This window comes from Rattus rattus, chromosome 17 (genome assembly GCF_011064425.1).
Source record: "Rattus rattus isolate New Zealand chromosome 17, Rrattus_CSIRO_v1, whole genome shotgun sequence".
NCBI lineage: Eukaryota > Metazoa > Chordata > Mammalia > Rodentia > Muridae > Rattus > Rattus rattus.
Genome location: NC_046170.1, coordinates 41,897,896 through 41,967,274, shown reverse-complemented (window position 1 = coordinate 41,967,274; position 69,379 = coordinate 41,897,896). Strand labels below are relative to the sequence as shown.

The 69,379-nt window shown below is 56.6% G+C and overlaps 3 protein-coding genes across 3 annotated transcripts in view; all 3 read right to left on the bottom strand.

Annotated features, from left to right (window-relative positions):
* The window catches only part of Zfpm1 (zinc finger protein, FOG family member 1), a 13,927-nt gene extending 1,617 nt beyond the window's left edge, over positions 1 to 12,310 (bottom strand). The window contains 8 exon segments of the mRNA XM_032887543.1: positions 1 to 646; positions 819 to 965; positions 1,051 to 1,146; positions 1,421 to 1,651; positions 2,184 to 2,390; positions 3,776 to 3,875; positions 11,626 to 11,843; positions 12,226 to 12,310. The exon segment at positions 1 to 646 is cut by the window's left edge and continues 360 nt beyond it. Of these exon segments, the coding sequence (XP_032743434.1) occupies positions 1 to 646; positions 819 to 965; positions 1,051 to 1,146; positions 1,421 to 1,651; positions 2,184 to 2,390; positions 3,776 to 3,875; positions 11,626 to 11,843; positions 12,226 to 12,310 (1,730 nt within the window).
* Positions 12,311 to 27,982: 15,672 nt separating this feature from the next.
* On the bottom strand, positions 27,983 to 53,645 carry LOC116886424 (zinc finger protein ZFPM1-like). The gene is made up of 3 exons (XM_032887910.1): positions 53,264 to 53,645; positions 30,495 to 30,617; positions 27,983 to 28,212 (listed from the first exon to the last, which is right to left on the bottom strand). The coding sequence occupies exons 1-3, from the start codon at positions 53,301 to 53,303 to the stop codon at positions 28,046 to 28,048; spliced, it is 330 nt and encodes a 109-aa protein (XP_032743801.1). The 5' UTR covers positions 53,304 to 53,645; the 3' UTR covers positions 27,983 to 28,045.
* A 10,784-nt stretch (positions 53,646 to 64,429) lies between these two features.
* Znf469 (zinc finger protein 469) overlaps positions 64,430 to 69,379 on the bottom strand; it is an 11,892-nt gene continuing 6,942 nt past the window's right edge. The window contains exon 1 of the mRNA XM_032888062.1: positions 64,430 to 69,379. This exon is cut by the window's right edge and continues 6,942 nt beyond it. Within this exon, the coding sequence (XP_032743953.1) occupies positions 65,006 to 69,379 (4,374 nt within the window). The 3' untranslated portion in view covers positions 64,430 to 65,005.

Sequence of the window (69,379 nt, the reverse complement as noted above, 5' to 3'; positions counted from 1 at the left end):
GGCGGGTCCTCGGGCGCGCGGCGGCCCGAGCAGTAGAGACGCTTGTGCACATAGAAGTTGTTGATATTGTTAAAGGTGATCTCGCATTCAAAGCACGTGGCGCCCTTAGTCCCCGGGAAGAGGCCTGTGGGCGTTCCCGCCGCTCCGGAGCTCCCTGCGCCCTGCTGTAGCCGGTTGTGTACCAACTCAGACATCTTGGCCAGGATCTCCGAAGCCTGTGGTGCTGCAGGGACAGTGGTTGTGCCCGCGTCTGGACCAAACACATATTGTGGCAGGAAGAGCGTCCCGGCCATTGTTAGTTCTCCCGGCCCAGGGCTAGAGCCAGGCGTGGGGCTGGACAGTTCTGCCTTCACCCTGACTGGATTGGGGCTATGTGGTGAAGGCGTCCGAGACGGAGCCTGGGGACCTGGCTCTCCTGGACCTGAGGCACGGGCGGCTTCAGGTTCCTCTGCAGCTTCCACTTTGATGGTCCTGGGGGCTGCAGGGGACTCGCTGCTGCCCCCATTTTGGGGGGGCACTCTGGTCTCTCCGTTGGTGACTTCGGCCAAGGCTTTATTGTCCAGTCCTGAGGATGGGGTGGGTGCCTTGTCAGCGGGAACCAGGGGACTGTGCATCAGCGAATGCTGTTGGAAGCCTGTCAGGCTGTCTACAAGAACACAGGGCTGCATGTCAGGCCCAGGGCAGGCCCTAGGTAGGATGTGGTAGGCAGAAGGGATTTAGGACCAGGGTTGACAAGGACACCATGTATTGCCTATGGACAAGCTCCCTCCCCTCCCACTTCATCAGAGGGCCAGTGAGGCCCCAGTATGGCTGCTTACCTGAAGGAAGTTTGGCTGCTGGGTGTCCAGCCCCTGGTGAGTAGATCTCACCCTTGGAGCCTGGCTGGCACACCATGTGGTTGGTCACCAGGTGGCTGTAGAGGATGTCCCTTGTGGTGGATATGAAGCCACAGTTGTGACAGACACCTGTAGGCCACGCTGTTGTGGTCAGGTTCCTGGGGCTGAAGTATAGCCCCAGAGACCCCAGCCCAGCCCTCTCCAGCCCACCTACCGCTGAGTGTGTCCGTGTGCACCTTGAGATGGCGTTCACAGTTGGCCTTGGTGGTGAAGGCGGACAGGCAGATGAGGCACACGAAGGGGCGCTCTCCTGGAACATAGAGATGGGTCCCAGTGACAAGGAAGGAACACTGGGTCCTGGCCCTTCTTGTTTCACATCAGCCACATGCTTCCCAGGGTCCAGGCACACACCCAGCCCTTTATTAAGTGTGCATGTAGCCACAGGTAAGCCTTGTGCTAGGCCGTGGAGCGGGACAGGGGAGCTGCGTGGCGCGAGTGGCAGAATAAGCGTTCCTGAGCACCAGCGTGGTGCACAGCTTGGATCTGCCAGGGCAGCGAGGCCAGGAGCAGGCACAGGCACTCACCGCTGTGACTGCGCATGTGGATCTCCAGCGAGCTGGCGCTGGGGCAGCTCTTCCGGCACTGGGGGAAGGGGCAGATGCGCTCGTTGGGGTAGGTCTCCTTGGGCTTCTCTTCAGTCGCTGAGACAGGGGAGCCGGCCCGCTGGCGGCTGGCACAGTAGTAGAGCAGGTGGGCTTGCAGGTTCCGCTCACTGCGGTACCAGATCCCGCAGTCTTTGCAGGGGAAGACATCCTCTGGTAGGGCAGGGTACACATGGGCATGAGGTACGGACGGGCCTGTGAAGCCTGACCTTGATAGCCCCAGGCTGAGGTACTGACTTCTCATTGTGTCCCTGAAGGCCCTGTCTTGTAGGACTCACCCGGGCTCTGGGGATTCCCCTGTGCCTGCACAGGGGCCGTGGGGACTCAGCTCCTGCTGCTGCCTTTGGGCATGTATTACCCTCCCCCCAACCCGCTGCCACCTTCTCTTTCTGCTGCATGTTCCTCATCTGGCCTGCGCCCTCCCTGTGGTAGCAGGCCATGTGCGATCTTCTAGCACTCAGGTCACCTGCCTTAGCTGGGTGCTGCCCTTCAGTTCAGTGTCTGACTGGAGCAGAATTCATCTCCTACAGAGTGTGTGTGTGCGTGCGTGTGTGTGTGTGTGTGTGTGTGTGTGTGTGTGTGTGTGTGTGTGTAAACTGGACCTCTTGAATGCTAACACCCAGGACCTGCCCTGCCCTCTGACTCAGTGTCACCCAAAGTCTGCCCCAGGGAGTCGCATACTCACTGTTGATGACTGCAGTAGCAAGGATGGACGCCATGCCAGCCTGCTGGGGCAGCAGCTGGATGTCGGTGTGCACTGGAGCTGAGCTTCCAGCTTCTTCCGGCTCCTGCGCAGGGTGTTTGGGTGTACCGTGGGGCTCGGCCACAAGGAGCACGTGTAGTAGTCCACCAGAAGGCACCGCTTTGGTAACCCTGCACCAGAGGGCGTCATCTGTAGGGTACAGGCATTTATGATGCTGGCTCCAGTGATTCTGGGCCTATAATGGGGTCCTTCCCTTTGTCTCCCACACTGGGGCCCCACCATATTGCCAAGGATGGGTGAAGCCAGGCAAAGGGCAGGAGGTGGCTGCATTCAGGTTCACAGTCATGGCTGGCTGGATTTGTGGAGTGCTAGCCTGTGTCTGAGGCAAGCTCTCATATCCAGTAAAAGGGTAGATATGGAACTGGCAGGGATAACTGAGGGGGATCTTGTGTAACCACTTGGTTGGGGTGGAGGGCTGTCCCAACACAGGGGCCTCCAGAACAAGCAGGCTTTCAACCTGTTGGGAATGGGCCAGGTGATGTTCTCATAGTGGCCTGTAGAGGGCAGCATCAATCAACAAAACCCAGGTGACCTGGGCCAGCAGTTCTGCTTTGTGGCCTGGAACCCTGAGGGTGCTGGCCTCAGTCCCAAGCCAGTGGCCACTCCCAGCAGAAGGTGGGAAAAGAAAGGGGAGTATGTGTGTCCTAAGGTGGCAGTAGGAGCTGGGCTGTAGTGTAGAGCCTGTGTAAGTCCCATTCTGGGGCAAGTGATACAGGAAAAACCACCCATCAATGTCCACAAGATTTCTGTGGTCACTATGACCCTGTCTGCAGACCACACCCAGGTCATGCCACCTTTATCAGCATCAGCCCTATAAGGACCTCTGTCTTTTGTGGTCGGCCTGCTTGGGCAGAACTGTGCACAGGGCGGATTGCTTGCCCACATCCAATCTGGTGTCGGGGCGTGTTCCTTCCTACTGCAGGCTGCCTTCTGGCTGCTGTCTCTGGTCCCCAGAGCATCCATTGGTAGGACTGGGAACATGACCCCTGTGCCCTGCAGAGAGCATGCGGTGTTGGCCAAGGTGCCATGAACTTGACCTCAACCCTCAACACCTTCCTGCCTCCGCTGAGGGGCTACTCAGGAGCTGACTTCAAGGACAAAAGTTCCAGAACATTTATTTTAGCAAACAGAATGAGCTGAGGGAAGACCCTTTTGCACCCTGACTCTCAGAAGGTTGGACGGTGGGGGCGGCGTGTCACTTAGGATGAAATCATTTGGCCACAGCCTCTTCCCCATTTCCTATATGGCGCAACAAACTGGAAGGCAAGGGACTCGCCCAAGTCCCACAACGAGCTCTCGTGTCAGTGGATGTGATGCGCCTGGGACTGCAGCTCCTAAGATTGTCCACCGTCCTCTCAGATGGGGTTCAGGGCGCTCGCTCAAGCAGTCTGACTGTCACTGTCACCCAGATAAGCTGGTGTCCTTTTAAGAGCTGCATCAGACAGAGCCAAGTGACCCTGACTTCTGAAAGACCTTAGACGGGAGGGAGGGAGGCAGGCACATGAGACACAGACCCTTCCTGTAGATCTCGGAGTTAGCTTCTTCTTCAGTTAGGGCCTGGGGCAGCATCCTTAGCCAGCAGCTCTCATCCACCATCAGGGTCAGTGCCGGGCCCTAGGGAAGAGAGGGGCAGGGAAGGATCAGCCTATGCATAGTGCGTCAGGGGCTTGGCTGTGTTGTGCAGTGGTGGCTTAGCAGCAGGACCTGTGCAGTTCAAACACTGATGTCCGGAGGCATGGCGGGGAGCTGTGCTTTCAAGGCTAGGTACTAGTCTCCTCTGGGCGCAAAGCTCCAGAGAGATCCAGCATGGAACTGGCAGGGATAACTGAGGGGGGATCTTGTGAATCCTGGGCACACAGCTTGTGAATCTAACGCCTGCAGATGTGTGTTCCCTTCCTGCCACAGCACAGGGTTGCTGGCACCAAGGGCATGGCCCCTGTCACACAACTGCCAGATGCCTACAGACAGACAGACAGACAGACACAGAGACTATCTTCATATAGTACTTTTACCCCATCCATTCACTGAAAGCACTGACCTTTCCCTGGGTTTGGCTGCCCCAACCCAGACCATCTGTGTTGCTGGGGACTGAGGGGTGGCGGGTAGCTGAGGCTCTCTGCCCTCCTCGCCATCCTATTGGCCAGGAAGCTGAGGCAGAGGGAAGGGTAGGGGCCAGGGTAGAAGCTGTGCACACTTCCTCTGCAGCTCAGTCTGAACCTGGAAGGAAAGCGCTCTGGGCTCAGCCCCCCAGGGCCACCAAAGCTGCTTGTTTCCTGCCCCCATACCCTGGCTGTTGGCCCAGCAGCAGAGGAAGCGTACGTGGCCGTGTCTCTGTGCAGCCCAGCCTGGAAGGCTGGGCTGCGATTTGGTCTCACATGGAGGATGAGATGCAGCCGGTGGCAGGCAGGGACAGCAGAGGCCCAGTCCTGTTTGTCCTCGGAGGGTGGGTGACTACTACTGCCACCCACAGCATCTCCCCGCCTGTGGGGCTGTTCCCAGCCATTTGGGCACTACGTGTGAAAGGAGAGCACGCCCGTGTATCATTCTGTCTGTCATTTGCTGCTTTATTCAAATAAATGCCTTTCAACCAGAAACCTGCACCTCAAGAACTTTTAACCGGAGGCCCAGAGCCACTGCTCACTCCAGGCTCTTAAGAACCCCTGCATGTTCATGGCCATCAGCTCACTGGGTAGGAAAGACAAACAACTGCTGGGATAGGAGGAGAAACAGGCTGCTAATTGTATGGTCATTGCCAGAACAGTGCTTGGCATTCCTGAGTTCCTCCTGTGTGGTGCCCACATAGGCTCTGGGGCCAAACATCAGGGTCTAGCTCAGGTTTGACCTTTCCCCTGTGACCCCTGTGGACCAACTCTTCACAGACCCCACTCACACAGCATACAGAGCCAGCAAGATAAGGCCTGCTAGCTGGGAACTCCCAGTGGCCATGAGACCATGACAGCCCAGCCAGCTGGACACTCCCAGTGGCCATGTACCATGAGGTCATGACAGCCCAGCCAGGTGGCTTCCACGTCACCTGCTTGCTGCCACGTGGCTTGTCATGTGGAGATAAGATGGCTCTGAGTCCCAGCAGGTGACACCTGCATCTCTGGCCTCAGTTTCCTATATACTAGCAAGGTGAGGCCCACATGACAAAGTTGCTGTCACGATAGGGGGAGGGAACCCCCTTCCTTGTCCTGCCACCATTTATGGGGTGTGTGTGGAGGGCTGTGGGCCAGGCAGGCCACTCCCTCTCTGGTCCTTTCTGCCCTGGCACAGGTGAATGGGAGCATACAGGAAGCCCTCAGAGCTGCACAGTGGCCATGGCTGCTTATGTATGCTTTACTTGAACGATGACAGGAACAGGAAGGCATCTCTGGACCCAGGTACGAGCCTTGCATCCTGAACCTTGCTGGCAACTGCCACACGTCCACTGAGGGAGTGCATTCTACCCAAGAGCCTGCTTCAGGTCTGCTGGCTCAGGAGGGTGACTCCTGATTCTTGGTGGGTAACTTGCGGACTCCCAGGGATGCAGGGAATAGGGGAGCTTCAAGGTCACGGGTGGATAGCAGGGAGTAAACCCCAGGATAATGCAGCAGATGGGGTGTGGGCAGCCACATTGGGGACCTCTGACTCTCACAGCCTAGCTGTTCCTGGCCTGAGCGGATGGCTGTCGGTGAGGTGGCTGGGTCCAGCCCTCCCTGCCTCAGCCTTCCAGGTCTCTAATGAATATTAATGAGCAGAGGGTGAGAAAATTAATCTGCCTGATCCTCTGATGGGTGCTGTGGTAACGATATGAAATCTAATTATTCGTCCCAATATTTCTAAACCCTCAAACTGAGACTGACAGCCTCGCGGTCGGTTTAACGCTTATCGCTCCCCGGAGCAGCATGTTCACCGCATGATAAAACCACGCGCGCGCCACTTTGCTGACGCTGCACAAGCCGCTCCTTCTGTGGAGGTCCCAGTGCAGGGAACAGCATACTGCACCCCCAGCAGCACGGTGGCATGGGTGCAACCTTGGGGAGCAGAGCTAGGAGGGAGCTAGTGGCTGCTGCTCATAATCACATCAAGTCCCCAGGGAAACAGCTCGTGAGACCCTGGACCTCCTTGCAGGGTCCCCTGGGCTCCCTGGGCTGTCACTGCCCTGCATCGGGACAGTTGGAGTTTGGGACATGGTTTTGCATTCACTCTTCTCCCTGTCTGGGTCTCTTAGGATCCGCAGGAGGGACTCAGCCCCTGGCCGGCCGGCCCGGGCTCCTCTTCGCCTGTTCAGGTGTGTCTGGGTCAGAGAAGAGCCCTGGCACTTGTCCCACTTGCTGCCCCTCGAGCCGTCATTTGTCTCTCCCTCCTGGCTCCAACTCCCCCTGCCCCCAGCCTAGGATGACATCAGCCACTTTAAATTCTCCTGTGGATCTGAGCCTGCTCCTGTTCCCCCAACAAAGAGGTCAGTGTCCGACTCTGTGGGCTGATAGCCATCAGAACCCGTATCTGAGCGCCATCGGCTATGACAGCTCTATCTGAGGCTCTTCCCAAACCTTGCCGTTCATAAAACCATTTATAGGGAAGGTGGGTCCTCTCGGGTGGGCGGCTTGGCCCAGAAATGGGATCCCAGACTGCGCTCCGGACTTCAGGCCCCCATGTGTTGGAGAACCAGTGCTGAGCCTGTGGCCAGAAGGTGACTGACTAGGACCTCTCTCCTACTGATCCACCCTCCTTCCACAGCGATGGCACCTATGGCTCCTCGCTTTTTCCCGGGTGCCCACCACCCACCTCAAGGGTGTAGGGTTGAGGCCCACCGAGACTACACACTGTGCACACGGGGTTAGAACCAAAGTCTGAGAAGTTCTGCCTCATCCCAGTCATTGCTTATCCATGTACTCGTCCCTCAGTCCCTGAAGGCCACCTGGGCCTATCAAGGGGCAGGGACAGTAGGAGACAAGGGACCAGCAAACGTCAGGCCTGGGCTCCCTGTCAACTGCATTTTGTGTTGGGAGAAGAGCCACGGATGATGCTTGGCTGTCACTGGCAGAGCAATGAGGGAAGACGTCACCTGTGGGCGTGTCACTGGTCATGCCATCCTTGCCAGCCACCCCTCTGTGTGGGGTGGGCCCTCCGTGTGGGGTGGGCCCTCTGTGTGGGGTGGGCACTGCTGCTCACCTCCTGGTCCCCAGCCTTTTATCTCAGGCTGACTTTGGGGCCCGAGGATGGAGCTAGCTGCAGGCAGGTCTGAGGCCCTAGTTGCTACAGCTCAGGAGCAGATAGAGGAGCCTGACAGAGGCGGGAGGCTGGGATGTTTCCTAAACTCCTACCATGGCAGCCAGGGAAACTGAAACACGGGGAAGAAGGGTGCTCAGGCCACCACAAGGCCAGCAGCAGAGCTAGACGGGGTCTGATGGATGAGCCAAATGTTACTGCGACTATACCAGTCTCTGTGGACTGGGCAGAATGGTGGCTTCACAGATGTCACCAGAATTGTGAGCGTGACCTCATTTAGAGAAAAGGACTTTGCATATCTGAGTTCAGAGTCTCCTATGAAAATATAAAATTATATTGGAACAGGGTTGTCCCAATAACAAGTGACGTAGAAAAGAGAAGAGGCAAGGGAGATGGAGACACATGAGGGCCAAGGGTCCTGGGGCCACCAGAAGCCTTAGGCAGAGTCTGCCTCAAAGACCACAAGACCCGCCCTGCCCCTTAGGACAGTGGTCTCTGTCTTTAGCCATGACAGAGTGCACAGGTTGTGGCACTTGGGGCACATCTGTGCCTGCTGTCAGGATATGCCAGGCAGCCATTTTCCAGATGAGGTTCCTCAGGCTGGGCTGCCATCTCTTTAAGGTGGGGCTTGGAATGCTTCAGCAAAGCAGGGCTCAAACAGTGTACGCTCACATCTGGGTAGGACAGCAGTGGGCACAGCTGGACCGCATGTCCTGGAGGGGAGATGCCTTTCCTGGTACCCTCCCCTTCCTGTTACAGACTTGAGTGAAAACCCAGCACCCTCTGAAGTCTCGTGAGGTGAGTCTGGGCTTTGCCATGCTAGCCTAGGCGCCCTCACTCCATCCCCAGGTGAGAGGACCATTAGGGTTGGCCATTCCACACTTAAGTCTGGGCCCACATCGTCCCACTCAGTCTTTCTAGCATCTTTTCTTAATGCATTGCCACCCTGCTCAACAGTCACGGGCGCTCTCCTGGCCTCACTGATGCTACGGTGAGCTCCTGCCAAAGGAAGCAAGCTGAGCAGGCAGACCAGCATGGCCAGGCTGGGGTGCAGGGCCATGCGCTCACCATCCATCTACCCTCCCACCCACCCACTTACCACCCATCTAGTCACTTGTCTATCTGTCCACTCACCCCCTTACTCTCTCTGATCACCTGTCCACCCACGCACGTACCCATTTATGAATACATGAGTACCCATTCACTTATTCATCAACCTATCCACTATTCATTCACCCACACACCTAAAATCCATCTACTCATCTTTCCATCCATCCATATAACATTTACGCATCCATACCCACCCATCCACCCAGCCACCCATCCGTCCATCTATTCGTCCTTCCATCTGTCCGTACACCCACCCACCCATCCGTCCATCCATCCACCTAACCAAACACCCACCCATCTGTCCATCCTTCTGTCCTCTTTGGCACCGTCATCTCCTCCCTCATCGCTGTCTGTCGTGAGCTGTGACCTAGGAGGCTTTTCAACTGTCCTCTTACAGGCACGAAAACCATAGCAAGCGATAAAGACAAGACTACCAACTCTCCACTCGGAGCTGTGACTCAGTTTCCTTCCTGATACTAACCCTGGATATCTGGTGTGGGTAGGAGCGTTGGGGGGGGGTTCTCTTCCAATTCGTCCCCATGGCGAGCAGCCCCCCAGCCTAAGAGAAGCCTGGGGAAATGGGCCCCATATCTACATGCGCCCCCTCCTCCTTCTCTAAGGGGAGAGGAGGAACTGCCTGGCGGCTGATAGGGCCATGGGGCAGGAGGCGACTTCTTCCTTAGGCTGCAGGGAGAACTGGGACCCATCAGCCGAACTCGATAAGAGCGCGCTGAATGTTAGCAAAAATATTTAGACAATAAGCGAAGTATTGCAAAGGCGCCATATCTTTCAGAAATCAATCATCTGTACCGTGTGTCTGGACGCTTGGCGCCAAGGCAGAGATAGTGCCTCACTGGAGAGATAAGGGTTAATCAAGGATTTAATTCTGTGAGATAGAGGGGAGCGAGGGAGGAGCTTCCTCCCTCCCTGAGTGCCTCAGAGGCAGGGACTGTGCTGCTCTGGCCGCATCTTCACCTCAGTGGAGACTCTACCTCCCGGCCTTCTCGGGCTGAGCCACGCCAGGACATACTAGGAGCAGAGGGTGGCAAGGCCTGGGGCTCTTGTGGAAAGGGGTGGCATGCAGATGGCAGGTAAAACGTCTGAGCACAGCTGGGCTGGGTTCTAGTTCTTCCTTAGCTCTCTGGAGCCCGGAGACTTGGGCCAGAGCCTCAGAGTCCTAGCTTTGTCATCTATGAAGTGGGGACTTCATGGGCTAACGACATGGTTCAGTGAGTAAAGAGGCTTGTCGCTAAGGCTGGCAGTTTGAGTTCAATCCCTGGGCTCACAAGGTAGAAAGAACAAACCAACTCCTCTAAGTTGTCCTCTGAGCTCTACATGTGTGTGGGCATATATGGATGGACAGATGAGGAGAGAGACAGACAGAGACAGAATTTTAAAAAGTGGGGACAGTGGCCTGCCTCCTAGGGTTGGGGGAGGTTGCCATGTGGAGTATGCCTGAGACATATTTTGTCATAGCTTTGTATCCTCAAGGAATACAGAGGAGACAGGCACAGCACCAGGACCTGCCTCACAAACCTGCCTTTGCTCCTGTTGCTACATGCGGGTTTTCCTGACTGAAGTCTGGAGGCGGGGGTTCCAGGTTCCTGCTTGCATACGGACTCCTCTTTCTGACTGACCAGTGCCAACAGTCTCCAAGTCACTTGCTGTGCACAGCACACATGACACACCCACCCTGCACAGCCACTTTGAAAGAAAGCCCTGGCTTCCTTCCTCCCGGACCTTAATCCGCTGCTCTGTGACATCCCTCCCTGGACCTTGGGCCGCCTGCGTCCTCAGGCTCTTCCAAGTATGTACAGGGTCAAGTACCACTCCAGACCACTCTCTCAATCCACCACGCTGCCAGCAGGCAAGGGATCAACTCCTACCTCACAGTGCAGCCTGACTTGACCCTCTCTTCAGGTCTAGGCCTAAAGGAAGCCCCTGGATTCCATGTGACCTGCCTGTGGTCCCAAGGACTGAGGAAACTGAGCAGGAAGGCTCTACCTGGAATACAGCAAGCAGGAAAACCACGGTGGACATGCTCAGTTCAGAGCTAGCTCCTACTCTTACTGGACAGTCTGGGACAAGTGCCCTATCCTGGTGGCTGGAAGACTGTGTGACCAGTAGGTGGTATATTTGAACCCAGTGAGCACAGATTCTGAGCGGTGGTGGTCTGTTGCTCCCCGCTGCCTGTGGACACTGTGCCCGTCTGTGCTCCTGGGTATTTATGACGACGAGCCTGCATGTTTGAATGTGCGCAGTGTCCTGGCCTCCGGGTGCTGGGGAAGTCTAGCCTAGAGTCTCAGCCTTCCCCACAAAGGGCACTCAGAAGGCAGCCTGGGGCTCTCAGAGCAAGGACCCCAGAAGCATGTGACACTGGCTTAGCCAGTGAATATCTTGGGTCGATCCACACTCTAATTCCACATCAGGAAACAGGGCCTGCACCACAGTACTCTGGGCGGGAGACACTTCATCTTAGGTCCGGCAGGACTAGCCAAGAGGCCTTTGCCACTCTGTGTCTGTGGACACTGCCCAGCCCTGCTCATTTGCTGCCTACACAGCTGCCCTAGGTTGTACCCACCCAGGTCTCGGTGTCCTGGTGTCCTTTCCCATCTGAAATGATTTCGAAAGGAACCCAGCCATCCCAGCAGGAGGAGGCCAGGCCGACTTGCTACAACAGAAGCTGCCTCAGAAGCGAGTCCAAGACAAAAGGCAGCATGGCTGTGTCAGGAAGGAGGCTGCCTTAGGAACTCTGTGCCAGGCAGGGCTGCGGTGGTGAGGAAGCTTCTGCAGTGCTGGGAAGCCACACCCACCCAGCACCTGCTCCCGTCAGATTGGACCTCCTTCCTTTTTCTCTGCTGGGCTCCACTACAGCTCCTGTAGGAAGTGCCCCTGGGATGGATCCCCAAAGCACAGTGTTACCCCTTCCGAGGTTCCCCAGGAAGTCCCTCCCTTTTACCCTTGCCTCTTTGGGTTCCACCAAAGTTCCCTGCCAGAAAGACAAGAGGTTTGGTAGGCCAGTGGGGGCTCAGCTTCTTACCGGTTCTTCTCTCTCAGGGGATAAAGCTCTGGTCTGAATGCTCCCGTAGAATGGGCCCCAGGACAGACCCTCAGTGAGGCTCAGCCGGGCCCGCACACACCTTTGCCCGTCCTGCAGTGCCAGCTCCAGCTCCTCTGAAAGGAAACAAATGAGTGAGGTAGCTGCTAGGGGACCCCCAAGCCCCTGCTTCCGGCCTGGTTCTAGGGCCAGACCTTTGCCTTTTTTGAGAACATGCGGGGTTGTAGAAACACCATGAAGACATGGACGGGCAGGCCACACCACGGCCTTGGTCACAGTCTGCAGCACCTGTGTGTGAGCCACTACTGTGTGCTAGGCTGACTGGCAGCCCTTCGCAAGACATCACCCATGACTGTGAATGTTCCTTGCATGTGGGACAAGGTCTGCAGACACCACTAGATTAAAGATCATGAGATCAGATCACCCTGGATTAGCAGGTATTCTAAATAAAAGACGGTGTCCCTAAGACGAGTGGATGGTTAAGGCAGAACCAGAAGGTGTGCCGCCGCCTGAGGCTTTTAGAACTTTTGGTGGCTGTGGCAGAACACTGAGGCAGGGAGGAGGAGCTCCTTGGTGACTGACGGGTGTCAGCTGTGGGACACACGGACACCTGGCCAGCCACCAGCCCTACCAGAGCCTCCATTTTCTTTAAAGGATGTGGGGGCATGGTCATGTCCTCAAAGGGTGGCGCTTCCTCAGGCCACACAGCCTCTGCCCTGTCTGCCTGCTCCCTAGGCTGCCAGCCCGTGAAGGCCTCACATGGCCTGGCCTGGTCCCCTGGCCAGAGTGCTGTGGCGGCCCCACTTCCTGGAGCCCATCAGGCAGGCTGTGGTCTTAATGGGCGCGATCATCAGATAACTGGCCAGCTAATGGTGGAGATAAGGTGTAAATACGGCAGGAGGCCCCGTGGAGAGCTGTAACTGGGCCTTTGTCTTCCCGGGGCTGATAAGATGGCAGTGGACCAGGACTGGAGGCCAAGGAGGCCTGCGCCCCTTTATCAGCCTGGGAGTGGGAGAGGGGCTGAAAGGCCAAAAGGCAGGCTCTACACTTCCTAAAAGCTAACAGTCCTCTGCAGCTCACCCAGGACACTGTCCTGGTGCAGGGCTGTCCCACTGGCTCCTTCCCCTCCCCTTCTAGAATTAGAGAGTTCTCTGGAGAGTCTATGCTTACAGCTCAGTCACCAGGAGTCCTACCCAGGTGTCAGGGGACAAGGGGACGGGTGTCCCTGGACCTTAAACAGACAGTTAAGTTACCTAGCCCCACTTCCACTCTGTGTGTAGAACATTCCCAGGGGATGGGGCCTGGCCCCTTGCAGGAGCTCCCTGTTACAAGGATACCTTCATCTGAGGCTGTGTCCTCCTAAATTGGGGTACAAGGAAGGGAGGCAGTCCATGCAGGTTACCCTGAGGGTGTGGAATGACACGGGCCATCCCACAGACACACCTGTCCATGATGCTACCCTGGCAGCCAGAGCCTCTTAGCCTGGGCTCCAGCTTGCTTCCAGCCCCCATGGGGAAGGAGGCGGTCGGTGCCACCCCTCGCTTACCCACCGGCAAACGGCCCCGCACCCTAATCAGAGTTCACGGCCGCAGCCCAGTCTTCCAGATAAGACATGCCTGGCATTTCCCACGGCAGCCATCCCATCCTCTGGGTATCACGCTCTGCCAGAGAGGGCTGGTTGCTGATAAGGGCTGTGGTCCCTCTCCCAGGGGGGAAGCACCACGTCTGCACTCAGGGACTGGAAAGCCTGGGAGAGGTGGCGATGTACAACAATTACTATGGTAACACACTTGCCTGTTCAGGGTCCAGGTCAGCCAGTCTGAGGCTGCCTCTTGAGGCAGATTGGTTAGGGGAGGGCAGCTGACCTCATCCTCAGCACCTTGCGCCCAGCAGCTCTGGCGATGTTTGACAGCTACTTACATAACCTAGTTCCTGCCCCAACCCCTTGCAGCCGAAAGACAGCCAGCACCCAGCAGACTCGCTCCTAGCAAGTAAACCAGCATGAGAGAAGTGTGGTCTGAAGAAGCTGGTTTTTACCAAGGACCTGACTGCATGGGAGAGCCTAGGGCTTAGTGATCGATGCCACTGGGGTGCGACGGTGGTGACAGAAAACCTAGGCTGGTGTGGCATGATCTAGTCTCTGGGTTTGTGGCACATGCTTACTGTCACAGAGTTTGGAGGGTATCTGGGGGCAGGGACTGGGGCCACAGCCTCTATCCAGGAACAAAGTAAATGTCCAGATGGCTCTCATGGGCACAGGCAGCTCCATGGCGGGCAGTCATGGTGGCTTCCAACCCGATCCAGGCCCTGGCCACCTGTTCCCTCAGCTGGAGAATAGAGAATGTGCCTTTATCTCTTAAAACTCGCCATCCTAACGTGAACCCTGGCCCCATTTCTGTGTCATAGCCCAGCACCAGACACGACTTGCAGGACTCCTCCAAGCATACTTGGGAAGCTGAGGCTCTGCGTGACTCACTTAACAACCTTAGTACCCGTCTGAGCGAGGGTGGGAGGGAGCAGCCGCCTTCTTCCAGGCCTGAAATATTTTGGCTTTGGCCTGCACTTCCCTATGCTCTGTGGTGAACCTGTGACAGGAACTGGGCTGTCACTCCAGGTCCAGCACTGGGTCAAGGGCTACTTCATTCAGGTAAACAACTGTCCACATTGCCTCCCAGAACACGTGCTGGGACTTAATTGCATTCCCTAGAAGCGTCTTCAAGGAACCTGATGCATATTTATCTGTTTACAATGTCAGTCACGCATGGCCCTCGAGGTATTCACCCCCCCCCTTCCCAGAACAGAAGCCCAGGGTCTACTTCCTTGGCTGGAGCCTGGCTGGGGTGGGGGTGGGTCTGGCCATTGTTGGGGTGCTCTGGGCAGCAGCACTGGTGTCCAAACTACCAAGTCCTGCCACTACCCTAGTGTCTGTGTTCCTGTCCTGCCGGAGCCTGTTCACTGTGCTGTGGAAGAGGCGTGCGTCTGCTGGCTAAAGATCTGTGTTTACCACAGTGCCGAGACTGGCCTCACAGGTGGTGCCCCTGCCTCGGGAGCCCCTCAGACCTAACTTGAGGCCCCCTAACTTCTAGCTCTACCTTGAAGTGTTTCCCATCAGCAGCCTAAGTGCTGGTGTTGGCCTCCTCTCTATGAAGGCGGAGGAAGCCCAGAGATCCTAGGCAAATCCCTAAGGTCCCATGCCCGAGGGAGGCCACTCCTTTCAAAACGTTTTACCTAGAGTGCATGTGTCTGCACATATATATATGCCATCTGTGCATCTAGGTGTCCACAGAGAACAGAAGACGGTGTCAGATCCCTTGGCACTGGAGCTTCCTGACATGAGGGCTGAGAACCGAACTTGGATTCTCCAGAAAAGTAATTAAGTGCTCTTAACCACTGAGCCACCCCTCCTACTCCCCAGATATGGCCTGCTGCCCTCGCTCTTTCTCTTTAGGTTTCCTGAGACGGGGTTTCTCTGTGTCGCCTCGGCTGTGCTGGAACTTGCTCTGTAGACCAGGCTGGACTTGTACTCACTGACATCTGTCTGCTTCTACCTCCCAAGGGCTGGGACTAAAGGCATGCGCTACCACCACCTGGCTAAGTAGGGCCTCTCCTCAGCCATGCCCTCAGAGTGCCCTTCTGATAGGACACGAGTCACTCCGGCTTTCCCACGTGAGTAGTGGCTGGCTCGCACCAAAGCAGGAGTCTGCGGTGTGTAGGAAGGTCGGCAAGAGGTTCCCGCAGCTCAAATGGGGCCAAAGGCCAGTGCCTCTGAAGCACCAAGTCAACCACCCAAAGCCCCCACCATGCCCTGTGGGGTCTGTGGTTGGCATGTGGGTGCCCACCGGCTCACCACCAGCACCCACTTATCTAATCAGCCCATCGTTCCCGCCAACCCGCCCTGTGGCTCCCACAGGGCAGCTGGGGCGAGGCCCCTATCGCAAGGATCACCCTGTTTGCTTTTGATAAAAGTCACAGTAAAGGAAAGAAAAAGACATGAATGGGGAGGGAGGGAGGGAAGCCCCAGTCTGGTAGCGTCTAGAAAATTCTGCAGGTGTGACTACGGAACAGGGAACAGCGTAGACAAACTGTATGGCCCAGAGGACATCAGCTCCCACTAAAACCAAAGGCCAGGAAGGGCAAATGGCTCCCCCGAGTCACACAGCAGAGAGCAGCCAGGATGTGTAAGACAAATCGGGCTGTAAAGGGGCCTTGTGTGTTATGGCTGCCCTTGCTCTGTCTCTGTCTGCTAAACAATTTGCAGGGAAGGTGGGGTGGGGGACATTGAAAGCGAGCTTTCCAGAGGTTGCATGGCCAGCTCTCACTGACCCCAGACTCAGGACTCCAACGCAGGTGGTGCTGGCTCACTCAGAGCAACCCCCCTGTGGTAGGCAGTGGGGTATGCCAGCCCTCAACCCCAGCATTTCCCCTTTACAGACAGGAGTGAGAGCAGCAATAGGGGGGACTGAGCCCGACAGCCCAGCATGGGCCCCGTGCTTACTTTCAGGGAACTGAGCAGGGACTCTCAAGCCTGTGGCCACTGACACAGCCAAGATGGGAGTGCTTCCTGCCAGGCATCCTGCAGACGGAGAGATGGCACCAGGCAGATAAGCTGCAGAGTGACAGACTTGAGCACCACCTTCAGAAGCAGAGGCACCAGGGCTGGGGCCCTGCCCTGCCCCTTGGGAGGTATATTCTGACTTTGCAGAGTGCCTATAGCTGCCAGCCACTAGGAAAATGGGATCAGTAAGCTGGGTGACCAGAGGCCACCAGAAAGCTGGGCTCAAGTCCTCTCAGGATGTGATCCACTCATCCAGGGGCAGCCCTGCTTGGAGCCACTTATGTCCTCTCTTGGGAAGGCAGCAAAGATGCTGGAACACGCAGGTGCAGAGCAGTGTCCACGACAGGTTAGGTCCTCTCCTCTCTGTGCTCACTCAGTCCGCTCCCTCACACCTCACTGTCCTGGTGCTCAAATCTCAGAGGAAAGCGGTCTGAGGAAAGAGTCTAGCTTCCTAGACAGCTAACCCTGAAGGATATCCTGGCTATCACATGCCCCAGACCCAGGAGGGTATTGTGCCTGCCAGAAGGGGCAGCTGGTCCCAGAGGGGGGAGAGCACCCCTGCTTCTGTTCTCTAACCCACTTCTTTTCCTACCTATCCAGCCCCCTCCTCCTCAGGTCCAGTCACCACTCTGGTGGCCCTTGGGAGGAAGAAGTCAACTTCAAGCTTCCTGTCCCCCAAAAGGGAGCAGGTATGTGTGTGTGGTCAGTTTGGCCTAGGGTTGGGTCCTTGGGAAGCCCAAACACTGGTGCCGGGTGGAGGAATGCTGGTCTTGGGTTCTGAAGCCCTGCCCCTTCCAGCTAGTCCACAGCCCCTCCCTGCTCTCTGGGACTCTGCTTGCCGAGTATTGATTTTTTGACATGGAGCAACAGCCAGCCTTTATCGGCTGAACCCTGGCCCTGACTAATGGCGGATCTGGGTCCATCTGGGAAGAACAGGCTATGGCGGGTGGGGCTCTCTTCCTTCCAGGGATCTGTGGGGGCCTCTCTCCACCTGGCGTAATTGAGCTAGTTCTGGGGAAGGGTTGGCCCTCACAGAAGGTGCATCTATAGTGTAATAGATCAGGGGAATGGCAGGTAGAAGTCATCCCTTGCTTCTCCTGGGCAGGCCACTGTATGGCTCAGAGCCAGGATTCTAGGTCTGACCACCCCTACTGAACCTGGAGACAGGGCTTCTTGGAGAGGGACACTACCTTTGTCCCTTCAGGGCATAGCCAAAGCAGCCAGACTAACAGGAAGAACCATAGCCACAGTGGCCCGTGCACCCATTAACCCCTCAGAGGACACAGATCCCGTGATGGGTTGTGTACCATGCCTAGGCGAGAGCTCTTTCCTACCCACCTCACATCTACAGGGAGGCTGAGAGTCCTGGTTTCCAGACTTCACTGAAGCACAGGTGTTTGCTGGGCTCCATGCCACATGCTCCACCACCTTCCCCCAGGATAGGAACAGAGGAAGTCCCGTCAGCTTTGAGCCTCCACACCTCTCTGCCTCAATGGCACAGACACCTGGTCTTGCCCAGAGTTCGGCTCCCACTGTCTCTGGCTCAGTGTGCCCACCCACCTTGTCTTCATTTCCTTGCCCTCTGGTGCCACAGCTTCTGGTCTGAGTGGTCAGGGTGGGTATGAGGGCATGTGAGGGTCTGGGAGGCGGTTGTTTATCCGAGGGTGAAAAGGGTTGTTGTCACTTCTGCCTGGAGTGACAGCTGTCTGCCTTGCCTACAGGCACTCACATCCTAGGGCCAATAGTGACGATGAGGCAGGTGCTATGGAGCCTGCGTGTCAGGACACAGCTACCACTTAGAGCACACTGACCAGAGGTCCCTACGAAGGCGAAGGTGCACAGGGCTCCCAGACACTCTGAGTGTTAAGTCTCTGCCCCAGGGTGTGTCAGGCACTGTGGGGGTTGGGAGACAAAGAGGTCTAGGACTTGTTAGCTTTCCCTCAGAGCCATCTGTAACAGCCTCTGCCTTCAAGGCTTCTGTCAACTTCATCTCGAACCTGGAGGCTGGAGTCACATCAGGATGCTGGCAGTTCAAACTCAAGCCTCTGACCTGGCTCTGCCTATCCTCAGGTTCCCTAACAGGGAAAGGGAGGGGAGAATGACGGTGAGGGACTAGTGTGCCTTCAGGAAAAGGGAGCACGCAGCAGGCTGGTCCTGCCCTACACGCACATGTCTCCTGCTGCAGCTCCCTGCTGACCCTGGAATTGGGTAGCCTTCGTGGCTGGGCATTGGAGCTTGTCCTGGGGACCTGTTCCACCTTCCCACAATCTACAAGTGATCTAGACTATATCGTGACCTGGGGGTGGGGTGGGAAGTTGGGCAGAACTAGTCAAAGGCAGGGGTGGGAGACGATGCCACTTGGTCGCTTGTGTCAGTGGAGCATGTCGGTCAAGCCTGTCAGACTCCTGTGGAGTCTGCGTCTGTCAGAAGGATTTCTGCTCTCTTCTATAACTTTCTACCCCCAAGATCAGGTTTCTCTGTGCAGCTCTGGCTGTCCTGGAACTCACTCTGTAGACCAGGCTGGCCTCTACCTCAGAGATCCACCTGCCTTAGCCTCCCGAGTGCTGGGACTAAAGGAGTGTGCCACCCCTGCTCAGCTCTAATAGAGGTTTTGTAAAGGTCAAAAGTGTCCTCTGGCTTCATTACAATGGCTGTCCACACTTGTGACTTTCTGGGTAAATTCCCAGGGCTCCCTTAAGTCCCTGCTTAGGCAGCAAATAAGAGGCTTTGGCTAGTGGTCCCCAAGTCACCCCATAGCACCACACATATGTGGAGGACACGGAGGCTCAATGGCTTGAAGGATGGATCCAAGGCCTGTGGTGATTCCAGAGGACCCGGATAGCCCAGCTGGGGGCAGGGCCGGTGGGCAGAGCCCCCATGAGACACAATAAGGTATGATAGCATCTCGCCTCATCTCAGGCCGCGCTGGGCCCTTGCGTGCAGGATATGACCAGCCCTCGAGCCGACGGCGGCCCCTTTGTCCCATCTCTGGGGACCGATCTTATCGGTTGCGTCCACTGCCTCCATAATGGAAAAAAACGCACCGAGGAAATCAAAAGTTACGCACAGAGATAGAGAGGTAATAAATAAATAAATAAATAAGAAGCCATTGTGGCTATGGGGAAGGGGTGCCTCTCAGAGAACAGCAGTGTCACAGGGCTGGCAGGGAGCGTCTCACAAGTGCTGCTCACACGAGGGCAGTGCTACCCACAACTAAGCAGAGCTGCCTCAGTTTCCCTTCTGGGGCAGGGTAAGACCAGGAGACAGGAGGGAGCATGTCCTAGTACCTGTGCTCTCAGTACTGTGGCTGGACCCTGGACCTGTGTGGATCGCAGTCATGGGCATGGGAGGCGCAAGTCGGCCCACTTTGGCTGCTTTGCCTTACAGCAGCCACCCTGTCCTGTCCATATCCCTTGGAGAAAGGGCAGCTCTCTGGATGAGGCTGTCACAGCTGCCAGTCAAAATGAGAGGAATGGGAACGGAAACCAGGGCCACCACAACTTATTTCTACTCTGGTCATGGTAGAAATGGCTGGGGCAGACACGACTCCAGCCAGGACAGGGCATGACACCAGAGGGAAGAGCGAGTGAAGTGGCGGTCAGAGCTGGCTCTCCCTCCTGTGGTGATGTTGCTAGCCAAGAGCAATTTACCAGTGATGGCCACAGTTGGTTAGGGGCTCTGCTAATTAGGGTACCTGTGGCTGATTAGCCAGTGGCAGCGTTAAAGACAGTCACAATGCTGGGGCTCCGAGCAGCAGCACTAACCATGCAGGTGGCATTAGTAACCATGACACCAGTAACAACAGCTGTCCCTTACCACACACATGATGCAAGGCAGGCAGACCCGTGGTCTCCATTCTGAGATCACGACTCTTGTGGTTGAAATGGCATGTAGACCTTATAACTGGGGAGGGAACAGGAGGGAAATTGCTAGAAGACAATGCCTGTAGCTCCCCTGGCAAGGCTGGGACCTGCCTGGCTGATGATGTCTGGGCTGGCTGTGGGGCTGCTAGCTGGGCAGGAAGCCGGTGGGAGGGCGGAGAAGGAAGCCACTTGATTAGTGCCGCCACCAAGATAGCCTGCCCTAGCCACAGACAGCAGGTCCGGAAGGGGGTGAGGTCAGTAGGCCACACATGGTGGGCAGCCAGGCCTGGGGCCCCCTCTAGGGCTCCATCTGCACTTCCCACTGGATGTCCTGTTGTCTGTCCACTTACCCTCTGCCTACAGTGGCTACTGAGAGCTCCTTGGGCTGAGACTTTGTGGCAGGTAATGGTCCTCCTCAGAGCTGTCCATCTTGTCTGCCTCAGTTTCTACCTCTGTAATGGGGTACCACAGTGCCTCCTGCTGCCTGGAGAGTGTACTTTTTTTTTTTTTTTTTTTTTTTTTTGGTTCTTTTTTTTCCGGAGCTGGGGACCGAACCCAGGGCCTTGCGCTCCCTAGGCAAGCGCTCTACCACTGAGCTAAATCCCCAACCCGAGAGTGTACTCTTTTAAGATGTCCTCAGGGCACACGACAGCCAATGGGATTGCTCTCAGAGCAGACCTGCCAGGCATGCCTGGCCCCTACTTCTGATGCCATGACACCTGCTGTGCCTTAGGGCCATTTATCAGGAGTCAGGAGGAACTCTGTGAGAATCTGGGCACTGGACTGCACACCTATGTCCCCACACCTCAGCCACCTTTCTGTCCCTTGGTCATTGGCTGCCGTTGCAGCTGCTGCTCAGATGGGGTCCTCAACCCCAAGATCTGTAGCAGGCTGTCATGCACAAGATGCTCAGTGTACGAGAAGAAAGGCGGATGGGAAACAGCATGGGGACAGGGACAGTTTGGGAGTTGGGAGAGTCCCCCTCTTCCAGCTTCTGGGGCCCAAGACTCAAGAACAGTTGTCATGGCTAGTCTAGGACTCACGTGGACAGGGCCAGCAGGCAGCCAGGGTGCCCATCCCCACCTGTCAGTCATCCTCCCATGGCCCATGCTGACCCTAGGCTCTGACCTCTGACCTTTGTTTCTAGAACAATCACCTGCTTAGCCCACAGTCCCCCTTGATGCGGTCCCCTACCCCTGAGTGTACTCAGCTTAGGCCCTTCCTGCTGTCTTCTGCTCCAACTATTCCTGGGTGGCTGGTGGTGTGGCGGCTCAGGAAGCCCCACTCCAACACCGTCTAGAATCATCTCTAGCCTTGAAGGGCGGTGGTGTTTCCCATACGTTCCAGGAGGGCAAGGCCATCCTTCTGTCTTTCCAGCCCCTGAGGATGCCTGCCTGCTGGAGAACTCGGTGACTATTCAGGAAGAATATGCCCGACAGTAATGATCCTTAGGTCTTTGCACCCACCTAGCTTCAGATTGTTCATAGCAGCCCTGGGGCCTCGGAAAAACACGAGTCTTCAAAGGGGCTCCAAGCTGGTGGGCTGGGCTCTGAAGCTGACCCCAGGGTGACCCCTATCATCTACCATGCCCCCTCCCCCGCTGACTAATCTTAGACAAATAGGCCTATCAGCCGCCACGCCAGGCTCCGTGATAACGCAACATAGCTGGGATGATTTTTCCCACCCACACATGCCAGCCAGTCGGTCGTGGGGAGGGGAGCATAGCCAGCTATCGGCCCATCTCCCAGGCTGTCCATCAGGACGAGCCGTCCTGCCTCAGCCGCCAGATAACAGGCCTTGAGGTTCACACAGAAACCCCAGGCCTGCAAGATTAGTCGGCCGGACACAGTCTAGATAACAAGTTACCGCTCCATGGGAGGGAGGGGTCCTGTCTCCTGCTCCCTGGGACCCTGGGCAGGATATCTGGCTGGGACCTCCAACAGGAAATAGCCAGCACCACCCCCTGTGGCCCTAGCAGCAGCCCCTTCCACCCTGAGACCCTGGGATGCCTAACACGGATCTGTTCTCCTAGGCAAGTGATCAAATGCTGCCCAGTGCCTTTCAGCATCTCCGCTGTGCAGCCAAGAATTCTGGGACAGGGTGTGGTTCAGAGGTGAAGTGCTTTCCTAGTGTTTTTGAGAGCTGGGATTCCATCCTTAGCTCCACAAGACAAGGCTGTGAGTGAGGACTGTCACAAACTCTGTGGCTTATAACCTGATCCCTGTCCCACCCATCTGGGCCCTGCACTCTTCACCCCTGTGCTCGCCATAGCCCTCAGGCTCCATCACGCCATGACCCCAATGCCTTAGGACCTCTACACATCCAGCTCCTTGCCTGAATACCTCCCTCCATCCTCGTGTGCCTTTCAGTCATCAGCCTAGAGATGGGGTCCTTCTCCAGTGCTGCCCCCTGCTCTCTCTCCCACTTGGCCTTGACACTCAGGCACCCCCTGTGCTGACTGACACTGTTCAGGGACACACTGGCCTGATACAGGGCCAGCCTTCTTGGCCCTGCCTCCAGGAGCTGGGATTGGGCTGACTGGCTCCCACTCAGATCATAGCAGCTCCTGGAAAGAGTTCTGGGCTCCAAGAAACTCCTGGGCGGAAGAGGCACAGTTCTTCCTGCCCTAGTTGGGCAGCCTGGCTCAGAGGCCTCTGCACACAGCTGGGCTCCCTCAGACCAGAACTGTGGGGTCAGCCAGGATGCTCGGTGTCAGCTGTCAGGAGCCACAGGGCTCCCTTCCCTACTCTACTTTGTCTCTGAGCTGGGAGGTAGCAGATTTACAGATCCTAACTCTTCCTAAGGACCGTGCGCTCCAGTCACATCTTTTCCAAAACTGCATGGGAAGGCGCTGCCCCACTTCTAGCCAGTGTCCTCCTGTCCACATCCTCCCCAGGCCTCAGGATGCTGCCAGATCCCTACCCAGCCCCTTGACACTCCCACGGCACGCCCGTCTATTCTCTCTGTCCCTGGCCCCTATGCCTGAAGGCCTGTCTGTCTGTGTAGACCCTCCCAGAAGGCCAGGCCGGGGCTGTTCATCTAGCCCACAGTATATCCTCGCATGGGTTCAGGTAGTGAGCCCGCAGGGGTTCAGGTGGCTCTCCTGATGCCGCCTTCATTCCAGGGATTCTAGAACTGAGAACTGGGTCCTGCCTGGGAATGTGTGGTCTTGGATCTCCTAGCATGTTCATATGGTGCTAACGTACTCAGGGTAGCCTTCCCTAGTCACTCTGATGTCCTCTTGTCCCCTTCCCCCCTTTATTCTCTGCTTCAAGTTCAGGCTCTACCCCTGGATCCTCCTCTCAGACAGCGGTGACCAGGATAAGCTCCCGGTCAAGACACCCACAGGGCAGAAGAACACTGCTGAAGTCCTGCTGATCTCTGCCCCCACTGCTAGCTGTGGGGCATTCATATTGGCTGCTGGTGGAACTCTCTGGGCCTCTGCACTTGCTTTACAGGAAAGCACACCCCAGGGATGGTTTGGGGCCACCATAGTGACGCAGTTTGCCCTACCAGACAGACCTCAGGGGACTGGAGAGAGACTCATTACAGATGGAATGCATTCTGTTGGCACAGGCAAACAGTACTCAGCTGGTGTACTGATGGCTTACATGCAGCCTTTGGGGGGACCTGGGGAGGTCACTGTCCCTCTGTGTCCCACCCCCAACCCCCGAGGAGTTCTATGTAGTCTTTTGGAAGGAACTGGGTGGTCTATCAATTCCTTTGCTGAGGCTGGCTCTGGAGGAATCCCTAAGAAAAGGACCCACACTGTGATACCTGACTGACAGCAACCTCCAGGCCTGTTTACTTCTGCTCTTTTGAGTCACTTGCTCAAGACCATGCCAGGGAGGCCAGGGGACACAGGGGACAGAGGGGTGTTGGGGGTGGGGAGGGCTAACAGGGTTGGATGGGAGCTGACAGGGCTGGTGTGTTTGCAAGTCTCCTGACTTCAAGGCTGGTAATAGGAGGAGTATGACACTGGGGGCAGCAAGCTCCAGCGACAAGTCTCCACCTCCCATAGCGAGGTGGCCGTGCAAGGTTACAGTTCTGTTTCCAGGCCATCTGCATAGCCGGATTTGAAACAGCCATCGCTCCTGCAAACAAAGTCGTTTCGAAGACAACAGCTCAGACTCTCCTCTACTCTTCCTCCTGTTAGAGAATTCAGCCAAGAGCCAAGGGAAGGCAGGCTTGGGGCTCAGCTTCCGGGAAGTTGTGCACAGAGTTCAGTCCCTGCACACAACTTCCCAGAGCTCTGGACCCACAGAGTGGTCTGTGGCCCACCAGGCCCAGGGCGTGTCCCTGCTGTGCCTCAGGGGCACATAAGCCCTCCTGCCCTATCCCTCCGATTTCCCCTCACCTGTTGGGCTCACCCAAAGCCACAGGCCCCAGGTGGCCACCTTTCCACTCCCGTCTCCCTTGGCTCACAGACTGTTCAGGCTCCAGGTCCTCTAGACCTTTGCATGCATTCTTTTCTTGTGCCTCCCCTCTCTGGCATCTCCAACCCCTCAGTGAGCCTTGGAAGGACTATCTCGGTCACTCTCAGCCTGCAGAGCACTGAGTAGGACTGCCTGTTTTGTGCACTTACGGGCTTTTGTCCCATGTGCTCTGAAGACACTTTCCTGGCATCTTTTATAATCTACATGGGGTACAACATTCCCACTGCCCCGAAGAGGGTACTGAGTCCACACTTTGGGGTCACTGCAAAGCAGGACCCTGGGCAGGGTGTGGCCATCAGACCTGTAGACAAGGCATTGCTGCCCACTGCTCTGAGGTAAACATAACAATCAGCTGCTCGGGGGTTTAGGAGCCGCTTGTACCTCCATGTGAGGAAAAGCAGGCTGTCTGGTGGGTGACACGTTGGAGGGCCACGATGACTCTCCCCATCTCTATTTTACAGAACATGAGACCAAGGTCCTGAGGTCAGCAGCCCATCCCTAGACACTTGGCAAAGCTGGGCTCCCGCCTCTCACAGCGGCAGCACTGAAGAGTGGCCTGACAGGACACAGACCTCTTGACGATGGGTGAAAACCTCACTGCACGACCCAGACGGTGAAGCGCTACCGTCTCTGAGTGCCAGGCAGGGGCAGGAGGGAGCCAGGGGCAGAGAAGGAAGCAGGAGAGGATAGGAAGTCATGATGGTGATGGTGTTTCTCACAACCTTGGGGCTGCACCCCAGTGTTTGCAAAGCAAGTGAGACTACGGTTGGGTCTGCAGCAGTAAACTCACTGCTCCTTGGAGATCTCTCAGCATGGGAACTGGGGGACCAAGTGGGGGTTTCTTGGGAGGGGGGTGTCTTTTTCTCTTTTTCCCATTTTGAGAGTGTGAATGCATGGTGTGCGAGCGTGCAGGTCCAAGGTTGATGCTGGAAGTCATCCATCTTATTCACTGAGGTGGGGGTCTCTCAAGCAGGCAGAGGTCATCAATATGTCCGGTACTGCTAACTAGCTGGCACTGGGAATCCTCTGTCTGCCTGGAACACTGGTGGGCTGCGATGTCCACCTGGCATTTATCTGAAACACCAACCTTCATGCTTAGGTGGCAAACACTTAAATCACTAAGCCACTTTGCGGCCCTTCTCAAAGGATTTTTCTTCATCTGCTCTAGGCCTGGATCATCAAGAGCTGAGCTGTCTCGTGTATGTACAGCAGCTATGAAGAATAAGACCACGCCTTGCGACAGACACTTTCTGGGGCCCGTTTAAGTCATGTCTCATCTAGAGAGGAGTTTGATGAGTGCCCCCCACGATAGTTAGAGACGGAGTGTCCAGTATGGAGATCCCAGCCCTGGGCTCTCAGCTCTGTCGTGGGTCCTGTGACCATCATCCCTCAGGGGAGCGGATGAGAACAGGCTCAGGCCCAGGCCCCTCCCTGAGCCAGACAGAGCTGGAGGGAGACTCGGGGCCCAAGCCAGCTTCTCTCCAGAGAGGAACAATGAAAGACACCTCTCAGGCAGGGTCCCTGGGACCTGCCAGGAGGGAGCTATGGTCCAGAGGCCAGCAAGAGTCACAGGCAACCCGCAAGGTAAAAGTGGCACTTGGTCTGTCCCCAGACTGGGCACTGCCTTCAGGCCTTAACCCTACAACCCCAGCACAGGCTTGGGCGGCCCTGGAGATAAGAGGCCCCTGGGCCTCTCCTGCAGCTTCCCCACCGGGTGATAAGCACAGCCTGTGCGGGAGCAGATAGGCAATGGCTACCACGGCGGTTGGCCGGCAGCCGCTTATCAACCTCATCGCTGCCCACTGCGCAGAAATTCCTATCTGTGGGAGCCGATAGTGCACCGCCTGGCCCCCGAGGATGCAAATAACTCGGGAAGCTGGGGTGCACCCTGACCCCAAACCACAGCCCCTGGAGCATGGCCTTCACAGGGGGCAGGCAGTGTAGGCTGCAGGCTAAAGAAGGCCTCATTTCTCCATCTAAGAAGAGAAGGAATAACCCTTCTAAGGACGAGGACAGTGGGCAATGTTCCACACTGTTGTAGGGGACTTCACATCTGGGCCTCTGTAGCAAGACACAGTTCTCAGCCAGTGATGTGGTATGACACTGTGCTGGTCGCAGGAGGCTGACGTGAGGAGCATTCATGCCTGCACCCTGCTTAGTACTGAAGTCCACAGACACACGGGGACTCTACCAGCCCCACAAGCATTGTTCACTTGACGCTCGTAGACATGGAACAAGGGCCCTTTGGGGTTCCTGGTGCTGAGTCACTGACCTGTGAGTGGGAGAGGGTCTGGCACCCCCACAATTGGGTGCAATTACTCCCACCATGGTACTGAGATCTGAGGTCGGTGCCAGCTCCCACCAGGCACTCCAGAACGAGTGGACATCTTCACCATACACCCCTGCCAGGTCACCTAGAGCCCTGAGGGCTGTACCAAGCATCTGTGTACATGTGGCAGAGGGCAGTGCTCTGGGATAACTAGCTATGGGACAGTCTATGGCTGGACCCAACTTCCCCAAGGGTGCAGGTCCCCATTCTGGCTGTGGCCTCCTAGGTCAGCCCTCCCTCCATGGCCTCAAGCTGATGCCCCATGGTGCAGCTCCAGCCACACCTGCCGTTCTCTGTCACTGGCGGCAGACATCACCAATCGACTTCTGCACTCTTCCAATGCCTTGGGACCCCACCAAAACAACTGCATGTTCAGTTAAGAGTTCATTTCTACCCCTTCCCAAATTAGTTCCCAAGTTTCCCAGAGGAGGGGCGGAGTCTCTGCCCTGGAAAAGCCTTCTCTGATCCCTTTGACATGCCTTCTACCCACAGACAGGAGTCTGGCTGTGTTACATCTGCATGTTCATACACAGCTGGCAATAACTGTGCACACATATGCCACCCACCGCCATGTTCCCTTGTTGAGGACCACACACCACTTGCCCTGCATATTGGCTCTCGGAGCTCAATAAGAGCCCTGGAAATCACTGATGCCCATGGTTCCCCCATGGTGTCTGTTTATCAGAAGCAAGAGTCCCATGACTGCCATGCTGCTCGGGGACCTGTGAGGTCTGAGCTCCAGCTGCCAACGTGACTAGCAGCACTCACTGTCTATGCGAAGGTACTGGCCTGACTGGCTTGTGGGGCAGACGGTAACCAGGAACCTCGGATGGGCTGTGGCCCCCACGAAGAGCAGCTGTCCTCGCACAAGCCCAGGCCCACCCGGCACCAGCCAGCTCAGCGTCCCAAGCATCTGCTGCCTGCCGGGAAGCCTCGGCTCAGCAGCTCCACACACATCCATCTACGGCCCCTCCAAGCTCTTGGCCCTGCTGTCGTCTCTCAGGCCCCATGGCCAGTCACACCAGACCCTCCAGAGGCCTGGAGCACAGGCTCTGGATGTGGGCATCTTCAAGATCATCTCAGACCACATTGCTTGGGCCAGCTACACAGACCTGGGCACTAGTGGTCCCCAGGGACCCAGGTCCCAGGACAGTGGAATCCTCAGCTAGCCCAGAAGGCTGTAGCAAGGCGGCCGGGGTCACTTCACTACTATACAGGGTTAGTCAGCCTGGTTACCTGGGCCACTCCAGGGACTAGCCACGGCTGACTCTTCTTCCTTTTCCTCTTTCTTCTCATCCTGGGGCCTCATCTCCAACTCTTGTCCCTCCATATCCTCAGGATCGTCTGGAGACTCAGGGGGTGCCGACACTGTAGGTGGGCTCACATCTGTAGAGAGGAAAGCATTGTCACATCTTCACTGTGCTAGCCTGTGACCAGGAGGGAAACTGAGGCCTTGGGGCGCACAGTCACCTGCCCCTTGGCCTTCTTTAGCACTCCAGGCTTCCTCTTGGTCATGTCAAGCTCTCAACCCCTGCTGTTTGCACAGTAATAATTGTTCTTTAGCTACTGTCTACTGTCTGTCGTAGCCCAGCGCCCACCCAGTGCACCAGGGCCTGTGGCTTCCTTCTGGCTCTCTGGTCTCTGCAACAGCTGGGCCCCTCCACCAGCCCCGCACCCAATTCTAGCCCAAAGGGCATGTTTGCCTTCCTGGCGGGCCAGATAACCAGTGTGGCCCCCGATCGATGAGCTCCTGCAAAGCCCCTTGGGTGACGTCATGGGACCAGCAGATTATTAATACCGCGATAAGGGCTGTGATTAACATCAAATAAATCAATCCCGTGGTATAAAAGTCCTATTATTTTTGGCTATAAATCAAAGTGGCTGGCATCTGAGCTCCAGCCACCACCGAGAGGAGCCGCGCTGGACCCGCCTGAACGTCAGATATGCTCTAGCACCGTTATCGCGCCCATCACTGCGTTATCACGGCCGCCGGTGCCAGGTGCAGGCCTGGCTGTTTGTCCCAGATCCTTCCTGGCCCCACCCGCCTACCCCCTCAGCAGCCCCAGCTCCCCAATCAGATAAAGGCTGGCTCCCCGGGAAGCCATGGGTCAAAGTCCAGCCACCGCCAGCCCACTTGCCCTTTGGCAGCTCGGCCACGGCTGCACCAGTGCAGCTCCTGATGGTAGCTCTGATGAAGGAGATAAGGTGCAGCTCTGAGCATGGCACCTGCTCTCCTGGAGGCCATCAGGAGAAACTGAGGCAGCCATCACTTCGCCTCTCAGGACTGTGTGCCAGGCCTGGCCCTTACCCTCTCACTCTTGAGGCAGGGGTTCCTGGGAGCTGGGGGTGAGGGGAGTCAGGCCATAACCCTCCCAGGGTTGTTGCCAAGGAAAGGCCAGAACCTTAGGCTGGGGGCTGGGCTTGGGATGAAAAGGGGAAGGAGTCTCACTGCTCCTTTACATGCAGTGATAACGGAGCATGTAAAGGAGGGACCCTGATATACTGGTGGTGTGCACGGTGAGGAGCGCCCAGGGGTGGGAGCCTGTGTAGAATATCAACTCCCCATTTGGGCTCTGAAGACTCTCTGATGTCACCTTCTGGCTTCTCCATCATTCCCTTTGTGTCTTCTCTGTAGTCCTGTCATCACAGTCACCTCCTTCTCGCCCCTCCCCACCTCCATGTGTGTGCCTGAGCGTGTGTGTGTTACGCTCCATGTGTGATGGCTGAAGAACAATCTTGGAACTCCTTTCTTAGTTAGTCACTCTCTACCTTGTTTTTTTTTTTTAAATATTTATTTATTATATATGAGTACACTGTCACTGTCCTCAGACACACCAGAAGAGGGCATCATCTCATTACAGATGGTTGTGAGCCACCATGTGGTTGCTGGGAATTGAACTCAGGACCTCTGGAAGAGCAGTCAGTGCTCTTAACCACTGAGCCATCTCTCCAGCCCTCTACCTTGTTTTTTGAGGTTCGACCAATCGGGCCAGGCCTGCTAGTGAACCCCGGGGCTGCTCTGTGTCGAGATCATGAGCCTGCAGCATACGTCTGGGTTTTACAGAGGTGCTGAGACTCAAATTCAGGTCCCCAAGAGCCTGGGTGGCAAGTCAATCGTTACTGACTGAGCCACTCCCCCAGGCCTTTTTTTTTTTGTCCTGCCTTGATGTCTCCATCTACCCTCTCTTGCAGCTGGGAGCTGCAGGAGGAAGAAAGGCTTATGGGTAAGGAGAGAAGTGCTCCTGAAGCTCAGAGCTGAGGAGAGGCGGGCAGGGATCTAGACTCACAACCAGGTAGAGCCCAGAATACCTGGGTCAGGATGCAGGTGCCCCTTAGATACCCCAGAGCTTGCTACCATCCCTCCTGAGCTCGGTGGCCCAAGTACTCTGCCCCTGTGAGGCCCCTCTTCCCAGGCCTTCAGGGGCTCCTGAAGTCTCACTGCTTTACACGCAGACCTGGCCTGAACTGCCCTCTGAGAGTTTGGGTAGTGTGGGGGTCTGTGGAGCTTCCTTCCATGGTCTGTCCTGAGGAGGTCATGGGACTAAGGGGCGGCATGATATTGGGATGAGTCTAAACCCAGACCTAGGTCAGATCCTTGTTGGGATGTGGGCTGTGTGACCCCAGACAAAGCTCTTAACCTCTCTGGGCCTGCTGATCTGCACACTCACCTTCTCTGGGTGGACTTGGGGGCTCCTCTATGGCTGGGGCCTCTGGGGCTGTGGCTTCCTGTTCCATGGGGCTGATGTCCGTGCCCTTGGCTTCTTCTCCGGCCTCCATGTCTCTGAGGGAACCTGTGGACATGAGTCCCAGCAAATCGTGAGGTGTTTCTGAATAAGGCCTCCCTGGCTTCCTAATGGCCACACAGGCTGAGCTTTGGTGCCTGGGTAAAGTGGGTAACAGGATGGGGCCAGGGCCAGGGCCAGCTACCCACAAAGGTGAAAAGGCTCTGGGTCCCCTGGCACCAAGCATGTGAACTCCACACCATGTACTCCCAGCCCACAGCAATTCCTAAGCTTCGGGGTCACTTTCTGCATGTTCTGTTCTTGCCCTCCCTGTGTCTGTCCCTCCCCAGAAATGGACACCCTTCTTGCCAGCACAAGAGCCCTAACCTTCCCAACCACACACTACCAACAGAAACCAACACGGGATCTTTCTGGGCTCAGAAGGGCCCTGCAGGCCTTCCTGCCTCACAGGCCACACGGAGACTCATAGGCCCACACAGCGGAGACGCGCCTGCTGTCTCTTATGGCTTCCTGCAGGACCCCTCCGTCAAGCCACCCTGCCCTTGGGGTTTGGCCCAAGGCTCTTCAAGGACAAGTTCTTGTGCTTATTACATTGAGCAAAACCATGATGGGTGCAAACATGGCAGATGCATGATCTGGCTCAGAATGCAGGTGTCCTTCACAGCGGGGGCTGGGAATCTTTCCTCCCCTTCCCTCCAGATCAGTAGGGGGCCTCCACCTTGCAGTGGAGATGGCAGGATGGAATAAGCCTCCATGATTCCACGGTGACTACCAGGGGACCCAGAGGATACAATCTATGAGGTCGCCCTAAGGTATGGTCAATGACAGGAAGAGAACCAAAGGAACAGAGAACCAAGGCCCTACTAAAATCCTCACCTAGCCCGGCTCCCAGCTCACGTTCTTTAGCCATGACCCTGCCCCCAGTTCATGCTCATTTGCCATAGCCCCGCCCCCAGTTCATGCTCATTTGCCATAGCCCCGCCCCCAGTTCGTGCTCCTTAGCCATAGCCCTGCCCCCAGTTCGTGCTCTTTTGCCAAAGCTGCCAGGGGACCCCTGCCCTGTCATTTTGTGGTCACTGAGGAGGGGAAGAGCTTGAGTCTCGGGCACACCCACTGGCATGGGAGGAGCCTTGAGTCTCAAAGCAGTGAGGCCTCAGGGGACTAAAGAAAATAAACCAAAAGGCTGTAATGTGTCAGAGTGGCTGAGGACACCTGAGGCTGAGGTGTCTGCCCCAGGGTGGAGGACAGGGCATGCAAGAGCCATCTTTGGGTTTTTGTTGTTGTTTTTCTTTTCAGACAGGGTCTCATGCATTCTTGGTTGGCAGTGAATGTTATGTCAATGGTTCTCAATTGTGAGTCCCAATCTCTTTGGGGGTTGAACGACCCTTCCATAGTGGTCTCCTAAGACCGTTATAAAACACAGACATTTACATTACAATTTGTAACAGTAGCAAAATTACATGGATGAAGTAGAAGGAAAATCATTTTCTGGTTGGGGTCACCACAACATGAGGAACTGTATTACAGGGTCACAGCGTTAGGAAGGTTGAGAACTGGAACTATGTGGTAGAGGTTCCTCCTCCATCGCCTGAGTGCGGGGTCTCTAGGCTCGCACCAGCTCACCTGGTGTATACAGCGTGGGGATCGAGCCCAGGGCTCTCTGTACCAACCGAGCAGCAAGGCTCGGCACCTCAGAGCCATTTCTGGAACCCAGTGTCTGCAGGCAGGGGGTGGACTCGGGGCTTGCCTCTCCCCAGAACCGTGGCGCAGGCTGCGCCTTCACAGAAGGAATGGAGGTCCTGTGGGAGACCCACAGGCCCGTGATTCGACCGTCAATAGCAACACAGGTCAGCCTGCACCCAATTCTGAAGCTACTGTGGGATCCATATTGTTGGTCATGTCAACAGCATGGAGACCCATGGGGATGGGAGAGACGCAGGCTGGGACCAGGATTTCAGAGCAGTCTTGTAGATGGGGTGCGTAATCCCAACCAGATTATCAGGGTCGGTGCTATCCTGCTTACACTGGCCTCAGATGGCCGGATATCATTCTAAGGTGTGGGGATCTCATGTCACTGGACATTGCATGTGGCTCCTGGAGGTGGTAAGACCCCCACCACAGTGGTTCCTAAGCCAGGAACATGGGCGAGAGCAGGGGGTGGGACTGAATGTGACCTGTGGGAGAAGGAATCTGTGCCGGCAACGCTGTGTAGTGGGTGTGAGTGAAAGCTCCCAGGCAGAACCCCACCACACTGGCCTCTGAGGTCTGCAGAGGAGGGAATGTCTTCAGCCTGGGTCACTGGGGTACCGACACAAGTCCCCAGCAGGGGAAATGAAGAAGGTTTCCTAGCTGCGGTTCTGTGGGTTCTAGTTCTAGACCCGGCCTCCCCAAATCTATTCCAGCTCCATTGCTATAGGAGGGCAGCAGGCAGGACTCGGGCCTTCCAGAAACAGGGCTAAGGCTCACCGTGGCAGACTCGATGCAGCCTGGACACACCTGTTGACCCTTATGACCTTGTATCAGGGCTTGAAAACAGTGCTGCGATGGAGGCCCACCCTGAGCAGAGCCACCCTTCAGGATGCTGGAGATCGTTCTGCCTCGGCGCAGAACCTGTCCCTCTGTCGGAACTCCAGGCCTCTCCAGGGGCTGGGAAGTACCTGGAGTCTCAGTTACCTATTCCAGTAAATGGGATTAAGCCTGTCCTCAGGAACACTGAGGCTGGCACTGAGCTGGGCAATGAGGGGCACAAGCTGAAGCATCCTTCCTCAGTGATGTCACGGAGTCCAACCTGGTGCCCACCCAGGTGGATCTCCCACACCCAGGCGCCTGGAGCTGCGATGTTCCTCCATGTACAAGAACAAAGGCTAGCGCTCCTCACAAAGCCTTGTGGATGAGCGTGGAGAAAGAAGCCTGGCTGCAAGCGGCTCATTCTGATGTTGTTAATTCAGTTCCAGAACAATTAAAATGGCTCTGATAATGCAGGAGACAATTACCACTGGCAAACAGCGTGAGCCCACAGATGGGATGTGGCATTCCTGCCTGGGGCCACTATGGCTTTCTGAGCCCTTCGTTGGCTCCGGTGGAGCCTAAGCTGGCACTGGGCCTGCTGGTACACCTAGACCCGTGAAGACTGTGGAGAATAGAAAGGGGGAACTTGGCCCTGTAGGTCACGGGTATCTGCGAACCTTGGCTGGACACTGTCCCTTCGCAGGATGCCCTATGCTAGGGTCCCTTTGGGGTACCTCACTGTTCTCAACCAGGTAGAATGACAGATAAAAACTGTGTCCTTGCTGTGTGACCTTGGACAAGCGCCTCTACCTCTCTGCATTCCTTCTCCTGAGCTACAAATGGAAACTATCACAGCTGCTGCCTCCCAGGGCTGCTGGCTGGCACTGTCAGGGTGCAGCATAGGGCGCTGGGAGCCAGTGCTTTGCAAACACCAGCTGTCACCCGTTCCTGCCAACAATGACCCAATGGCACCAGGGCCAGGTGATGAGGGAAGCGGTTATTAAGCACAAGCTGTATATAAGAAGTCTCTGGGGTTGGGGATTTAGCTCAGTGGTAGAGCGCTTGCCTAGCAATTGCAAGGCCCTGGGTTCAGTCCCCAGCTCCAAAAAAAAAAGAAGTCTCAGCACAGCACTTCTCATGTCCTTCCTTCCTTAACCCCTCCCACTAACATAGCCTAGTGAGGTCATCTTCCAGTCCTGTCTCAGTGGGGAACCTAAGGCACAGAGAGTTCATGCTAGGTTAGATGTTGGTATGTAGGGGTCATACAGAATATGTAATGTGAGTCAGACTGGATGCCATGGAGTGGGGGCATAGAAAAGTAAGTGAACCTGAGGCCATTCCTATCTAAATCCCATTTCCATAAGCAGCCAGTCATTACCTCCTACCTCAAGAGGGAAGTCTGGGCTATACCCACTTTATGGATAGGTAAACTGAGGCCCATTCAACTAAGGCAGAACGGCTCGCCCATGATCCTCAAGGAAAGGCAGAGGATGCTGCAAGCAGAGAAAGGCACTTGGACCACATTCATACCTGACCAGACAGGCTGTTCCCTCCTCAGTACAGTCTCTAACCAAACCCCCATTACCCATAGTGAGACAGACGCTGGGCCCGTTGCCTGGCTACTGCTCAGGTTGGAGAGGTCTGAGTACAAGACTCCATTTCTCAGCGGCATCCACAGGCCACCATGGTGGTCACCCACAGCCAGGGCAGCACTGGGAGCAGCCCCCACAGTGCCCCAAGCCCCTTGGTTATCACAGGGAGCAGACGCCCAAGCGCCCATCCGTCTCCTGCTCATTAAGCCGGACGCCGCTTGGGAATGAAAACATAATAGCTATTTGATTGGGGGTGAGATATTTTGCATATTGGCTCAGAGCTGATAGCGGAATTTCATCAACTCCCTTTTTCATGCTTTAAAACTGAATTATGGAGACGGGCTCCGTGCAGCAGGCTGATGCCCACTGCCTTCCAAGTCCTTGTATGCGAGGATGAGTGCAGCCCTCTCCGGGCTTTGAGGAGTGGCAATGAAGGCTGGTGGTGGTCATTCAGAAACTACCACACGGAGGTCACTGCAGGCCCTGGGAGGGGGACTAAATTCTCCAGTCTGTGTCACCCAGGCAGCATGGAGGGGTGTCCTTGGTCTAGGCAGGATTCTGTCATGGGTGAGCCCCCTATAGACTACCACATGGAGATGGGAACCCCACCCAGAGCAGCATCCACCTTTCCAAACCCTTGTCACCAGGCCAAGGCCCGCTGGAGCCTGCCTGGCCCAGGACCCTTCCTTTAGGGTCACCCAGAGACTCCTATAATGGAAGGGACAAAGGTGATCAGCAAAGCTGCCTGCCCACCTGAGGGCCGCAGATCTCACAGACAGATTCCAGGGAGAACCCAGAGGACAGGCAGCCTCATCCCCAGCCACAGTTGTTTCATCTGCTTAGAAATTCCTCAAACCTTCCCCATGGCCAGTGCCAGACTCAGGACCAGGAGCTGGAGGCACAGGGCAACTAAACTTCTCCTCAAAGGAGCACAAGTGCCTATGCGAACGGCCAAGAGGGAGAGGTGTTGAGGGGAGGCTTCCGACTGATGACAAAGGAGGCGCCTGCCAGTGGGGCCAGGAAAAAGTAGTGGGATAGGGGTACAGTGCACACCAGGCCAGGTAGAACTATTCCCTCACAGAAATCCAGGGCAGCCTCTTGTGGAGGCTGGAGTCCACAAGGCCATAAGCAAGAGTGGCTGGGAGCTCTGCCTGGGCTACTGGGACAACTGCTGTTTCTTGCAGGGCTGGGGAAGGCTATCAGGGGCAATAGGAAGCCCCCACCTTGCTTGGTAGAGTTTCCTCACTTCAATGGAATGGCTTGGCACTGTCAGGAGGGAGGCCCTGGCCTCCAGCAGGACCAGCATGACAGCAGAGAGAAAACAGCAACAGATACAGACTTTCCCGCCCACCGCTGGGCAGCAGGCATCGAGGGCCATGGTGGGAACAGACAGGCGGCAAGGTAGCCTGCCCTCCCTGAGGGGCTGAATTTAGGGAGTTTAGCATCACAGGACTCAGCCCAGTGGGGACTATGGCTAACGACACCGACACCGTGACCTCTGACTGACAATAAGTCCTGGTCAGCAGGACTAGGTGGAATTCAGGCCCCCTCTAAGCAAGGATTCTGCTTGAACCAATGCTAAGGAATGGAAACAAAGGCTCACATCCCAGAGCTGCAGCCCAGTGCACGGTTCAAGCCTCAGACTTGCCTTCACTTTCAGTTCTAATCACTGATACCTGAGTCAAAAAGCACTGACGGACATGCTGAGTAGCCTTGGGGACAACTCTGACCCCAGTGCCACAAGGTCATCTCAGGCCACACTCTGTACACTGCTGGGCAGGGCTCTCTGGGCAGAGTCCCCTTCACCTCCGGCCATACGCCTTGGACATAGCCCACGGTGTCTTGCCAGTGAGGGAAGGGCCAGGCCCCTTAGCATATGTCCAGTTACATGCTTTCTATGCAGGCCGCCTGTCACCAGTGCCCAAACCTGTCCTCGAGTGGCCGCTGAATGCTTATTGCACCCCTTCAGTCTACTTAAGAACTCTCCTCCTTCAGGGTCCCCACACTCAGTGTGGTCCTCCTCTGGGGCCACCACCTTAGCACGGTCGCACACTACAAGTTCAGAGACCTTTGTGGCCCTCAAGGCTTAGCAGGTATTCAGTGTGTTGGTCTCAACCTTGACCTCAACCTCAATGTCAACTTGGGGTGCTGCTGGGGAGGCGCTGAAGAGACAGGCAAACTGGCAGTAGAGATGAGGACACTACTGGAGCGACACGGTCACACAGAGCCCAGAAGGGACACGGCCCACAGTAGGCAGGCCGTGTAGAGCTGCCCATATAGCATTGCTTGTTCACTTGAGCACATGTCCTGCCCTAGAAGGAGAAGGGTGTCTGCCCCCTGGAGCTCCCAATAATGACAGCCGAGCTGGGGCAGTAGCCAGGGGCCACCATCTTTGAGTCTGTGACCTGTTCACAGCTGGGTGGCACAGGGGCTGAACGGATGCAGGATGGGACTGTAGAATTTGTTTCTCACCCAGTGTGTGTCACAGAGGGTGTCCACACAGACCCTGGGGCAGGGAGCTCACTTCCCTTTCCGAGGAGTCTTGAGCCCTACGACCTTCTACGTCTTGCCTGATCCTCTATACCCTGTGTGGTCTTGGGTGGCTGACCTGTGACGGCTTCTGTGCCTGGCTGTGAGCATCATGAGGGGCCACCCCAGTTGCATGGATCTGGAGCTCAGGACATCCTAGAAGGTGATACACACCTTCCTCCGTCACTGGGCAATGTCACAGTAGAGGACCAAGCAGGGGTCTGGCAGAGTCAGGACCCACATTCTAGTAAACATGGGCCTATACAGACCTCAGCATTCAAACACTAAAAAGATCCTATTGAGATATGATTCACACACAATAAAATGCAGGCGTTTCCTGCTGCTTGATGTTTAAAGGCATGGATCTTTACTGGGAAAAAAGGGTGTGTGGGTGACATGCAGCCCAGATAAAATGCAGAGCTCTGCACGACGCTGTCTCGTGAAAAGAAACACATGCTGTCTCGTGAAAAGAAACACATGCTGGCGACCTGAGGTCAAATTGGTTCCAGAAACTTTAAAAGGAGTCACTGAAAATCTCTGACACAGTCACCTTCCCTTGCCTATCCCCAGAGGGCCCAGGGCTTCACACAGCTGGGATGCTAGCAGCCCAGATGGGCAGCCCAGAGCTCTCCCCTCCTGGAAATTTATCCCACTCCTGTTTCCAACTCTCACACAGAAGCCAACTCCGATTTAATGGGCAGAATGTGGCGGTGGCTTTGCTGCCCTGAGCTGTTCTGTTGCTCTTCTGGCTGGTCTGTGTGTAGCTGTGGGGCCTCGGGAAGCCTCTGAGGACCCGGCACCCCAGCTGTGGGCTTCACATAGTTTCACACTGTACCACCAGCCAGAGACACACCTCGGCCCTTGGGCTGGCCAATTCTAACAGCACATGACACTTGTGAGCTCTCCGATTTGGGGCTACTCTGGGAAACTGAGGCAGAGAGTAACAGGCTCTCACTATCGGTAGATCAGCGAGGCACTCAGGGTCCTGCATTCTCCAGTCCTGGTTCACAGGAGATGAGAACTAAGGTCCTGCTGTTCCCCTTGTTGGGCCATTTCCCTCCCTCATCCCCCATCCCTTCCCACCTCTGCTTCCATCCACCCCGGGTTCCTAGGTCTGCTCCTGGCACAGTTGGAGTCAGGACACCCGTCTGTTTTGTGGGGGTGACCCCTGCCCCCTCCTGGTGTACCTGCAGTCTTTAGAATCTACAGCTCCCTGCAGACACATGCACACTGTCCTCAATGGCTCACTGGAGTCCTTCAGAGCCTGACCATCACACCACCGTGCAGGAATGTGGACTCTACAAAGCCATGTGGAAACCAAGGTGGAAGGCAGCCATCCTAGCCGCCACCTGGCCTGCTCTTCAGGGACATACATAATGGAGACCTAGCTGGGCTGCAAGGGTTCAGGGACCCACATCTGACCTTACATCTGATGAAGGGCCGATAGAGAGGCTCTGGAGGGACAGGAAGTTCCAGGCAGCATCCATCCCTAGCTGGGGACTGACTGACTGACTGTGCAGACAAGGGAGGGGATTCAGTGTGGGATGAAGACAGATGTGGGCCTATGTACCTCAGTCTGCATGAGATGGGGAAGGGGTGGAGGACTGGAGCTTCTCAGAGGAGGTGGCATTTAATCAAAACTGAGAACTAGGTCTAAAGGCCCTGGAGGGAGCAGAGGTTTAATCGAGTACAGTGAGCAGCATTACCAAGTGCCAAGCCTGAAGAGGCAGGACCTGTGGAGGTGGGGTGTCCTGGGCCCTGGCTCCCTGAGGTTTCAACAGCTACCTCTGTGAGCTCCCTTAGTGTCTTCCCTTTGGCTTGAGCCTGCTTCCTCTCTCAGGACAGATCCAGTCAGCAAGCTGGTCCTTTACCCTGTCCCCAGGGGCAGGGGCATGGGTGGGGCAAGGCTGAGAGAAAGGGAGGCTAGGAGGAGGGAAAAGGGCCGGGGGCCTGAGAAAGCCCAGCCTGGCTGATAGAGAGAGATTGGTTTCAGCCGGAGCCTAGGGCCTGCCAAGTCCACATCCTATCTGCGGCCTGCGCTTACTCAACATTCATCACAGCTGAACTCGGAAACTTTATCAACGCTAAAGGTTGGCGCCATCTCTAGGCCCAGCCACTCCCGTCCCTCCCCTCGATGGGCCTGATAGCCACTGATAGATTACACAAGATTGTTTCACTCTGGGAAGCCATGGCCTGTGCTTTGGGGGAGGGGATGCATGGGGGAGGGCCAGGGATATCACAGAGGCCGGAGCTGTTGTGCTTCCCGAGGGTGGTCAGTGCCCTGGGGTCCTGCGTTAGGATGGGGCCTGGGGCTGTTGAGGCCAAGTGCTAGGCAGGGGCAACTGAGGCCACAGCTCAGAGCCTGAAGCAAAGAGGAGGAAGCAGCACGGTGGAGATGGGCGCTGAGGCTGGAGTGATCCTTTCTCTAAATGGGTGATAAGAACTGAGCAATGGGGGCAGGCCTCACTAATGGAGCCGGCATTGCATGGCACGGGTCAGAGGGAGAGAGGCAGATGGCTGCTCAGGAGGGGATGGCTCCTGTGTGCCAAGCCCTCCACTCAGCAGGCTGGGCTGCCCACCCGGAACAGCACAGTGCTCTGAGCACTTACCCAAACCCACTGTGGGTACCCATCCCCTCCCACACTGTGGGTACCCATCCCCTCCCACACTGTGGGTACCCATCCCCTCCCACACTGTGGGTACCCATCCCCTCCCACACTGTGGGTACCCCATCCCCTCCCACACTGTGGGTACCCATCCCCTCCCACACTGTGGGTGCCCATCCCTCCCACACCCCCATCCCCTCCCACACTCCCCCCCACACTGTGGTACCCCCCTCCCATCCCATCCCCTCCCACACACCCCTCCCACACTGTGGGGTCCCCTCCCACACTGTGGGTGCCCATCCCTCCCACACCCTCCCCTCCCCACACTGTGGGTCCCCACCCTGTGGTACCCCATCCCCTCCCACACTGTGGGTACCCATCCCCTCCCACACTGTGGGTACCCATCCCCTCCCACACTGTGGGTATCCCATCCTCTGCCTGCCCTGCTTACACATGAGGCCCTGTGCTGTGTCTTTCACATCCTCACCAACGCCAGCAGGATCCACTGTCCACACCACCCCAACCCCACTCAGCTCTGCCCTTTGTCTCTGACTCAACACCGTGGGGCTTCCGCATCATCAGTGCCTCAGCCATGGTCCCTTCCCTGTCTCTGTTTCAGAGCACTTGGTGGATCCCTCAGGATTCCTCAGGCTCCTCTGTCTGTGGTAATGCCAGCTTCTCAGACTGACTTGACCCTGTTCCTTTCCTCCTTCCTTTTCTTCCCAAGACAGCAAGACTGATCTAGAAGCAAGCAGGCGGCTTTTATCCAGCCCTGCGCTTCCGAGGGAAGCTGGAGCAGGGACTGAGAGGCCACCTGGAAGGCCATGGGATGAAATAGTGTACCCTCACACATAGTTTATACAAACAGGTGACAGACCAGAGTGTGGGGGCCATGGGGTCACTCGGACTCTCCCTCCCTGAGGTCTCAGCCTGAGTTTTCCGGTGCACCTTGTTCCACCGATTTGCACTTACACATTTAAAAGAACACCCATGACCCTGGCTGTTAGGTCAGAGGCTTGAGGGGGCTGCGGGAGTCAGGGGCGCCGCCCACTGCTGTAACTATGGGTCCAGTTCTGCAATACAGTACCCTGAGGAGCGGAGAGGCTGGAGGGTGGGATCAGGTTCCCATCTCAGCAGCTCTGAAAAGAATGTGGAATGGGCGACTCTAGAATGACCCCATGATGTGGGTAGGGAAACTGAGGCCTGGGGCAGGGTTGAGGTTCCAAACCATCCTGGCAAGCTGAGGGACTAGGTTCCTTTCCATTTTACAGATTAGGAAACTGAGGTGTGACAAATGGAGATCCCTAGCCTCCTAGGAGCCTAGGGCCACATAGGCCTGGTCAGCAACATTCCTAGTGAGTCACCGGGCAGGCAGACGCAGCAGGGGATGGGGCCAATAACGCGAGGAGGGTCTGGGGGGAGGGGAGGGAGGGAGCTGCCAGCCTCTGCTGCCTGTCCGGCTCCACTTCTCACTTCCCCATTCTCTTTGGGCACAGGAGCTGACTGTAGTGTTTGTGGAATGCCCAGGTCCTAGTGCTCGAGGGTGTGGCTTAGGCTGAGGTCAGCAGAGCTTACTCAAAGGCTGGCCTGTCCAAGGCAAACACAGGTTCCGTAAGAAGGTTCAGAAGCCCGGGAGGACTTCCACCCAGTGGGCCTAGGCCAGACAGGTACAACCTCTCTGCTTAAGAAAAGGCCCCACCCCTCCATGGAACTGTAGCCAATCTCTGAGCCTCAAGTCTGCTCATTTGCACACTCTATTTTCATTGGCTGCTAGCAGGGGCTGGACAGCGGTGGGAGGAAAGTAGGACCTGGGGGCCAGGGCTCCACGGAGCTGCTCTGGGGAGCCCAGGAAGTTTCTAAGACAATCCACAGGGCTTTGGAGTTTTCAGGAGAGAGACATAGGTGGGACTGGACCTTGGGGGTGTTCTGGAAACTGTTAGATTCTGGTTGACCTGAGGAAGATTTAGGTAGGAAAGAGCTTTATGGGGAAAGACTCGTCCCATTCAGGCCCCACTAAACCTATTCTTAGGAACTTAAATCCACCCTGGGTGCCTCAGGGGGAAGAGACTGACCCGAGGTCACACAGCAAATATGCGAGGGGTGTTGTGGAGACATCCCCTTCCTCTAGCCATCCACTCCTGGACAATTCCATCCCAGTGGCCATGTAGAAGAATGGGCCATTGGGGTCTTCCTTTTCCAAAATGACGAGGGTGAGGGGCCTCAACTTTCCTTTTAGAGTTCAGGGCCATCTCTCCTGGCAGCCCTGAGTTGGGCCATGGGCTTGGCAATATGTGTAAGTCTGCAGCGCTTTTGTTCCTGGCATTTGGAGGGGTGAGATAAGGAGAAAGAACCGCGAGTGAGCAGGCAGATAGATGGGGTGATAGCGGCTCCTCCACGCATGGCGCCCTATCGCTCTTTTTATCAAGGTTCCCTTTCTTTCTTCTTTTGGTTGGGGGCCTGAGAGGGCGGAACACACCCACCCCATTCCCTCCCACACCCGTGGAGCTTAAGAAGGAGGCCTCTCTTTCAGGCACCAGCCAGGAAGGGGGACAGGCCCGGAGAAGGACCTGGGCGGGTGGGGTGGGGGTCCCACCTGTCTGCCAGGATTCCAGGGTTCCCGAGCTGTCTCCTCAGTGCCTCGCAAGGACCTGCAAGGACACTCCCTGCCTTGTTTGCTGTCTGAGGTAGCCAAGCCCAGTAAAGGAAGTGCTTGACCCAAGGTTACATAGCCAGGTCAGACAGATCTGAGTCTAGCAGTCTGGATTTGGTGGGCACAGTTTGGAGGCATGGGGTCAATGGGGTGGCCAGAGAATACAGCTAGAGGTCCTGGGGAACAGGACCAGGACGGCAGGGCAATCTTTGCATCTCTAGTCCCGTTTTACAGATATGGAAACTGAGGCTCAGAACAGGGAACCTCAGGGTGATGGGTAGGCTGGACCCCAACCCCCTCTTCTATTCTTGAGCTTGATGGGCCATAGTGTGATTCCTCTGACACTCCGGGGATGAAATTCTGGTGATTAGTCAGGAAGGGGTGGGGATAGTGACCCAGGATGACAAAGACAAACATTCTAAAATCATCCAGGTGGCGGTGGTCGGAAACCCTGAGCCTGACACCTCATCCAGAAGTCCTGTGGGAACTGTTTGCCCTAGAGGGAAACAGTGGCGCCCAGAGGCGACATGTCTCAGTGTCCACAGCACTGGGGCTGCAGGCTCACACTACCTGGCTTGGTTCTTGATATGGGGGCTGGTGACCGGAACTCAGGTCCTCCAGCTTTCATGGAGAGCATTTACTATCCAGTTGTCTCTCTGTCCCTTCAAACCAACTTTCCCACCAAAGGAGCCTCTTTTGTGGGGGCAAAGGAAATTTCTACAAGCAATAAGCAAGACTAAGCACACCCATTTAGCCGGCTGTGATGGTGCACTCTTCCCTCTCTGCACTGGGAGGCAGAGACAAGAGGGTCTCTGAATTCCAGGCCCTTGAGACCAATCTGCGTCCATCGGGAAGTAGGGCTGGGTAATCCTAAGCATTGCCCTTCTGGGCCCATGCCTTCCCTTTAAAGTGGGGAGACCAGGACCCTTTATAGAGGCGGGGTTGTAACTGCAAAGACCTCAGAACCTATAGGTAGGTGGAGGCTCCGATCTGGACAGAGCCTCTAGGTCAGGGTGCCTCCTATGCTGTGTGAACTTGAGTCATCAGAAGAGAAATGAGGGACAATGGGAGGACTCGGTGTCAGAAGCAGAATGAGTCCAAGGGTACATATATAATTCAGTCAAACAGCTATCCTCAGCTATTGGGCCCGCATTGGGGCCATCATACCTGGAAGACCCAGGACCACACAGGAAGTTCTTGCCCTCCTTGGGCCTCCCTATCTCTGGGATTCCTGAGTTTCAGTTCTCAGGAAGGATTTTATATCCACACAGCAGGGAAAAGAGTGGAGTGCCCCCACCCCACTGGGTCCAGGAGGGTTTGTGAAGGGGCTCCTGCCAGTGTGTCTAGAGCGCCCAGACCAGCGTGGCCTGGCCACCATCGTAAGGGATGTTTGGGGCTGACAGCCTCTGGTTTCTCTTCTCACACAGCAGGTGCCTCACGCCCCCACAGCTGCCTTACCTGTCCCTCAGCAGGAGGATTAGCCTGGCGCAGCTCTAATCTCAGCGCATCACACCATCAGCGAGGATCTTGGATGGATCAGCTGAAGGAGGCAGCTTTATCCAGACAAGCTCGCAATGCACCTGAGTCCCATCCGGGCACCATCTGTCATGAGCGGCAGCTGGGCTGAGCTGGGAGGCACAATGGCTGAGGACAGGCCTGGGGCCCATTGGGCTTCTGAGTGTTGCGGGGGCCCTCATAGCTGGTGGGCGTGGCTTTGCATGGTCACACTGACACTTACTGAACCACCTATGGTCTAACCAGGCACTGCAGGGCAGCAGGGCACACAGGCAAAGCTGCCTGGTGAGGTTGCAAAGGCACCATGTCTACTGCGCAAACAAGGCCATGTTGTTACAGAGATCTGCCCAAGGGTGTGTGTGTGTGTGTGTGTGTGTGTGCGTGTGTGCGCGCGCGTGTGCTGTGGGGCAGCCATCAGTTCTGGAGGCCTGGGAGTCCCTGTACCAGAATCTGCTCTGAGTGGGGCCTGCTGGGCTTAACTGGGTCTGACTGCAGTTTCGGGGGCTGGACATTTGGTGGCTACCAGCCTAGACTAGAGGCTGGGAGGGCCATCTCCTGAGAGTCAGCCAAGGGCTCCCCTCTAGGGCCCCCTTTTCTCCACCCTCCTCCCTACCTTCCTTTTCAAAAACATAATTTATCTGTGTATTATCAAGAAATCCAGACACTTTAATCAGTGAGCTATGAAGTCAGAATTTCCATTCTTATCTGCGGGAGGAGTGGAAGGAGAGGAGATAGCGCGGATCGCTGGTGGGGAATGTTAATGGGCGGGAGCCCAGGCCGCTGGCCACCGAGACGTGGGTATCTCCTCCATTATCGAGCTGTATCTTGCCAACCATCTCGGTGCAGTAATGGGGCCAGTTCAACTTTCCGAGTTATCACAGGAGCTGAAACCTGCGCCGGAGGAGGCCGGGACCGGAGACAGTGCAGGGAGGACCAGGTTGCAGCTGCTCCAAGAGAGGGCTTGACTGGCCAACTAGGTGAAGGAAGGCCTGGTGCCTGTGGACTGTCCAGGCTGCCTGGCGAGTCTGGATGCCCTGTCCCTGGGCAACTAGGTTTGGTCAAGCAGGGTGTGGGACTCGATAGGGGAGAGGTGGTGTGGTGGCCCGGGAAACGGGAAGGAAAACAGACGGCACAAAGGCAGCAGAAGAGTGAAATCCAGCCAGTCTCCTGCAGCTCTGATCTTTGCTAAAACCTTGGGAGCAGTATTGAGACCAGAACCCGCTGTGGTTGAGACCCACTTGAAAGCCTCAGACCTTGGGCTTCAAAGAGGGTGTGGCTGCTCCCCTTTCCACTTCAGTCCCCAGCCATCAATGGCCATTGCTCTCTCTCACCCCAAACATCCACATGGTGACTCTCCCACGGATCTGATCTTTGAACTTTATAAGCCTTGGTTTCTCCATCTGGGCCTTGAGCCCAGGTTGTTCAGGCTGGTGGGGAGCAGACACAAATCTGGGCTGGGACCCACTCGGCAAGTGCTTGTGGTCATACAGGGAAGTAGAGCTGAATGCAGGGAGACTGGGTGAGGTCACCCACACCAGTGCTCTGAGCCTCAGTTTCCACTCCCATCACAAATCTGTGTACCAGAAGCCAGAGGGGTCCTGGAGGGATAGTTGCAGATCCTGGCCCTCACTGGAGGCTACTCCAGCAAGGTGGGGATGGATACCTTGTCCCTGAACAGCAATGACTTTTGCAGGAAGGACTGAGAACCTTAGCCCTGCCCCCCTTCCTTCCTCCTAGGGTGAGAGAATAGGCAACTGTGGCAAGGGTAAGCTAAGGGGACGATGAGAAAGCTATAGGGCTAAAAGTCAGATATCAGGAGGAACTGGCAAGAAGCTATCTCGGGGGAGACAGAATTGCAGACACCGAGAGCTGGCCATCAGCGACAAGGGGAAGAGGACAAAGGCCCGTTTCCCTCTTCCCTGGCTCTAGCTGGCCACGTGTCCCCTGCCAGTTCTCTTTAACCCTTGTCTCCTGACAGGTAGGCATCACAGTGCCGTGTGTGGTAGGGAGAAGCTCAGAAGGCTGGACTCACAGGAGGCCCAAGAGGAGGACTCACAAGAGGCCCTGTACGGTGGGAGCAGAGAGGGCTGCACGCCCCAACCCAGGCAGGCGGTTTCCATAAAGAGACTCACGCATAGCCGTGAGACTCTAGAACGGCCTCCTTGATACTCCAGATCCTTGTGGGGCAAGAAAAGAACTCCAATCCCCTAATTCTTCTGCATAAAAGGGGAACCCCAACCTAAGACAGCACCTAGAGAGAGAGGTGCTTAGGAATGCGGGGCGAGCGCTCAGTAGACAGGAGCACTCGCAGTTATGGGGAGCACTACCACGGTCTACTGTAGACCTTGATCAAGGCCTGGGAACCAGCCTACACCTCACTGGCTCAGAGAGTGCAGCCACCATTCACTCCACAGATGGAAAAGCCAAGGCCACAGCCAGTTAGAGCAGGTAAGGGACAAGGGGTACTTGAGGTGCATGAGGTGGTGGCAGCAGTGACAGCAGCCCAGCAGGTGTGTGTGTGGGGGTGCTGCTTCTGCTGCTGCTGTGCCTGGCCAACTCTGCATAAGTTGCCATATTCTTGTTCAGAGGGCTGCTGAGGAAGGAGGGGAAAAGTCGGCCTCCAGAGAGGCTCCAGAGACACACAGGATGGTGGGGCTGAGCCCGTGGGCTGCAGATTTCTGTTCAAAGACTCCACCCTGGCTCCTGGGGTAGTTGGCCTCAGAGTGCTTTGATGTTCTCACCCATAACAAGAGTGGGGAAAGACCACCAGGCATTTACCAACACCAAAAGCCAGCAGGACCGGCAGTGTCCACCTAGTACCAAGTCACCCATACTTCAGTGCACACCTCCCATGCTCTCTGGACGGCCCTAAAAGGGAGATGCTCTTGCCAGCTCCTACTCTATAAGGTGGAAGGGCCACTTACACACAGGTGTCCAGAGAAGCCAGACCGAGCCATTCTCCATGGGGCCTCCTCTGCGGTTGCTGGCTCTAAGCAAGGGCTAGGCTTGTAGCCCAGAGTTCATAGGCAATGGGGGTCATGCTACCAAGGGTCCCTTTGATGGAGTCCACTCTGAACAGCTGATGTCCCTTTAGTACCTATTGTAGATCACTCCTAAGTGGTGAACACCACTCTCCAGGCTAGGACCTGCTGTTCCCACTCGGTGTGTGAGAGAACTCAAGCTGGCTGAGAACCAGGATAAGACTGACTGAGGCCCCTGGGGAGAAACTGGGGCTAGGAGCTGAGGACCCTAAAGTTAGGACCATATGCTAGAGATGAAAGCTCACCTGGAATGGGAAGAGGGAAGGGGAGGCCCTGGCCTCTCAGACGTAGACTTCGCAGGGCTGGCATGGGGACCGCTCTAGCCAGCATAACTGGCATCACCAGACTCCATTGTGGGGTTGCTTCTTTTGCTCAGAGTCTCAACAGCCCCTGTGGTTTTCTGGGCCCTGGTCGGGGCCAGCTGGGCTCCTGAGCCTAGACAACCTTATGTGACGTTGGACAGGGGTCTTTCCGGTCAGGTCATGTGACCTTGGCGAGCCCCATCACCATGCTCACATTAGTGAGAGAGCCAGCCCTCAGGTAAGAGCTTAACTTCCTGCAGGTTACCAGTGTGTCCATCTACCTCAGTGGGGTAGAAGCAGCCCATGCTTCTTGGGGCTTGTGTTCCAGCTGAGGCAGGAGGGTTCTGTTCAGGCAACTCTACATGCCACGGACGCTCCTTGGTCTTCCCCACACTGGTGCCCATGTCCCATGCTCCCATCTGCCCAAGCCTCTCTCTCACTAGCCTACCGGCTGTAGAATGGGCACTAATCTGGGAGATCCAAGGGGCTCCTGGGGCCTGGATCCACACCACTAGAGAGCACAGAGGGGAGAAGAGGGCGGAGGGGTCTGAAGGAAGATCACAACACACCATGGCTGCACAGTCCAGAGGCTCCCTTAGCAAGTCAGCATGACTATGCAGGAGGGAGAGGCTGGCCAGGAACAGGGACCTCACATTTATGCCACATCTGTGGGCCACGGGCAGGGCCCTGCAGGTGACACATTGAGATCTCATGGGGAAGATCTTGGGACAGGGATGTCCCATCTCAGAGGAGCTGGACAGGGTCATGGAGAGAAGGGTAGGAAAGGGGCAACAGGGCAGGGGCTACAGCTGCTTCTGGAGACAGGCATCACCCATACAGTGGGTGGGAAAGCAAGGCTCTTGCTCTCATGACACGCCTGTCCACGGCTCTACAGGCAATAAGAACTTCCAGCAAGTATCTGGCTCTGGTGGTCCCAAGGAGTGGGGCACAGCTGAGTCAGGCTCTTCCTCAGAAGCCAGAGGAGCTGGGTGTCAGCAAACTTGTCCCAGGAGAAGCCCTGTAAAAGCACCCAGGCTGAAGATGCCTGAACAGAGCCCTTAATGTCTCTACTGGAGCACAAGCCCTGACTGGGCTATCTCTATCCCCAAGGTCACATGGCTTGACAGAGGGGACAGGGTGGGGTATGAATGATATGATTCCTGAAAGCGCTGCTGCCCTCCCTCTGCCATACCTTCAGCCAGAAGAGGTCTGCAAGGCAATGTGTGGCTATGGCCTTAATTTCCCCATCTGTGAAATGGGAGCAAGGACCATAAGTACCTCCAGGTGGCCTCAAAGGGATGGTGGGCAGGTGGGCAGGAGTCAGCAGGGCCTGAGTATGGCCAGGCAGCTCCATGTGGGCTGGGTTCATGGGTTTTTCGATACCAATCAGGAGGCAACAGCTGCCTTCGTGAGGCCTGTCGATGGCAGATAGGCCGGCCTGGAGTATTATTCACGAGCCGTCAAGCCCCGGGACCGTCTGGTTGGCATAGAAACTGGAGATAAGGGGCACAATTAATGGCATCACATTCCTCCTCCTTTCTCCCCAACTGACCCACTTAAATCGGTGCCATACTGGGTTCCTGTGACCTCCGGGGAGGGGCCTGGGCCATTGGGACTGGGTCCCAGGCTCAGGCCAGGGTAGGGCTGGGTAGGGCTTCCCCAGCTGCTCAGCTTGAATTAAAGCATCTCAGAGAGGAACACTAGGACGGCAAGGCAGCTGAGAAAGGACAGCAGAGCCCCTCAGCCCTCCTATAGGCCCACTGTACAGATGTGAAAATTGAGGACTATGACTGAGAGCAGGCAGGAGCCAGAGTGTGGTGAGACACTTAGACGGGTTCCTGGTCCCAACAGCAAGGGCAGCGTCCATCTCTGGCTTCATTACTTTCTGGGGCACAGGTTAATTTTTAGCACTCGTTTTCCTGGAGGTACAATGGTGTGAACACCGGGCCTGCATAGGTTCAGCCAGGCCCAGTACAGGGCAGGAACTTGGTTACTATCCATGACCGGGATACTGCTGCCTTTGCCTGTACTACATCTATCTAATGTCCTCTCAGGCTCCAGGAAGGTTGGAACGCCACTGGCAGGAGACCATGTGGGCTGCAGAGTCAGGGAACGGTTCATTCACCATGGTGCTTCCTGCCTCGGCCCCTCTGCAGAGAGTACCACTCTGGTACGTTAGAGGACTATTATGTCAAGTACCAGACCGATGCTAATGGTCTGCAGGGCTGCAGGGGAGCAGTTCTTAGTCCCCCACTCTCACTCTCTAAAATGGCAGACACAGTCAGGAAAGCAAGACAGGGAGACAGAGTAATCTCCAGATGTCACCCACTAAAGCCCTTGAGGGACCTGACCTCAGGGATGGACGTCCCATACTTACAAAGGGGAGTGGGGAGTGCTCTCTGTAAACTGTCCTCCTGTGACCATAAAATATAGCTAAAAAACTATCCGGCTGCTACTGGGGCTTCACCCCAGCTCTCCTGGGAATGGGGCTGTCCCCTGCTGTCAACACCACCAGCCCTGTGGGTGGGTGTTAGGTATTAGAAGGGGCTGGCAGATGGCTTCTGGGCCTGGAGTGAATTAGTCATCCTGTGGCTACCACTAATTTGCTTAACTGAACTGTAAGAATGTGTGAAAATATCTGCTCAGAGGCAAGGGCGGCTGCACCAGGTGGGATGTGGTAAGTCCTAGACTCCTCCTCCAAACCTGTGTCTGGTGACCTGCATCTTTTAGGATCTGGGATCAGTAACTCCTGCCTGAGCTGGAGGCTCCCTGTAGCCCTGAATGCTTATCTCAGCTGATCTTATTTCAAAGGGGGAAACTGAGGCCAGCCCTGCATGTCGGAACCTTCCTGATTTGGTGCCCACCAGCATCTTGTCTTTCAGCTCATCACATCACATACGCAAACAGCTCAATTTTCCAAAGCAGGAAACTGAGGCCGGTTTACTGTCCATGGAAGTACACCCCTAGCTGGCCTTTTCTTGATAGTCTAGAGGCTGCTCAGAAGCGACCCTGACTGGCCTGCTTGTACCTCTGGCTCCGTCCTTTGCTCATACTGTGGGTAGAACTGAGTCAGTGCTTGCATACAGCAGGTACTTAATAAGTAAAGAACTGCATACAGCAGGAGTATAATAAACACTCCACTGCACACACAGCACACAACAAGCTCTCAGTAACTGTTTGCTCAGGGAGATCTCTACAGATCTCTTCCGACATGCACCTCCGGGGCTTCGCAAAAGCAGCCAGGTTGGTGGAAACCACCTTGAGTTTTTCTTCAATAACTCCACATGGGTCACACCTAAGACTTACCAGGAACCAAGAGCAACCCAGCATGATTCAGGGGAAATCACCTTTCGCAGGTGACAAACCGCCCCTAGCCTCTGAGTGCCACCTAGTTGGAATGAGGGGTGGAGTGTCCGCTCACTCTCTCCCCTCCTCTCAGGCAGCAGAAGTCAGTTTTCTTTCATTTTGATGGACTGTACCACTGGCCGCAGGGGGAAGATCAACTTCTTGCCAATTAAGTATGTTTGGGGAAAGTGTCCCAGATGGACACCCCCACCCCACGTTGTTCCCTCATTTGCTGCCCAGGCCCCCTGCTGCCGCCGGACGCCCCCACACTGCTGTTGCCTCGAACTCAGCGGGGCCTGGTGGCCGTAGATAAGGCCTCTTATCACTCTTGGCAATCGCCATTGGGCGGACTGGCCCACGCTTAGGCCCCCACTTATCAGAGCTTACATCGACTGGGCAAGAGGAAAGCTGGTGGGCCGGGGCATCGAGGGTCCCGAGCTGTACCCTGCCCCTCGTCCCCTCCAGGGGCCTGGCCTATCGTGTCAGCCATCTGGCTGGCTAAGGCCGCGCTCTTGCCTCGCCCTCCCCCCTCTCCCACGTTTGAAGTTAATAAATGGAAGCGCTATCGCGGCTGCCATCGGTTGCAAGCCTTATCGGCACGGCACATCTATCTTTGCGCAGAACAAAAGGCGTACAGAGGCGCGGGCAGCTGCAACCCGGCTTTGGTGGGGGCGTGGAGGGCGTCGGCCCCTAGAGCTCAGCCTGCTTCCCCTCCGCAGCCTGAGACCCGCCACAGGTGAGGCCAGGGCAGCAGGCGCGCAGCTGTGAGGGCCTCACGCACAGCCTTGGGTAGAGAGCCGGCGAGCAGACGCCTCCGCTTGGTGACAATCAACATTCGCATCTTAACGCGTTTAGATCTGCTATGGGAGGAGGGGCCCCGGCCACGAGTTGCACAGAGGGCTCAGGGCCCCGCCCCCCAGGCCTGCTCGCCTCTTCTGCTTGAGTCGTGGGGCACTGTGAGGGGATCAGAGGGGCTCTCCTGCACAGTCTGGGTCCTGGATCTCAGAGTGCGGGGTTTCGCTGACCGAAGTGGGTTGGACTCTCCTGGGCTCCCGCGGGCTTATCAGCGCTGGCGATCCGTTCCCAACCTGAGATCTCCCTGCCCTAGCTATCTGCATTTCTCATCAAACTGAAACACACACACGCTCACGCACACACACATACACGCGAGAACAGAACCCGGCAGAGGCGCACAGGCGAGGAAGGGAAAAAGAAACCAGAGAACCAGCACAGATCCGGACCCGTGGGTGGCTTTAATACTTCAGTTGACATGATAGAAGGAGACTTTCGGAAAACAGGTCCAGCTCGCATTTGGGGAGTCGGGTTACCAGAACCCAGATTCCTCCCTGCGTCTACCCCCATCCCCCGCTCCAGACTTGAGTAGTAGGGGTACGCTCTCAAGCTAAAATGCACATTGGGTCCTGGTGGCAGTGTCATGTGGGCAGCTCAGGCGCCTGGAGCTGGGAAGCCGGATGCCCAGCCCCCCTCCCGTCACCTCCTGGGCAGCCCAGATGACCTGTCGCTCTCGCCAAAGGGAAGCTCCAGGGAGGAAGCCCCGCGCCCTGCCGGGAGAGGCGCGAAGTTATTATTGGTGTGGCGTGGGGAGGAGCTCTTCCTGTGTGCTTACTCGCTCCTAGAGCAGCCAAGAGGCCCCGCAACCTGGTGGCCCAGAGAGCTCAAGAGGCTCTTACTGTAGGGGCACGGGTTATGTAGGAGGATAGGGTCTGCCCTGCTCGGGGGAAATGCCCAACGGAGGACCTGCGAGAAACTTGGACTCTCTTGGGAACAACGTTTGAGTCCCGGAGGTCCCAGGATGGTTCCGAATAACCCCTCGGATGCGGGGGTGGAGAGAGAGGTGCCCATGGGCATACATCATTTGCCCATGTAGCGTTGTTAGGGGCACTTGGTGGGTCGGACCAACACATGTCTCCCAGCAGGCAGAGGTCTGATCGAAAACTCCAGAGCCGGAGCGGATAAAGGGGGTTTGGTCAGCCAGTACCCAGCGCCTGTGTTGCAGCAATCTCCACTACCTATCCCGCTGCCTTGTCACTCTGCAGCCAAAGCGCTGCGGTGGGCGCCCGCCGGTCCCCGCAGCCCCAAGTCCCCCTTACTCCCAGGTCTTTCTCCTTCTGCCTCTAGATACAAACAAAGCCTGGGAGAGTCAAGCGCGCCAGATAAGATCACAATTTCAGCCCGTCCCGACAGAGCGATCTTATCAGGATGGGACTTGCAGAATGGAATATTTTAAACTTTATCTGAGCCCAGATCGGGGCCGCCCTATCGCCGCACCATCTCTGATGCGGGGGAGGTGCAGGCCGCGAGGTGGCCGGGCTCTGCTGGAGCCGCGCCCCCAGCCACTCTCCTTCCGGCTCTCGGGACCCGCCACCCTCTTCGGGGACCGGACCCCCTGGGTGCCCATGCCGAGACGCGGGGGCCTTGCCCGCCAGCAGAGATTAGATTACGGCGCGCTTGGCACTCGGCGCGGGGGGCGCGGCGCGGGGTGAAGGTCGCGGGCGCAGCGGGGCTGGGCGGCCGAACAGGGGCGGCGCAGGGCGGCTGTGCGCCAGCGGGGGTCTGGCGGGCACCGCGGGCAAAGTTTGACTCACGCTTGATCTGCCGGGGATTGCTCTGTTTCCTCCTGGACATGTCTCCGGCGCCGTGCGCCCTCGCGGCGGCCGCCTCTAGCCCCTGGCGGGCGGCGGCGGGCGGCAGGGGCGCGGCGGGTGGCGGGGCGGCTCATGCCCCCGGCCCGTGGGCTCCACGGCTGCCTTGGCCTGCGCCCCAGCCCGCCGCGCCCGCGCGTGGGCCGCCGGCGCCGCCGCGGAGGCCTGAGGCCACGGCCCTGCGCTCCGGGCGCGCGGACTGCCCGGCGGGCGGCGGGCTGGTGGCGGCTTCTCTGCTTCGGCGCAGACGCCGCCGCCGCCGCTCAGCTTTTCTCAATGGAACCTGCGAGCCGCGAGCGGCGAACCGGCGGCCGCCGCCAGGGCGCTCCCCTCAGGCTGGCCAGGCGGGCGGGGCTTTCGCGTAGTTGGCGGCGGCCCCGCCTCTCGCCCCGCCCGGCCCGTCCTCTGTGCCGCGTCTTCTCACCCCGCTGGCCCCGCCCCCAGACCGCCCTTCCCGCTGGCCCCGCCCTAAACTATTGCTCATCTTTTCTCTCCTTGCACCCGCTTCCGCGTTCTCACCCAGGCTGGGCCTGGCCTTCTTTCCTCGCGCTGGCTCCACCCCTCATCCGTCCTCCTCGTGCGGACCCCGCCCCTTAGCGTATCCTCCTCGCTCTGACCCCGCCCCTCAGCCTATCCTCTTCGCATTGGTCCCGCCCCTCAGCCGTCCCTCCTCACGTTGACCCCGCCCCTCAGCTCGTCCTCCTCACATTGACCCCGCTCCTCAGCCATCCTCCTCCTGTCGACCCTGTCCCTCAGCCACTATGACACTGATCCCGCCTATCAGTCGTACTCCCTACATTGCCTCTGCCCCTGATCCGCCCTCACATTAGCTCTTGCTCCGCAGCCGTTCAGCTCATATTGACCCCCGTCTCAGGCGGCCCTCCTCACATTGACCCTGTCCCTCATTCTGACCTGTTTGCATTGCCCCTGCCCCTTAGCTACACTCTCATGTGGACTCCTCCCCTTTGCTCGTCCTCCTCACTAGAACACAGCCTCAGCTGTCCTCAAATTGACCCCGCCCCCTTACTCGTCCTTCCCACGGGCCCGCCCCAGCATTCCCTGACCCAGCTGGCCACGCCTACAACTCCTCCTTCTCTGTGCTGGCCCCGCCCACACACCGCCTTCTTTGCTTTCGCCCCGCCCTTCTCCCTGGCCCCGCCTCTGCTCTGTAGTCCTGTGCACAGGCCTTCCCCGCCTCCCACCCAGGCCTTGCCCACGTCTGTCCAATCCTCCGGGCTGGCCCCAGGCCGCGCTGGCCTTGCCCCGAATTCCCACCCTCGGTTCTAGGTAGACCTCTAACCTCCTTCGCTAGTTCCAGTTTCCTGAGGCTATGTCTGCAGACCTGTTTAGGACTTGGAGACCTGTTCTGCCCAGCAGCCCCGCAGCACAGGCCCCTGGCTTGTCTGACTCTGCCCCTCCTTTCTGGAGCTCCGCCCCCATGGTTTAAGTTGTGCTGCCCCTTGAAGCTGTGCCTTTCAGGCAGCCAGCAGTGGGATCCATATGCCCGAGGCCTGGACACAGAATTGGAGCTGGACTTGGAATGTGACAGAGGCTCTGGTCTAGAAGGAAGGCTTCAGTATGAGACTTGCAACTTCCGATGGCTGTGGCCTCAAGTGGTTCAGTCTTGTGCCTAATTGGGTGGGGGAGGGACCTCAAGTTTTCCCCTCTTGAACTCAGAACTGCCCAGAAACCCAGGAGGAGCCAGAGGTCATTTGGTTGCTTATCCACAGCCGGGGCCACAGTGAACATCTGCCAAGGAGGTGTCCCCCTCAACACCCTGAGCTTTCCCTGCGCTAAGGGCAGGTTCCCAGTGCCCACACAGTGTACTCCAGACCCAGGTCAAGAGTGTACCACTTGTTCTTTGAGGATATTGAAACTCGAGACATGCACAAGATCACACAGCTGGGGGTGGGGCTATGTCCTCATCTAAATGAAACGACCAAATGGCATCAGTGATGTCTACTGCCTCTCTTCAGAGCACACAGGGATACAGAAAGGTCTCCACAGAGAAGACCCACGGCCCCACCTACCTGGTGGACAGTCTTTGGTTGGTACAACTGTCACCATCCCCGTCCCCTTGGAAGTTTGCCAGATGCTAGCTACCAGGCATTCTGGGTATGAGACCTTGACACTGAGGTCTTTGCAAAGAAGAGAGAGGTGGCTGTCTCTTCCCTGTGACCATGTATGTCTACTCAGCAAAGGCCACTGTGCAGGACTGGCAAGTGGGACAGAATGCTGCCCCCTCTGTTGGTCATACAGAAAACACCAAGGCCAGGATCTTCTCAGAGGAGACATCCTTCTAGAGCTGGGACCCCGTATTTGCTGGGTCTTCTCAGTCTAGAGGCCCCGAGATGCTTATGAACTGGACAAGGCATACTTTCGTCTGTTTTCCTTGGACGTTGTATCTTCTTAAGGGAAGGGCATTCTACAGGGGATGGGGCTTAGGAGCTGGGAGTCCTGGGAGGTGGTTAGATGGTTAGAGGCTGCCATGTAGGGTAGGGTGAGAATCTGGGTACTCAGTAAGTAGCACCCAGGCTGGAAGTGCTGGATAAGATCTGTATTGGGTGGAAATTTGAGAGTCATGAGAGAAAACTGTGGTTTTTTTGATTAGTAATGTCTGCCTGGGATGCAGGAGGATGAGATGGGATCTCTTTGGGCTTTTCTTTGCCTGACCTGATTTACTTGTATGATGCTATGTATACAGAGCCCAGGTTAGGACAGAAGGACATACTTATCTCAGTCAGCAACACGGAGCCTGCCGGCTAGGACAAGCTACATCCTTTGTGGGGCCCAAAGCAAAGTGAAAATATGGGACCCCGTTTAAAAACGAGTCCAGCATGATGACAGCATACGGCCTCCCATCCGGGGATGTGTCATCCAGGATCCCGTGCCTAGCAGAAGGTCCTGCCACTGTCTGGGCTTCCTCCCCTCCTCTGTCTTTCACCGGCTCCCACTGTGGGCCCCAATTTCTCCTGCCTCTGTCTACTGGGAGAGGCAAGTTCATGACCAGAGTCAGCAGGGAAACAGGGTGGCTTCAGCCAAGGGCCTTGTAGTCGATTCTTTGTGGAGCAGGAGGGCTCTGCTCAGGGCAGGGAAGCCCTACTGTGGTTGCAGGGACCGAAGTTTTGCTGAGAGGTATCAAGGCTGCCAGCACCCACTCTGGGCACACAGGATGGATGAAGGCTTTACCACTGTTAGCACTTTCTGAGCCCCCTTCAGAGCTGTCTCGGGTTTTCTCCTGGGAGCCTGAGTAGGTCTCAAAGGGTTATACCACGAAGTGGGTATCTTCCAGGCAGAAAGCAGCAGGGTGGTTCTAGGCACAGGTCCAACTGCCCTGGATCCCCCTCTGTGGTTTTGAAGCGGGAGACCCTGGGAAGGACTTTGGCTTCCTCCTCAGCAACTGGTGCTGGAAGCAGAGATTCCAGTCACCCAGGGCTCCTCAGACCTCAGTCCCCCTCCCCAGGGGCTCCAGGTTTCTGTCTTGTCTGGCTATGCAGGTTCTGTGATGGTTCACCCCCCTGCGCTGGGTTTTGGATTCAAAGTGCATTTTAGAAACGTCTGCTAGACCTTTGGAGAGAGAGGACTCTCAGACTGGAGTACCGGGAGACGCTCTGGTACGGAAGCTGGGAGGCGTGAGCGTGTGGCTTTTACTGTCTGACTCCAAAATAGATGTGGGCACAAGGCTGTGGGCCGGATGTCAGGACTCCAGGATGCACTGGTCCCCTGTCCCTTCCAAACCTCGCTCACTCCTGCAGCCACCTAGCCTCAGTGCCGACAACTCCCGGTGGCTCAGACTCTGCGACTTGACCTTCACCACGTCTCCTCCTACCTTCCTTTACTATCATCCTGACCGCTATCCCTGCCTCCAGCTGGTCCCTACAGCCACTCATATCCCCATGAGAGGCTGAAGCCAGTGGGACCTCCCCAAGAGACACAAACACTTGTTTTAGCTGAGTGATGTGGGACATGTCTGTAATTTCATTGCTAGGGAGGCTGAGGCAGGAGGATTGCCATGAGTTCATGTATTGCCTTGAGTGAGATCCCCCCCTTTTTTTGGGGAGGGGTTTGTTTGTTTGATTGGTTTTTTTGCCCTGTCTTAACTTCTAAAGGTCCTGCATGTGGGTCCTAAAGTCCTGTGGCCACTGGGTCTTTGTATTACTTGCCCGGTGCTGTGAGTACCCTTCCCTCCCATTACCTGGCCCATCCTATTCACCTTTCCTGAGGGAATCCCTGTTCCTCTCCACCCCAGCTTGTAAGGCAGCTGGAGGCAGTCCCTCAGCACTAAGGGCCTCATCATCTCTCACTGGCAGTGGCATCATGGTGGCACCAGCCTCCCAGGCTGAGCACTGCCTTGTCCAGGCCTTGAGCATAACAGAGGAACGGATACAATCACCCTTTGTCAGGTGGATAAACGGAGGCCCAGAGAGGTGAAGTCACTTGCCTGGAGCCACACAGCAGGCAAGGGCAGAGCTGGAGAAATGCCCATACTTTGCCTTAGAATGGATATTGAATGCTGTTTTGGGGGAGAGGCTCAAGCCTTTCCCTCCCTTGCCTGGGTCAGGCTTCTCTCTCTTCCTCTCCTGTCAGTCATCCGGGGCCCTGAAGACACCAGGCGGCCCTGCCAAGGGCCATGCTGACATTTGTCAGCGCCCGGCTCTGTGAAGGGTTTAATTAACTTCCTGTTTCAATGGAGGATAATGAGTTTTAAACACCACGTGACTCCCCAGGAGGTCAAATGGCAACCAGGATGTCAAAATAAATTAAGTTAGGAACTGGGAGGCCACTGAAGGAGGCAGGTCTACAGTGCTAGCTCCCCCATCTGGCTGGCTGTCTAGGCGGTGTGGGCCTGTGATCCCTGGCTTGGACTGGCTCTGGGGAGAGGGCTCAGGAAGTTCTTGTCCCTGTTCTCGGCCACCAAAGAGGTCAGAAGATGGCATCATTGGGAGAAAGAGCTGGCTCCAGCCCGTGCAGAAGCCCTTGCACCGGGCCTCCATGTACACACAGCCAAGGTCTCTAACAAGCATGCCCTGACAGTCAGCCACCACAGGCATGCCTAGATGCTGCTGTCTTTGGGCACTGTGAGCACCAGCCAAGATCCGCCCTTCATGTTGCTTCTCATGTGACCTTTATCCGCCCTCCAGGCAGGGGTGTGGGCAGAAAAACATCCTTCCCGGACATCACCTACAGCTGAGCTGGAGGTCAGGAGAACGCGTCACTGGCAGGACCTGCTTCCTTCTGCACCTTCCCTGCGCCTCGCCATTCCCCACGCCTTGCTATCTTCACCTCACGCTCTCCCTGCTTCCACCCCACCTCCGTTCCTCCTTTCCTTCCTTCACCTCACGAAAGGTGACAGGCCAGGTTGGCGTACTGAGATATGGCGGGGAGCCTCGGATGGCGGTTGCCTCACCCGTGTGTAGGTTGGAGAAAAGAGGGAGACGGTGGGCAGTGGGAGTCTGGACCACAGGGGAAGGTAAGATGCAGTGGGTGGCAGGGGACAGAACTAGACTGTAATGCAGCAAAGGGATGTGGGAGTCCTGGAAGGTTAGACACGGGTTCTGTGGGAGCCCTGGAAGGCTAAACACAGTGGGTGGTTGTAGAATACACCTGAATACGTCCTGGGATGCCATGAAGGGGAAGACCATACAGGGCTGGGGGACTGCCATGCAGTACTGGGATGCTGAGTCCCCCCAAAGCCTGTGTTGGAGGTTTTTCCTCACATGGCAATGTTCAGGGTGCTGGGTCCTTTTCAAGCTGTGGTGCAGTAGAGGCTGCTTGGTCCCTGGAATGTGCACTTAAAGGGACAGGGAGTCCCTACCCCCTCTGCTCCTAATCAACAAGTGAGTTTTGATTTTGCTATGATCTCTGATGGTGGATGCTCACTCCCTCACCCATTGTCCCCCAAAAGTGAGTGGATGCAGGCGCTGTGCTTGTCCTGAACCTCCCGAGTGATGAGTTTGTTGGAACCTTTCTTTCTGTCTGCACGGCTGCCTCTGGCATTGTGTTGTAGCAACTGCAAAGTGGACGCACAGGCTTTCCTCAGTATGGCTAGGGGAGGCCAGTGATAAAATGACCAGAATAGAGACAGGAGGTAAGGGAGGGGGCTGATACCGGAGGAGGCCAGGTGTAGGCTGAGCAGGCCTCACCACCTAGTTTTCACCCAGTTCCCCTAGGCCCACCCACAAGACCTGCTTTGGCCAATGGGAAGACAGCAAGGATGATGAATGTGCTTGCTTTTTAAGCCCTTGGGCAATATGGCCTGAGGCAAATGTCACTAGGAAGCTTGCTTAGGTGTTGGGCCACCTCAGCACCTCAGCTGATTGCAGCTGCTGGAGTGAGGGGAATGGGGTAGGGAGGCAGGGGCAGGCCCAGAACCCACACACATCGATGTGGAATCCTTCTGTATCCAGCCTTGGCCACTGGGGTAAGAGCTCCAGGGCAGGAGTCATGCATGGACAGGGTACTCGGTGCCAGCTGCAGGACCAGCTGCAGGGCCAGCTGCAGAACCAGGTACAGATGAAGGCTGGAAGGGGACACCCAGGGCCATCAGCCATACCCTAGGCATGGCATGGGAGCCGATGGGAGGCAAGGTGCCAGGGATCTCAGACCATGACTGTCTGTAGCCAGGGAGTATATTCATGGGCTATGGCTCCCGTGGCTGTTTACAACAAGATGTTGGGGGAACACGATGTTATTTTTACAGAGAACTAAGGCAATGCTCAAGAGCCTCAATATGCCAGGTTGAAAGATAGCACCATGGCCTGTTGCCAGGGGCCAAAAGGGCCCCTCAGAGAGAAAGAGAGAGAGAGAGAGAGAGAGAGAGAGAGAGAGAGGAGGAGGGAGAGAGGAGAGAGAGAGAGGAGGGAGGAGGAGGAGGGAGGGAGAGAGAGAGAGAGAAGAGAGAGAGAGAGGAGGAAAGGAGGGACAGAGAGAGGAGGGAGAGGCAGAGAGAGGAGAGCAGAGAGAAGAGAGAAAGGAGAGGGACAGAGAGAACAGAGAGAAAGGGGGAGGGAGGAAGAGGGAGGGGGAGAGACGGGGAGAGGGGGGAGGGAGGGGGAGAGAGACAGAAGAGAGAGACAGAGACAGAGAGCGTGTTACACTGGCATGCATGTCTAAGATATGGTCATGAAGTCCTTGGTGCAAGTGAAAGCCGAGATTCTCTGGATGGCTGTAGGCATGGGCAGAGTCCCCATGTCCCCGGGGCTCTGCCAACCCTCAGTCATGATCAAGTGGAGGGAGGTCTGCCAGGAAGCATGGCTGTCCCAGGGAAACAGTGGACAGTGTGTTCGGAACAGGACTTCAGTGGCAAAGCAAGACCCACAGTCATCCTCGTGGGTCAGTAGGGCTGCAACAAGGAAGTGAGCATCACCCGGGCGGACCTCAGACCTCTTGGCTGCAGCTGCTGTGCTCCAGCCACCCTTGCCCCATCCCCAGCCTGGTGGCCTTTATCTTACATCCTGCTCTACGCCATGAGAGGGGCCCCACTCTGATTTGCTGGGGACTGTGGAAGCCATGTGTGATGTCACTCTGCAGCCTGCAGGAGGAGCACAGAGCAGTGTGGATGACACACACACACACCCGTTTCCTCTGCTTTCTCTTAGCAGTGACTGACTGTCATGGAGGCAAGGTTTGGTGGTGGAACCCACACTGTTCTGTGCCAGTCAGCTTCAGCCTGATGTCAGGGCTGAGGAGAAAGCTACCGAATGCCAGCCAGGTGGCAGGATGTTTGTTGGGTATGATGTCCACTTAGGGTCCGAGGAAACAGGCAAATCCTGTCATTATCATTGCTGTGGCAAAGTCCTATGCTCTCTTCCTGGAGACTCAGAAACAGCACGGCGGTATGGGGGTCTTGAACATGGACTGAGGTGCCCTTTATCCATTCCCAGGCAAACCCTGGGCCTAGGTGGGCTACCCTGCTGCTTCTCCCTGCCCCCATAGGACTGGAGATCAGTGGCCCTGACCTTCTACCCTCAAGGCCGTGCCCGAAGCCAGGGAGGCAGACAGTGTCCTGTGTGAAAGTGGCCTGTGACCTTGGGTTCCCTTGCAAACTGGGAGGGCAGCAGGACAGGTCTCATTGTGTCTGCCTGACTGTGATGCTCCACCCCCCTTCCCGGGGTATCAGGGACCATTGTCGCTTGGGGCAGATCCTAGCTCACTCATCTCGGCTGCTGGGGGTTGGATGTGCCACAACTGGGTCTGCCTGGCCATGTACCATGGACAAGTGTGCATTTGCTGTGACCTCTGGAATCTACAAGCCCCAGTGCCTCATGGGAACACCCCAAGGGACCCAGCCATGGTCACCTAGCACTACACTGCCCCCCTCCCATACCCAGGCAGCATCTATTTCACTAACGGTGCCTTTCTGGATCCTGTCTTTTGTTAATTTGCTGTGCGTGAGGGTGCATGTGTATTTGAATGTCAGAAGACGCGGGAGTCAGCTCTCTCCTTCCACCTTTATGTGGGCTCAAGGGATTGAACACAGGTCGCCAAGCTCACACCCTAAGCGCCTTTACTCATGGGGCCACCATCTTGCCTGCCCAGTCCCATGCTTTCAATTTTTCCCATACCGGCCACACTTTCTTAGGCCCAGGAGCACAGATTGATTCTGCAAGGTGCTGCAACAAGCCAAGAAAAGGTAGCACCCGGGCTGGAGAGATGGCTCAGCAGTTAAGAGCACTGACCGCTCTTCCAGAGGTCCTGAGTTCAAATCCCAGCAACCACATGGTGGCTCACAACCATCTGTAATGAGATCTGATGCCCTCTTCTGGTGTGTCTGAAGACAGCGACAGTGTACTTATATAGAATAAATCAATCTTTAAAAAAAAAAAAAAAGAAAGAAAAAAGAAAAGGTAGCACCCAAAGCGGCCTGTGGGGGTTAGAGGAAGCTCTGAGAGAATGTTGACATGGGCAGGGCCCATCTCAGAACCAGAGGGAAATGGCAAAGCCTGCTCTTCTGGTCCATGTGTGGATGCTGACAGTGTGTGCAGAAATGGCCACCCTGAATGTCTACAGCCCCAAGACTGTTCCCCATAGAGACCTGGCCTGCTGAGATTAGCAAAACCGGCCTCCTTCATCCAGCTGTACACCATAGACCCCGCCCCCTGCCCGCCACCGTTCAGCTGTATTCAATAACCCTGCCTCTCTGTTCAACTGTATACAAGGAACGTGCTGAGCTTCCTGGCTGCTGTGGTTTCCTCATCAGAGAATGCACTCCACCTGAACCAGGCTCATAGGGACCTCAGAGCCTCAGGGGTGAGGCGGCCCTGCCTAAATTCAAGGAAAAGTTTCGTGGCCCCGATGATTCATAGAGCTGGGACTCTCTGCAGTCACTCTTCTGGGTAACTCACTGTGTCTTGGCCCTCAGGGTGTTCGGCAGGGAAACTTACCCATGAAGGAGCCAGGCCCCCTGCCGGCCGGATAGACCCCCAGATCACATACATCAGAGTATTTTCCGGGTGGGCAGTGGGGACCCGGAATATGTCCTGGAGGCTGAGCGGGCGTGCTTCCAGAGAGCGCCTATACGCACGTGAACCTTCTTCAACCTGGGCCACGTGAGCGAGCAGACAGGGTACCTGACTGTGTTTGGAGATCCCTAGTTCTGTCCGCAGCACTTCGCGGCGGCCCAGGGCTGCATCTGCGCACCGGGTGGCAAGTCGGGCTCCCTGTCTGAGTAGAGGCTGCCACCTGGTGGTCAAGCTAGGATGATGCCCTCTGTGTGTCTACTGGTCACAGGCTGGCTCTGGGGTGGGGGGGGGTGTGGTAGGAGTAGGCGGGTGTGAACATGGGCTGGGCTTACTCCTTTGAGCTCAGAACACAGCCTACAGGGCTCCAAGAAATTGCCCTCAGAATCAGCTCTTAAGGGTGTGCGAGCCGGCAGTTCCACCAGTCTGTGACACATGACCAGTAAGTCAAGCCTAGTCTGAGGTGTTGGAGTTGCTGCTAAACACGGCACAACCTGACTCCTGCTGAGAGGAAAGGACAGGGCAGGGTGGTGGACCCTGTTGGTTCACTGCGTCTTCATTTGGAGGCTATCAAACCTTTTCTAAGGCCCAGACCAGACAGCCACTCTCCTGAGCATCCCAGGCAGTCCCCTGAGTATCCCCAGCACCGGCACTACATGTGAGGGCCCTATATGGTCAACCCCACCGCCCCCCATCCCATGACCCTTCCTGGCCCAGCTCAGGCCACCTCACCCACTTCCATGGTTTCCTAAATCCATTTTAGAGGATTCCTATTCCCCCCTCGGATCCTGCTTCAAGCGTCTCTACAACATTGGCTTGGCTCAGAGCCCACAGTGACCCTGGGGAATAACAAACAGAACACGAGTTGCCTAGGCCACATGGGGGTCGGATGAGAAGCGGAGGCGAGGACAGATGCCACACGGCCACGGGGCTTCTGCGAAAATAGTGGGAATATATTTGAAAAGACATTAGCTGTAGCTTTTACAGTATGACTTCAGGGGGCCCCCTGCCCACGTCTTTTGTCCATTTGAAAGAGGCATTCTGAAAGACCCCAGCACCTTCTATGGAGGCAGTTTGGGCCTATTTGGTCTTTTTAAAAATGTCAAAATAAAAAACCTTTTGACACTTACATTGCACCCAAGCTTAAAACAAAACAAAACAAAACAAAAAACCCAAAAAAACTATACAACAAAATAAGCCAGGAATCGCTAAGACTCCTAGGAGAAATGGGAAGCCTCTTCTTCCTGCCCATTTTGCACAATGCTGTACCAGGCAGGCATGCAGTTGGCAGGTTCGTGCCAGTGCACAGACCAGACCCACAGCCCAGCCTGGAGGGTCCCTTCACTGCTGGGACCCAGGGCTGGAGCTCAACTGGGGAGACCAGTGAGTGAGGATCTCTGAAGTCCTGGGCTGCAGCCTCTAGGTCTCCCCACCCTAATCATCCCGTGGTTCGAAGAAGACCCGGGAGCCTGTATTCACATTACAGCATGGGAGTAGCACCAGAGCCTCTGGATCAGGCTTTCTGGGACCTAGAGACGGAGCCCCACGGGGAAGGAAGGCACTAGGAAGGGGCCATAGGACTGAGGGATCCACTGGATGCTGGCCAAGGCGGGCCTTCTCTGCATTCCCTATAGGAACCCAGTTCCTGGGGGAGGGGGGCAGGAGACATCAGCAGTGTAGCTGGAGGCCAGGGTGACTTTGTAGTTAGGGGTGGGGGAGGTTGGTCCTGTCATGCTCTCAAAGACCAGGTGGCTCAGAAATGGCCCAAGTAGACAGCATGGTCCTCTCCCATGACGTCTAAGGACACTTTGGAATCTTAGCGGTGGCAACAGAAAAGGCATCTCTCACTGTCTAGGTGACTACCTTCCTGTGCTTCCCTGCTAGGGGATAGGGGACCCTGTGCAAACACTCAAACACAAGCTTTACGGCACGCGTGAGGCACCTGGCCAACAGGGCCTGGTGGCGTTGATGGGACGTGAACCGCTTTCTTCAAGTACTTGGTACTAGGGAAGCAGGTGTGGAATCTCAGGGTGGAAGAGGCTGATCCTTCTTAGCCTTCCGGAAAAAAGCCCTGTTCTCAGCAGCACATTCTCAGGTCTCGAATCTGCCAGAGAATCTGTGGGAATTCGGGTGCAGAGAAACAGACAAGTAGTCTCCGAGTGAGCTGTCTCCGACGCTGAAGGCCAGACAGAAGCCCATCTGCCCGGCACCCGTCCTCTCTTCCCGGTCACTGGGAACTGTCTTTCTTTAGAGGGATTTTGAAGCTCGTCAGTTTCTGCCCAAACAGCTGGCTGAGGAGGTCGCTCTGGGCCTCTGCAGTCCGGCGGTCTCGGGGCTCTGTGGGTTCAGCCCCGTGGACAGCTCTGACCCTTTTGTAGGGCCTGGACAGGGGTCTTACCTGGGAGAAAGAGCCCCTTTCTGAAGTGTGGCCTGAATCCCCTTTCTGCAGTGCAGATGGCTGTGGCTTTGCCCTGCTGCTCTGGCCACTGGGTCTCGATTTGACAGGGGGAACTCGGCTGGGAGTTGCTTGCTTCCGGGGGGCCCTGGATGACTTGTCAGGGGCTGAGGAGGCCTTCCCGGGGTTTCCTACGCCTCCATGTCTGCCCAGCCCTGGGGCCTGGTCCTTCCTCTGCTTTTCATGGCTTTCTCTTTTCTCCCTGGGACTTGAATGCACTTGGAGTCCCTGATGAACAGATTCACCAGGCCCCTTGGCACCGCCCTTGGTGTGAGCTCGAGGTGGGGGCTGGTCAGGGCTGGAGCTGGCCCAGCTAGGACAGCTGGGCTCAGTGGGGGTGGAGGCCATTTCACTTTGGAGTTGCCCACTGGTTGGCTGGGGCTGGCTGCCACCCCCTGTCTGAGTACCAGGCTGGAGCCCCCCACTGCTCTGAGAGCTGGATCTCAGTTTACCTTTAGAAGTGTTGGGCTTTACCCTGTCCTCAGGACTAGAGACCAGCTCTCCAGCTGGGATCCCCATCCCTACAGGTTTTCTGGGTGGAGCAGGTAGCTTCAGTGCCTTCTTGGTGGGCTCTGCGGGTCTGTGCTTGGAGGTACTTGAGCAGGCTCCTGGTTTGGTGGTACTGCGCTTCTGGGAGGGACCCTCTATTCTCCCCTCAGGTGCCGTGTGGTGTGTGGTCACTATCCTCTCCTGGAGCTGAGAGGGGTCTCCTGGGGAACATCCAGGGGCACACTTGCCTCTGGTGCCTGGGCTCCTGTGTTTTCCTGAGAATAGGTGAAGGGCCCTCTTTCCCTCGACTAGAGCCTGCCACTTACATGGTTCAAGGCCGCCCAAGGAAGCCTCGTGTTCTGGTTTCTCCAGGCTTCTGTCCAGCGTGCAGCCACCTGTCCCCTCAGCTGAGGCAGCTGAGACAGGAGACAGAGATGGAGGTGGAAGATCCTGGCCACTCACTGGTGAGTTGATCCCCCTGGGTGAGTGGTCTTCCTGGTCCATGGGTCTCTCTTGAGAACTGGACTGGTCCAGGATGAGGCTAGGCGCTGTCTCTGAACAGATCAGGGGTAGTGCAGGAAGGGACACCTCACTTGGCGTAGGACTGGCTGCGGATGGGATTCTGTCAGCGCTGAGTTCAGGGGTGCTGGAGGGTGCCATCTGCCTGTGCTGCTTGCTGGGTAGCACATCCTGGGAGACATGGGTCTTCCTCCTAGGAACCCCTGGCCGCTTAACACTTCGGAGTGTGAAGGGCTGCTGGCCACTCCTCAGGTGCTTGTCCATGTGTCTGTCAAATTGTTCCTTCTTTGCAAAGGTGTAGTTGCAGGAGCTGCAGACAAAGGACCTCCTGATGACATGCATGACGTTAGCGCAGAGCTCACAGGCATAGAGAGGCACGTGTGGTATCTCCTTCTCCTCTGTCACCCCGTGGGTTAGGCCCCGATGCACCCTTAGCTCCCAGTGCTCAGGATAGACCTGTGGGCACTGGGGACACAGGTAGACGCGCTGTGGGCTGTGCACCGCCAGGTGGCGCTGCAGCTTGAAGGGCTTGGGGAACTGTTTTCCACAGTGGTGGCAGTCACGGGAGGGGTCCTTGCAGTCCTCGTGCACTGGTACAGCTTGGAGCGGGGAGTCGCTGTGGGACCAAGGGTCTGGGGACGGAGTGGGGGGCGTCTTGGCAGAGTCAGAGCTGGTGGCAGAGCTGCTGGTCAGAATGGATGGGCTGCCTCCTTCGGCGCCATCTTGGCTGGGGGTGACTGAGGCACGTGCCTTGCGCTTCATTCTTCTTGGGATTTTCTTTCCAGCTTCTCCTTCCTGCTCCGATGGCTCACCGCTGGCCTTGCCAATTGAGCGCTTGGTCCTCTGGGGTTTGGATGCTTGCTCCACAATGGTGTTCAGGAAGTGCGTGAGGGTGCTTTCCTCTTCTAAGCACCCGGGCAGGTCTCCCAGGGTTCGCCGCGCCTGTCCATTTCGGGCGAAGCGGGCTGCATGCTCCCGAAGGTGTTGGTTGTACATCCAGACATCAGCCACCTCCTTCAGGCACATGCCACAGGCCCAGGGCCCGGCTTTGCCCTGGACGTGCTTCTCCCATAGGTGCTCCCGCAGAAGCTCCCGGGAGCTGAATCTGCGCTCCACGCACATGTAGCAAGTGGGGGGAGGGGAGGGGCTGTGCGACAGCTTATGGAGATCCAGCTCGTCCAGGCTATGGAAACGCTGGAAGCACACCCTGCACTTGTAGGAGGCCCTCCTGCCCTTCACCCGCAGGTCTCTGCCTTTGGCTCGCCTGGTCCTCGCATCTCCCTCCATTGTTCTGTTTGGAGGGCCCTGCGTATTTGCTGTGGCCTGGAAGTCTAGGGCGCTTGGGTTAGGAAGGTCAGCAAGGTCATCACAGGGTCCTAGAAAGCACAGGTCTTGTATCTCCAGCTGGGTGCTGAGAACCTCAAAGTCATTAATGTAACGTGGGGGCAGGCTGGTGCTTCCAGGAGGCCTGTTGTCATGTTCCCTTTCCAGGTTGGGGGGTTCTGGGCTCATGTCTCCAACAGAAGAGGCCGTCTCACAGGCTGGGCTACACGGTTCCAGGTCTCGCCAGGCGGCTGGGACCATGTGCAGCTGGGGGATGGGCTCTGACCATTCATCTTGGTTCTCAGCGAAGCAGGAGGGCTCCTCCTCCACGCAGCTGGCTTCCCTGTTGGATTCCAGGGCCCATAGGCTGAGGCTGGGAGTCCACGGGTCAAGGCCGGGTGTCTTATTGCTTAGGAGCCCATCAAGGAGGAGGGACTCAGGCAGACTCATGACTTCGTCATCCCATAGATCCTCTTCCTCCCGGGACAGGCATAGAGAGCCTGAGTCACTGAGATCGGTGGGCAGGCGCGTGGAGTCGAGTGAGACACTGTTGATCACCTCAGGGGTGGGCTCCTTCGGTGACGGACACTTTGGCCTGTGGCAGCGCTTCCCATAGACACGTAGATTCTTCTGAGTGAGGCGGCCATCCAGGGGGAAAAGCCGAGAGAAGGACACTTCATCATCAAACAAGTCTGGAGGTTCTCTTTGATCTGGGCAGGGGGCGTCAGGAGTGGCACCCTTGCACCCCTGAACTCTACTCAGGGTTTCTGGGTCTTTGATAGGTCCCTGGGGGCAGCCGCTGTCTATTTCAAGACTGTGTGTCCTGTCAGGTAAGTCAGGTGTCCTTTTCCCAGTGTCCCCATCAGACCTGCCTTTGACTCCTGTGCCGTCCTCCGCAGGTTGGCTCTCAATAGCCTGTGAGGTTTCTCCACTAATGTTCACTGCCCTGGCCTCTTCCGGTCCCCAGAACCACTGTGTCCAGGTCGCCTTCTGTTCCACTGGATGATCCTTCTCTACTGTCCCTTGACAGACTCGCCGCTCTTGGGGGGCCTTCCGTGCTGTACGCAGGGCCCCTGGGACCGTGTCTTCGGCATCCTCCAGTGCTCTGGGTCCTACTGTGGAGGATGGAGGTGGCGGCCTGACAGCAGCCCTGCATTCTCCCTCAGGCGAGAGGCTCAGGGGGATGATAGGCTGGCCACAGGTGGTTGTAGGGTCTGAGAGGCACCCGTCTGAAGTCACATGGGTAGCACCTCGGGGACCATGCTTCTGCCTCCTCGCTCTCAGCTCTCCCCGTTTCCTGATTGGTTTCCTCCCTGGGTGGCTGGGGGAATTGGCAGGCTCTCCATCTTGCCTCTGGCCCCTCACTTCCGTCTGCTTGGGATGGAGCTGGTCTGCTTGCCACCTGTCTGGTCTCCTTAGTTTTGAGGCTCGAACCTTTGCACTCTCTCCTTGCTCAGTCAGGCCTGGGGTGGGTGGGTGCTGGCTGAGGAGAGTGTCTAGTGTCCCAGCTCCCTCAGATTCCTCACTTGTGGCTTCCAATATCTCAGGACCCATGGTGTCCTCTGGTGTTGTAGAAACCTGGAAGGGAGGTGGTCCAGTGCCCAGGGCTGGGTGGCTCGGTTTTCCCTTCCCAGGCACCTTGCGGTTTTTCTTCCCAGGAGTCTGGCATGCTTTGGTCATGGGATCCAGAGGCTGGCAGGCTGGCACAGCCACGGGGCTCGGGAGGGATCTAGGTTCCCTGTGTGGCCGGTGCTTCCTGGCTTTGTGCCGGCTTAAGCCTGCTTTGGAGCGGAAGGAGGCTGAGCAGAGCTGGCA

What these genes read in the sequence shown, in the direction of transcription:
- LOC116886424 (XM_032887910.1), bottom strand. Translation starts at nt 53,303, where the DNA reads ATGTCCAGGAGGAAACAGAGCAATCCCCGGCAGATCAAGC. An exon ending in CAATCCCCGGCAGATCAAGC is followed by an intron (nt 30,618 to 53,263) that starts GTGAGTCAAACT and finishes TCATGTCCACAG; the next exon opens with GTTCCCTCAGAGACATGGAG. An exon ending in CCCAAGTCCACCCAGAGAAG is followed by an intron (nt 28,213 to 30,494) that starts GTGAGTGTGCAG and finishes TCCTCTCTACAG; the next exon opens with ATGTGAGCCCACCTACAGTG.